Raw genomic sequence first — 72,089 nt, forward strand, 5'->3', positions numbered from 1 at the left:
CTGCTTGGGTCAAGGAAGTCACAGCAAGCTATCATCATGATAGTAAAATCAATGAGCTCATAGCTGAATGTACTATGGATAAATCTAATACCATTGCTTATTCTTTCAAGAATGGAATATTAAGATTTCATAACAAGATTGTAGTGGGAGCTGCTACTAACCTTAGACAGGAAATCCTCCAAACATTCCATAGTTCAGAATTGGGTGGCCATTCGGGTGAAAGAGCTACTTACCAGAGAGTGAAATTAATTTTTCACTAGAAGGGTTTAAAGCAAGATGTGGTGCAGTTTGTCAAGCAATGTCCTGTTTGCCAGTTGAACAAAGCCGAGCACACTCCTTACCCTGGATTATTGGAACCACTTCCTGTGCCAGATTTTGCTTGGGCACATGTGAGCATGGATTTTGTGGAGGGGCTACCCAAGTCTGAACACAAGAACTTGATTTTGGTAGTGGTTGACAGATTCACCAAGTACTCTCATTTAATTGCTACGAAACATCCCATTATAGTGCAATCTGTTGCAAGAGCATTTTCTGATAATGTGTTCAGGTTACATGGGATGCCATTGGTGATTGTCACTGACAGAGACAGAATTTTTACTAGTCATCTATGGCAACAACTGTTTAAGTCCTTGAAGATCAAGTTACACTTGAGCACCAGTTACCACCCTCAAACTGATGGTCAAACAGAAAGAGTTAATCAGTGTTTGGAGAACTACTTGAGATGTAGGTGTTTCCAACAACCAAGGAAGTGGCATGGGTGGTTGTCACTAGCTGAGTGGTGGTACAACACTTCTTTCCACACATCATTAAAAATGACACCCTTTCAGGCTTAATATGGTTTTCCTCACCCTATGATTGCTGAATCTGCTTTGCCTGATGCAATTTGTGAGGATAATGAGGATCTGTTGCATAACATAGAATTGGCACTGGAAGTAATCAAGCACAATCTGCTGAAAGCTCAATCTAGAATGAAGTTCTTTGCTAATAAGAAAAGGAAGGAAAGAGAATTTGTAGTGGGGGACATGGTCTATTTGAAGTTGCAACCTTACAGACACACTTCTCTCAGTCTGCATAGGCACATGAAGCTGCACTCCAAGTTTTATGGCCCATTCAGGGTAATGGAAAGAATTGGAAACCATGCATACAAATTACTGTTGCCAGAGGGCTACCAGCTGCATGACACATTTCATGTCAGCCAGCTGAAGAAGCACATTAGGCCAACAGTCATACCTTCCCCTATGCCACCACTGGTTTGCCCTGATCGTATTATCAAAGTGGAGCCTGAAGCTGTGCTGGAAAGAACACTCATTCCAAAGAAGCAAGGAAACATCAATATTCCTGTCGTCAGGTGGTTAGTCAAGTGGACCAATATGCCAGTGGAGGAAGCTACTCGGGAAGACTCTGCGTTTATTCAGAAGGTTTTTCCATCTTTTAGAGCTTGAGAACAAGCTCAGTTTCAATTGAGGGGTATTGTCAGGCTCTGTTCTTATCATTCCCCTGTTCCCGCGTGCCGGAAGACACCATAGCCATAGATCTGTCATCGTGTGGCTCTAGAGCAAAGATAACGGTTCGATCTAGTGGGCATCTCTCCTTCGTCGATCTGCCATCCAAGGGTTGGCGATGCTAGTGAATTAGCTGTAGCGGCCCCGACAAGCGCATGTGCTCTGTTTTGTTTTCTTTCACCTTTTCCCAACTTGTAATGGCTATAAAGCCAGCAACCCTGAGTGTGAGAGGGCATGAATTTGTGTATTGGGTGTATACCCTAGCCGCTGGTGGCGTGCTGTACCTACTTTCCCCCAAATTCTCAACAAGAACCCTAGTTTAAAGCTCCATGTTTCGTCCCTAAATTCGTTTTTTGTGAGCTAAATTGCGTAGAACAGTGCTCTGGTCCAGACATTGACCTCGCCTCCCACGCCGCCGCGGAGACATCGCCTTTCCGGCTCGCTGCGGCAAATCGCAGACTTGCCATCGCCAGCCCCTTGCACCATCACGGTCTTGCACTTCTACATGGACAAACCAAGATCTCAATTCCACAGTTTCTTAGTTCTAATTGACATCAAGGTATGCGTCTAATTCTCCAATTCCAAATCAACTTATATGTATAGTTTATCAATTTGGATGACTAGGTAAGTTTGAACAATTTTTTGTCACATATAAAATTTTGTATACGTACAACTTTCTACTTACCAGTAATTGCTAGAACAAAAAGTCCAATTTAATTCAGACCATCTATTACTCCCTACGATCTGAATTAATTGACACATTTATAGCACAGCTCATCTTCATGTACGATGTATGAAAATTTAGTCGTTCATTTAACTTTTTTTCACTTAAAGTTGCATGGAAATAAATGGAGAGTCTTTTTTTTCAAAAATCAACAACTTCCAAGATGCCTAAACTAGTTGATTTGTTCAAGCTTCCTAGGGATCCATATAAAAGACTAGAATTCCTAACGGAAGTGGCACTAAGACATTTTCATACAGTGAAAGATCATCTTGGGATAAAACAAACTGTAATGCGCAAAAGATTTTCTTTTTAAAAGTAGTGTCCTTCTTCAATGTTTCCATTTTTGTCAATTCAATGATGTTTTCTCTTACAGGTTGTAGGTCAGATTTTTAGAACAATGTGTCAATGTTCACTTTTGCAACTTCAAAACAAGATATTACCAGATGCAGTTAATTTCATCTCAAATGGTAAATCTTCTTTCACTTTTCGATGAATTTGGTTAATGTGTGGAAATTGAAGTATTTATGTCCTTGTTATGTCTACACGAATTTTTTTGCCTTGTTGGTTCATGCATATGGACATACATTTTTTGCCCCCTCTCAATATTTTTTCTAGGTCCGCCCTTGCCCGTGTAGCCGCAGCAGTGGCCCGGCGTATCCACCTTCATGTGGCGCTTGGGTGGTGCAAGACACCCTGTCTGGCGAGGGTGCAGCTCACTGTGGGAAAGCTGCCCGTTCGGCGGCGGCATGGTGTGCCGGTGGTGCAAGGGTGCTACAGCGTTCTCACGGTGGTGCTTCTGGATGGTGGTAGCGAATGGCGGTGCATATGCTGTGTGCGGGCTGGCGTGGAGCCACGAGGTTGGGCTCCGTGGGATGCGCATGCTGTGAGTGGAGCTCATAGTGGACGCGCAGAATCGAGCCCTAGCGTGTTTGAGGTGGCGCCAAGTGAGTGTTCCAGATATGCGACCCGCGGACTTTGGGCGGTGGGGGCTGGACTCCTCGCCGGTGCAAGACTCGGATCATCTCGGGCATGGCAATGATTGACCGACGTGCACGGGTGGCGGTTGAAGGAAATATGCCCTAGAGGCAATAATAAAGTTATTATTCATTTCCTTATAATCATGATAAATGTTTATTATTCATGCTAGAATTGTATTAACCGGAAACATAATACATGTGTGAATACATAGACAAACAAAGTGTCACTAGTATACCTCTACTTGACTAGCTCGTTAATCAAAGATGGTTATGTTTCCTAACCATGGACAATGAGTTGTTATTTGATTAATGGGATCACATCATTAAGAGAATGATCTGGTTGACATGACCCATTCCATTAGCTTAGCACCCGATCGTTTAGTATGTTGCTATTGCTTTCTTCATGACTTATACATGTTCCTATAACTATGAGATTATGCAACTCCCGTTTACCGGAGGAACACTTTGGGTACTACCAAACGTCATAACGTAACTGGGTGATTATAAAGGAGTACTACAGGTGTCTCCAAAGGTACATGTTGGGTTGGCGTATTTCGAGATTAGGTTTTGTCACTCCGATTGTCGGAGAGGTATCTCTGGGCCCTCTCGGTAATGCACATCACATAAGCCTTGCAAGCATTGCAACTAATGAGTTAGTTGCGGGATGATGTATTACAGAACGAGTAAAGAGACTTGCCGGTAACGAGATTGAACTAAGTATTGGATACCGACGATCGAATCTCGGGCAAGTAACATACCGATGACAAAGGGAACAACGTATGTTGTTATGCGGTCTGACCGATAAAGATCTTCGTAGAATATGTAGGAGCCAATATGGGCATCCAGGTCCCGCTATTGGTTATTGACCGGAGACGTGTCTCGGTCATGTCTACATTGTTCTCGAACCCGTAGGGTCCGCATGCTTAAGGTTACGATGACAGTTATATTATGAGTTTATGCATTTTGATGTATCGAAGGTTGTTCGGAGTCCCGGATGTGATCACGGACATGACGAGGAGTCTCGAAATGGTCGAGACGTAAAGATTGATATATTGGAAGGCTATGTTTGGATATCGGAAGTGTTCCGGGTGAAATCGGGATTTTACCGGAGTACCGGGAAGGTTACCGGAACCCCCCGGGAGCTAAATGGGCCATGATGGGCCTTAGTGGAAAAGAGAAGAGGCAGCCCTACATGGGCTGCACGCCTCCCCCCTTCCCCTAGTCCTGTTAGGACTAGGAGAGGTGGCCGGCCCCCTCTCTCTCTTTTCCCCCTCCGCGAATCCTATTCCAACTAGGATTGGGGGGGGGGGGGAATCCTACTCCCAGAGGGAGTAGGACTCTCCTGGCGCGCCACACCTTGGCCGGCCAGCCTCCCCCCTCTAGTCCTTTATATACTGAGGTAGAGGCACCCTAGAACACACAAGTTGATCCACGTGATCTATTCCTTAGCCGTGTGCGGCGCCCCCAGCCACCATAGTCCTCGATAATACTGTAGCGGAGTTTAGGCGAAGCTCTGCTGCTGTAGTACATCAAGATTGTCACCACGCCGTCGTGCTGACGGAACTCTTCCCCGACACTTTGCTGGATCGGAGTCCGGGGATCGTCATCGAGCTGAACGTGTGCTCGAACTCGGAGGTGCCGTAGTTTCGGTGCTTGATCGGTTGGATCGTGAAGACGTACGACTACTTCCTCTACGTTGTGTCAACGCTTCTGCAGTTGGTCTGCGTGGGTACGTAGACAGCACTCTCCCCTCTCGTTGCTATGCATCACATGATCTTGCGTGTGCGTAGGAATTTTTTTGAAATTACTACGAAACCCAACAGTGGCATCCGAGCCTAGGTTATTTATGTTGATGTTATATGCACGACTAGAACACAAGTGAGTTGTGGGCGATATAAGTCATACTGCCTACCAGCATGTCATACTTTGGTTCGGCGGCATTGTTGGACGAGACGACCCGGACCAACATTACGCGTACGCTTACGCGAGACCGGTTTCCCCGACGTGCTTTGCACATAGGTGGCTTGCGGGCGACTGTCTCTCCAACTTTAGTTGAACCAAGTAGGGCTACGCCCGGTCCTTGCGAAGGTTAAAACGGAGTCTATTTGACAAACTATCGTTGTGGTTTTGATGCGTAGGTGAGATTGGTTCTTGCTTAAGCCCATAGCAGCCACGTAAAACTTGCAACAACAAAGTAGAGGACGTCTAACTTGTTTTTGCAGGGCATGTTGTGATGTGATATGGTCAAGACATGATGCTAAATTTTATTGTATGAGATGATCATGTTTTGTAACCGAGTTATCGGCAACTGGCAGGAGCCATATGGTTGTCGCTTTATTGTATGCAATGCAATCGCGATGTAATGCTTTACTTTATTACTAAGCGGTAGTGATAGTCGTAGAAGCATAAGCTTGGCGAGACGACAATGATGCTACGATGGAGATCAAGGTGTCACGCCGGTGACGATGGTGATCACGACGGTGCTTCGGAGATGGAGATCACAAGCACAATATGATGATGGCCATATCATATCACTTATATTGATTGCATGTGATGTTTATCCTTTTATGCATCTTATCTTGCTTTGATTGATGGTAGCATTATAAGATGATCTCTCACTAAATTATCAAGAAGTGTTCTCCCTGAGTATGCACCGTTGCGAAAGTTCTTCGTGCTGAGACACCACGTGATGATCGGGTGTGATAGGTCCTACGTTCAAATACAACGGGTGCAAAACAGTTGCACACGCGGAATACTCAGGTTATACTTGACGAGCCAAGCATATACAGATATGGCCTCGGAACACGGAGACCGAAAGGTCGAGCGTGAATCATATAGTAGATATGATCAACATAACGATGTTCACCATTGAAAACTACTCCATCTCACGTGATGATCGGTTATGGTTTAGTTGATTTGGATCACGTAATCACTTAGAGGATTAGAGGGATGTCTATCTAAGTGGGAGTTCTTTAATTAATTTGATTAACTGAACTTAAATTTATCATGAAACTTAGTACCTGATTAGTATCTTGCTTGTTTATGTTTGATTGTAGATAGATGGCTCGTGCTGTTGTTCCGTTGAATTTTAATGCGTTCCTTGAGAAAGCAAAGTTGACAGATGATGGTAGCAATTACACGGACTGGGTCCGTAACTTGAGGATTATCCTCATTGCTGTACAGAAGAATTACGTCCTGGAAGCACCGCTGGGTGCCAGGCCTGCTGCAGGAGCAACGCCGGATGTTATGAACGTCTGGCAGAGCAAAGCTGATGACTACTCGATAGTTCAGTGTGCCATGCTTTACGGCTTAGAATCGGGACTTCAACGACGTTTTGAACGTCATGGAGCATATGAGATGTTCCAGGAGTTGAAGTTAATATTTCAAGCAAATGCCCGGATTGAGAGATATGAAGTCTCCAATAAGTTCTATAGCTGCAAGATGGAGGAGAACATTTCTGTCAGTGAGCATATACTCAAAATGTCTGGGTATAATAATCACTTGATTCAATTGGGAGTTAATCTTCCAGATGATTGCGTCATTGACAGAATTCTTCAATCACTGCCACCAAGCTACAAGAGCTTCGTGATGAACTATAATATGCAAGGGATGAACAAGACTATTCCCGAGCTCTTCGCGATGCTGAAAGCTGCGGAGGTAGAAATCAAGAAGGAGCATCAAGTGTTGATGGTCAACAAGACCACTAGTTTCAAGAAAAAGGGCAAAGGGAAGAAGAAGGGGAACTTCAAAAAGAACGGCAAGCAAGTTGCTACTCAAGAGAAGAAACCCAAACTTGGACCTAAGCCTGAAACTGAGTGCTTCTATTGCAAGCAGACTGGTCACTGGAAGCGGAACTGCCCCAAGTATTTGGCGGATAAGAAGGATGGCAAGGTGAACAAAGGTATATGTGATATACATGTTATTGATGTGTACCTTACTAATGCTCGCAGTAGCACCTGGGTATTTGATACTGGTTCTGTTGCTAATATTTGCAACTCGAAACAGGGACTACGGATCAAGCAAAGATTGGTTAAGGACGAGGTGACGATGCGCGTGGGAAACGGTTCCAAAGTCGATGTGATCGCAGTCGGCACGCTACCTCTACATCTACCTTCGGGATTAGTATTAGACCTAAATAATTGTTATTTGGTGCCAGCGTTAAGCATGAACATTATATCTGGATCTTGTTTGATGCGAGACGGTTATTCATTTAAATCAGAGAATAATGGTTGTTCTATTTATATGAGTAATATCTTTTATGGTCATGCACCCTTGAAGAGTGGTGTATTCTTGTTGAATCTCGATAGTAGTACCACACATATTCATAATGTTGAAGCCAAAAGATGCAGAGTTGATAATGAAAGTGCAACTTATTTGTGGCACTGCCGTTTAGGTCATATCGGTGTAAAGCGCATGAAGAAACTCCATTCTGATGGACTTTTGGAACCACTTGATTATGAATCACTTGGTACTTGCGAACCGTGCCTCATGGGCAAGATGACAAAAACGCCGTTCTCCGGTACTATGGAGAGAGCAACAGATTTGTTGGAAATCATACATACAGATGTATGTGGTCCGATGAATATTGAGGCTCGTGGCGGATATCGTTATTTTCTCACCTTCACAGATGATTTAAGCAGATATGGGTATATCTACTTAATGAAACATAAGTCTGAAACATTTGAAAAGTTCAAGGAATTTTAGAGTGAAGTTGAAAATCATCGTAACAAGAAAATAAAGTTTCTACGATCTGATCGTGGAGGAGAATATTTGAGTTATGAGTTTGGTGTACATTTGAAAAATTGTGGAATAGTTTCGCAACTCACGCCACCCGGAACACCACAGCGTAATGGTGTGTCCGAACGTCATAATCGTACTTTACTAGATATGGTGCGATCTATGATGTATCTTACTGATTTACCGCTATTGTTTTGGGGATACGCTCTAGAGACGGCCGCATTCACGTTAAATAGGGCACCATCAAAATCCGTTGAGACGACGCCTTATGAACTGTGGTTTGGCAAGAAACCAAAGTTGTCGTTTCTAAAAGTTTGGGGCTGCGACGCTTATGTGAAAAAGCTTCAACCTGATAAGCTCGAACCCAAATCGGAGAAATGTGTCTTCATAGGATATCCAAAGGAAACTATTGGATACACCTTCTATCACAGATCCGAAGGCAAGACTTTTGTTGCTAAATTCGGAAACTTTCTAGAGAAGGAGTTTCTCTCGAAAGAAGTGAAGTGGGAGGAAAGTAGAACTTGACGAGGTAACTGTACCTGCTCCCTTACTGGAAAGTAGTACATCACAGAAAACTGTTCCAGTGACACCTGCACCAGTTAGTGAGGAAGCTAATGATAATGATCATGAAACTTCAGATCAAGATACTACTGAACCTCGTAGATCAACCAGAGTGAGATCCGCGCCAGAGTGGTATGGTAATCCTGTTTTGGAAGTCATGCTGCTAGATCATGATGAACCTACGAACTATGAAGAAGCGATGGTGAGCCCAGATTCCGCAAAATGGCTTGAAGCCATGAAATCTGAGATGGGATCCATGTATGAGAACAAAGTATGGACTTTGGTTGACTTGCCCGATAATCGACAAGCAATTGAGAATAAATGGATCTTCAAGAAGAAGACTGACGCTGACGGTAATGTTACTGTCTACAAAGCTTGACTTGTCACAAAAGGTTTTCGACAAGTTCAAGGAGTTCACTACGATGAGACCTTCTCACCCGTAGCGATGCTTAAGTCTGTCCGAATCATGTTAGTAATTGCCGCATTTTATGATTATGAAATTTGGCAAATGGATGTCAAAACTGCATTCCTGAATGGATTTCTGGAAGAAGAGTTGTATATGATGCAACCAGAAGGTTTTGTCGATCCAAAGGGAGCTAACAAAGTGTGCAAGCTCCAGCGATCCATTTATGGACTGGTGCAAGCCTCTCGGAGTTGGAATAACGCTTTGATAGTGTGATCAAAGCATTTGGTTTTATACAGACTTTTGGAGAAGCCTGTATTTACAAGAAAGTGAGTGGGAGCTCTGTAGCATTTCTGATATTATATGTGGATGACATATTACTAATTAGAAATGATATAGAATTTCTGGATAGCATAAAGGGATACTTGAATAAGAGTTTTTCAATGAAAGACCTCGGTGAAGCTGCTTACATATTAGGCATAAAGATCTATAGAGATAGATCAAGACGCTTAATTGGACTTTCACAAAGCACATACCTTGACAAGATTTTGAAGAAGTTCAAAATGGATCAAGCAAAGAAAGGATTCTTGCCTGTGTTACAAGGTGTGAAGTTGAGTAAGACTCAATGCCCGACCACCGCAGAAGATAGAGAGAATATGAAAGATGTTCCCTATGCATCAGCCATAGGATCTATCATGTATGCGATGCTGTGTACCAGACCCGATGTGTGCCTTGCTATAAGTCTAGCAGGGAGGTACCAAAGTAATCCAGGAGTGGATCACTGGACAGCGGTCAAGAACATCCTGAAATACCTGAAAAGGACTAAGGATATGTTTCTCATATATGGAGGTGACAAAGAGCTCATCGTAAAAGGTTACGTTGATGCAAGCTTTGACACTGATCCGGACGATTCTAAATCGCAAACCGGATACGTGTTTACATTAAACGGTGGAGCTGTCAGTTGGTGCAGTTCTAAACAAAGCGTCGTAGCGGGATCTACATGTGAAGCGGAGTACATAGCTGCTTAGGAAGCAACAAACGAAGGAGTCTGGATGAAGGAGTTCATATCCGATCTAGGTGTCATACCTAGTGCATCGGGTCCAATGAAAATCTTTTGTGACAATACTGGTGCAATTGCCTTGGCAAAGGAATCCAGATTTCACAACAGAACCAAGCACATCAAGAGATGCTTCAATTCCATCCGGGATCTAGTCCAGGTGGGAGACATAGAGATTTGCAAGATACATACGAATCTGAATGTTGCAGACCCGTTGACTAAGCCTCTTCCACGAGCAAAACATGATCAGCACCAAGGCTCCATGGGTGTTAGAATCATTACGGAGTAATCTAGATTATTGACTCTAGTGCAAGTGGGAGACTGAAGGAAATATGCCCTAGAGGCAATAATAAAGTTATTATTTATTTCCTTATAATCATGATAAATGTTTATTATTCATGCTAGAATTGTATTAACCGGAAACATAATACATGTGTGAATACATAGACAAACAAAGTGTCACTAGTATGCCTCTACTTGACTAGCTCGTTAATCAAAGATGGTTATGTTTCCTAACCATGGACAATGAGTTGTTATTTGATTAACGGGATCACATCATTAAGAGAATGATCTGATTGACATGACCCATTCCATTAGCTTAGCACCCGATCGTTTAGTATGTTGTTATTGCTTTCTTCATGACTTATACATGTTCCTATAACTATGAGATTATGCAACTCCCGTTTACCGGAGGAACACTTTGGGTACTACCAAACGTCACAACATAACTGGGTGATTATAAAGGAGTACTACAGGTGTCTCCAAAGGTACATGTTGGGTTGGCGTATTTCGAGATTAGGTTTTGTCACTCCGATTGTCGGAGAGGTATCTCTGGGCCCTCTCGGTAATGCACATCACATAAGCCTGGCAAGCATTGCAACTAATGAGTTAGTTGCGGGATGATGTATTACAGAACGAGTAAAGAGACTTGCCGGTAACGAGATTGAACTAAGTATTGGATACCGACGATCGAATCTCGGGCAAGTAACATACCGATGACAAAGGGAACAACGTATGTTGTTATGCGGTCTGACCAATAAAGATCTTCGTAGAATATGTAGGAGCCAATATGGGCATCCAGGTCCCGCTATTGGTTATTGACCAGAGACGTGTCTCGGTCATGTCTACATTGTTCTCGAACCCGTAGGGTCCGCACGCTTAAGGTTACGATGACAGTTATATTATGAGTTTATGCATTTTGATGTACCGAAGGTTGTTCGGAGTCCCGGATGTGATCACGGACATGACGAGGAGTCTCGAAATGGTCGAGACGTAAAGATTGATATATTGGAAGGCTATGTTTGGATATCGGAAGTGTTCCGGGTGAAATCGGGATTTTACCGGAGTACCGGGAAGGTTACCGGAACCCCTCGGGAGCTAAATGGGCCATGATGGGCCTTAGTGGAAAAGAGAAGAGGCAGCCCTACATGGGCTGCGCGCCTCCCCCCTTCCCCTAGTCCTATTAGGACTAGGAGAGGTGGCCTGCCCCCTCTCTCTCTTTTCCCCCTCCGCGAATCCTATTCCAACTAGGATTGGGGGGGGGGGGAATCCTACTCCCAGAGGGAGTAGGACTCTCCTGGCGCGCCACACCTTGGCCGGCCAGCCTCCCCCCTCTAGTCCTTTATATACTGAGGCAGAGGCACCCTAGAACACACAAGTTGATCCACGTGATCTATTCCTTAGCCGTGTGCGGCGCCCCCAGCCACCATAGTCCTCGATAATACTGTAGCGGAGTTTAGGCGAAGCCCTGCTGCTGTAGTACATCAAGATCGTCACCACGCCGTCGTGCTGACGGAACTCTTCCCTGACACTTTGCTGGATCGGTGTCCGGGGATCGTCATCGAGCTGAACGTGTGCTCGAACTCGGAGGTGCCGTAGTTTCGGTGCTTGATCGGTTGGATCGTGAAGACGTACGACTACTTCCTCTACGTTGTGTCAACGCTTCCGCAGTCGGTCTACGTGGGTACGTAGACAGCACTCTCCCCTCTCGTTGCTATGCATCACATGATCTTGCGTGTGCGTAGGAATTTTTTTGAAATTACTACGAAACCCAACAGTGGTGCATAGGGACTCGGTGAGCGGTGATTTGATCTTCCGATGGGGAAGCGAGGGGTGAACGGTGGCAGGCCTGGGGTCCGTCCTCGACCGAATCTAGCATGTGGAGTCCTGCTACCCCGTGTCGCATGGCGGGGAGTCGCCCATGCCATTGTGTTGTCTGTCCCAAGTGCTTCCCGTCCCGACATGTGGTTGAATGGGAACGTTGCATGGAAAACATAAAAAGAATCCAACGAAACACCCAAGATCTTGAAGGAAATATGTCCTAGAGGCAATAATAAAGTTGTTATTTATATTTCCTTATATCATGATAAAAGTTTACTATTCATGCTAGAATTGTATTAACCGGAAACTTAGTACATGTGTGAATACATAGACAAACAAAGTGTCACTAGTTAGCCTCTACTTGACTAGCTCGTTGAATCAATGACGATTATGTTTCCTAACCATAGGCATGAGTTATCATTTGATTAACGGGATCACATCATTAGAGAATGATGTGATTGACTTGACCCATCCGTTAGCTTAGCACGACGATCGTTTAGTTTGTTGCTATTGCTTTCCTCATGACTTATACATGTTCCTATGACTATGAGTTATGCAACTCGAGTACCGGAGGAACACTTTGTGTGCTACCAAACGTCACAACATAACTGGGTGATTATAAAGGTGCTCTACAGGTGTCTCTGATGGTACTTGTTGAGTTGGCATAGATCGAGATTAGGATTTGTCACTCCGATTGTCGGAGAGGTATCTCTGGGCCCTCTCGGTAATGCACATCACTATAAGCCTTGCAAGAATTGTGACTAACGAGTAAAGAGACTTGCCGGTAATGAGATTGAACTAGGCATTGAGATACCGACGATCGAATCTCGGACAAGTAACATACCGATGAAAAAGGGAACAACGTATACCGTTATGCAGTTTGACCGATAAAGATCTTCGTAGAATATGTAGGAACCAATATGAGCATCCAGGTTCCGCTATTGGTTATTGATCGGAGATGAGTCTCGGTCATGTCTACATAGTTCTCGAACCCGTAGGGTCCGCACGCTTAACGTTAGGTGACGATCGGTATTACGAGTTTATGTGTTTTGATGTACCGATGGTAGTTCGGAGTCCCGGATTTGATCACGGACATGACGAGGAGTCTCGAAATGGTCAAGACATAAATATCGATATATTGGAAGCCTATATTTGGACATCGGAATGGTTCTGAGTGGTTCGGGCATTTTTCTGGAGTACCAGGAGGTTACCGGAACCCCCCGGGGAGTATATGGGCCTTATTGGGCCTTAGTGGAATAGAGGAGAGGGAAGGGAAAAGAGGGAGGCGCGCCCCCAAGCCCAATCCGAATTGGGAGGGGGGCCGGCCCCCCTTTCCTTCCCCCTCTCTCCTCCGTCCTTCCTCTCCTACTCCTACTTCTACTAGGAAAGGGGGGAATCCTACTCCCGGAGGGAGTAGGACTCCCCCAGGGCGCGCCATAGAGAGGGCCGGCCCTCCCCCTCCTCCACTCCTTTATATATGGCGGAGGGGGGCACCCCATGGACACACAAGTTGATCATTGATCTTTTAGCCGTGTGCGGTGCCCCCCTCCACCATAATCCACCTCGGTCATATCGTAGCGGTGCTTAGGCGAAGCCCTGTTCCGGTAGCATCATCATCACCGTCATCATGTCGTCGTGCTAAAGAAACTCTCCCTCGAAGCTCTACTGGATCATGAGTTCACGGGACATCACCGAGCTGAACGTGTGCAGATCGCGGAGGTGTCGTACCTTTGGTGCTAGATCGGTCGATCGTGAAGACGTACGACTACATCAACCGCGTTGTCATAACGCTTCCGCTTACGGTCTACGAGGGTACGTAGACGATACTCTCCCCTCTCGTTGCTGTGCATCACCATGATCTTGCGTGTGCATATGAATTTTTTTTAAATTACTGCGTTCCCCAATACTGGCATCCGAGCTAGGTTTATGCATAGATGTTATATGCACGAGTAGAACACAAAGGAGTTGTGGGCGTGGGTATATACATATTGCTTGCCGTCACTAGTTGATTCTTGATTCAGCGGCATTGTTAGATGAAGCGGCCCAGGCCGACATTACACGTACGCTTACGCGAGACTGGTTCTACCGACGTGCTTCGCACACAGGTGGCTAGTGGGTGTCTATTTCTCCAGCTTTAGTTGAATCGGATTCAAAGAACAGATTTCTTTCTGAAGATCAAAAAGCAATCACTATACTGCATTGTGGTGTTTTGTTGCGTAGGTAAGAACGGTTCTTGCTCAGCCCGTAGCAGCCACGTAAAACTTGCAACAACAAAGTAGAGGACGTCTAACTTATTTTTGCAGGGCGTGTTGTGATGTGATATGGTCAAGATGTGATGAGATATAATTTGTTGTATGAGATGATCATGTTTTATTGAATTTATCGGCAATTGGCAGAAGCCTTATGGTTGTCTCTTTATTGCATAAGATGCAAGCGCCAAATAATTGCTTTACTTTATCGCTATGCGATTGCAATAGTTGCAAGAGCCATAGTTGGTAAGACAACCATGTGATGACACAGTGATAAAGATCAAGATGATGGAGATCATGGTGTCATACCGATGATGATAGAGATCATGACGGCACTTTGGAGATGGAGATCAAAGGTGCAAGATGATCATGGCCATATCATGTCACATATTTTGATTGCATGTGATGTTTATCTTTTATGCATCTTATTTTGCTTACTACGGCGGTAGCATTATGAGATGATCTCTCACTAAATTTCAAGGTATAAGTGTTCTCCCTGAGTATGCACCATTGCTACAGTTCGTCGTGCCAAGACACCACGTGATGATCGGGTGTGATAAGCTCTACGTTCACATACAACGGGTGCAAGCCAGTTTTGCACACGCAGAATACTCGGGTTAAACTTGACGAGCCTAGCATATGCAGATATGGCTTCGGAACACTGAGACCGAAAGGTCGAGCGTGAATCATATAGTAGATATGATCAACATAGTGATGTTCACCATTGAAAGCTACTCCATCTCACGTGATGATCGAACATGGTTTAGTTGATTTGGATCACGTGATCACTTAGATGACTACAGGGATGTTTATCTAAGTGGGAGTTCTTACGTAATATGATTAATTGAACTTTAATTTATCATGAAATTAGTCCTGATAGTATTTGCATATCTATGTTGTAGATCAATAGCTTATGATGTAGCTACCCGTTTATTTTGATATGTTCCTAGAGAAAAATGAGTTGAAAGATGATAGTAGCAATTACACGGACTGGGTCCGTGATCTAAGGATTATCCTCATTGCTGCATAGAAGAATTATGTCCTTGATGCACCGCTAGGTGACAAACCCGCTGCAGGAGCAACGCCAGATGTTATGAACACCTGGCGGAGCAACGCTGATGACTACTCGATAGTTCAGTGTGCCATGCTTTACGGCTTAGAACCGGGACTTCAACGACGTTTTGAACGTCATGGGGCATATGAGATGTTCCAGGAGTTGAAGTTAATATTTCAAGCAAATGCCCGGATTGAGAGATATGAAGTCTCCAATAAGTTCTACAGCTGCAAGATGGAGGAGAATAGTTCTGTCAGTGAACATATACTCAGAATGTCTGGGTACCACAACCACTTGACTCAACTAGGAGTTAATCTTCCTGATGATAGGGTCATTGATAGAGTTCTTCAATCACTGCCACCAAGCTACAAGAGCTGCGTGATGAACTATAATATGCAAGGGATGGAAAAGACGATTCCCGAGCTCTTTGTAATGCTAAAGGCTGCGGAGGTAGAAATCAAGAAGGAGCATCATGTGTTGATGGTCAACAAGACCACCAGTTTCAAGAAAAATGGTAAAGGTGTAACGCCCGGATAATTATGCTACAGTAAAACTCTCCTAATAATGCCATGTCATCGGTGATTACTGTTGCTAAACTTTCGTTAGTTCAAACCGATTCAAAAATCAATTCAGAAAAATGGCAAACAACAAAAGTTTTTAAAAGTTGAAACAAAAATGTTCGGTGGGTGCCAAATACTGCACTGGTAATTATGGTGTAGAGGACACAATTTTACAAAATACCTAAATGCCCTAAACTAAATAAAATAGAAAAGGAAAATAAATAAAAGAAAGAAATTACAAAAACAAAAAAGGGGGAAGCCCCCCTGGACCAGGCGGCCCAGCTCACACCGGTCGGCCCACCTGGCCACCCCCGGCCCGCCTCCCTCTGCCGCGTCCCCTTCCCCTGTTCCCCCGACCCGGGTCGGAACAGGGCGCGTCCCCGCCGAACCCCCCCTCGCCGGTGACGGGCCGAGGATAAGGCCGCCACGCCCCCGCGTCCTCGATCCCGCCTCTCACTCGCCCCCACTCTCGCCTCGGTTCCTGCGCCTTCCCCCTCAGATCCACCGCGCCTCTCCCCCTCGTTCCCCTCCGCATCCGAGCGCCACCGACGCCATGGCTCCGGCCTAGCCACGGCCACCGAGCCCACCTCGCCGCCCCACAGTGTCTCCAAGGGCCGCCGTCGTCCGCTGCTTCGACTGGTGCAACCCGTTGGAGACCGGAGCCACCGCAATGCCCCGACGCCGCCGTCTTCCTCCTCTGCTCCAACGAGACGTGTCGCCGCTGTTCACCAACTACGGCGACGCCCCTGCAGCTACTAAACCCCCACGGGCCACCGTGTGTGCCGCTCGGTGAGCCCTCGCTTCCTCCCCTCTCTTTCCCGAGCATTTCCGCACCGTAGTTGCCCCGTCGCCGTTGCCGTGAGCACGTCGCCGCGGATCGCCTTGCCGCCATGGCCATGCTCTCCGTCGTGCTCGCGTGAGCATGACATCGTGTTCCTGGTGCTTCTAGGAACCCAACGCACACGCGCACACGCCTTCCCATGCCCCCTAGCGTTAGATCCACCGACGCCCGAACTCCGGCGTCCGCTCCGCCGCTCGCCACCGCTGTCTCCGGCTGTTTCCGGCCAAGTCCCCTCCACCGTTCGATGCGCCTCAACGCGCTCGTCAGTTTGGTCCCAAACACGCCTCGTTCAAACGCCCCGTAGCGCGATCCCTGTCCACGCCCGAACTGCCGTTCGCCGCGCTCGTCGCCGGCGACCATTCCGGCCACCCCCGCCGTCGTGCTCCCCTCCATCGGACGCGGCGCGAAGAGGCCGTTCCAGAGGGCCTGCCCGCGCCCGATTTGATGCCCCGTAGGCGAATCCTGACGCTCGCCGCCGTTCGGCCGCTGCTCGCGAGCTCGCCGGAGCTACTCCGGCGGCTCCGCTGAGCTGGCACACAGGGGCCCACCCCGTGGGTCACTGCCTGTGGGCCTAGGGGTCCCAACTGGCCACGTTGACCGAAGTCAACTGCGCTGATGTGGCAGCTACAGCCACTGACATGCGGGCCCGCGTCATTTAAAACATTTTTGTAAATAAATAAAATGCTAATTATTTCATTAATTAATTTAATTAACTAAATAGTCACTGACTGCTGGGTCCCACCCACTAATTAACCCATTTAGTTAGTTTTAAAAACTCTGTTAATGCCCCTGACAATGACATGTGGGTCCCACTGGACCCACCTGTCTGGTTTGACTGGTCAACCGACCAGTTGACCTGCTGACATCACTTTGATGTCATGCTTGCGTCATTTCACACTATTTTGGATAATGTTAGAATTAAATAACTAATTAAAATCGGAAAATGATTTAAATCTTTAGAAAATCATATCTTTTAATCCGTAACTCGGATGAAAATACTTTCTACATGAAAGTTGCTCAGAACGACGAGACGAACCCGGATACGCAACCCGTTCGTCCGCCACGCATCCCTAGCATACCGAACATGCAAATTTCCCCCTCCGGTTCATCTGTCCGAAAACGCGATACACCGGGAATACTTTCCCGGATGTTTTCCCCCTTCACCGGTACCACCTCGTACCGCGTTAGGGCACACCTAGCATCACGCTTTGTCATGTCATGCATCGTCATGTACTTGTTTGCATTATATTTATTGTTTCTTCCCCCTCTTCTCTCGCTAGACATTGAGACCGACGCCGCTGCTACCCAGTACGACTACGGTGTTGACGACCCCTCTCTCTTGCCAGAGTAACCAGGCAAGCCCCCCCTTGATCACCAGATATCGCCTACTCTCCTCTATACTGCTTGCATTAGAGTAGTGTAGCATGTTACTGCTTTCCGTTAATCCTATCCTGATGCATAGCCTGTCATTGTTGCTACAACTATTGTTACCTTTACCTGCAATCCTAATGCTTAGTATAGGATACTGGTTTATCATCAGTGGCCCTTCATTCTTGTCCGTCTACCTTGCTATACTATCGGGCCGTGATCACTCGGGAGGTGATCACGGGTATATACTATATACTTTATATATGATACTTGAGGTGACTAAAGACGGGTCGGCTCGTAGGAGTACCCGCGAGTGATCCACGGATTGGGTCCGAAAGGACGTTTGTCCCGACAGCCCTCTGAGTGGATCTTTGTGGCGAAGCGACAGGGCAGGTTGAGACCACCTAGGAGAGAGGTGGGCCTGGCCCTGGTCGGCGTTCGCGGTTATTTCAAAATAACACATTTAACGAGATCTTGGTATTTGATCTGAGTCTGGCTACTGGCCTATACGCACTAACCATCTACGCGGGGACAGTTATGGGCACTCGACGTCGCGGTATCAGCCGAAGCCTTCGTGACGTCAGCAACTGAGCGGAGCACGCCGGTTTGGACTGGAACGCCTGCTAGGCTAGGTCTGCTTCCGGCCGCCCACGCAACGTGCACGTGTGCTAAGGGCGATGGGCCCAGACCCCTGGGCGCTTAGGTTTAGACCGGCGTGCTGACCTCTCTGTTGGTCTAGGTGGGGCTGCGACGTGTTGATCTTCCGAGGCCGGGCATGACCCATGAAAGTGTGTCCGGCCAAATGGGATCGAGCGTGTTGGGTTATGTGGTGCACCCCTGCAGGGAAGTTAATCTATTCGAATAGCCGTGATCTTCGGTAACAGGACGACTTGGAGTTGTACCTTGACCTTATGACAACTAGAACCGGATACTTAATAAAACACACCCTTCCAAGTGCCAGATACAACCGGTGATCACTCTCTCACAGGGCGACGAGGGGAGGATCATCGGTTAGGATTATGCTATGCGATGTTACTTGGTGAACTTACCATCTACTCTCTTCTCCTGCTGCAAGATGGAGGTTACCAGAAGCGTAGTCTTCGAAAGCACTAGCTATCCCCCTCTTATTCCGGCATTCTGCAGTTCAGTCCACATATGATAGCCTTATTCCACTTGATACCAATGCATTCATATGTAGTGTAGCTCCTTGCTTGCGAGTACTTTGGATGAGTACTCACGGTTTCTTTCTCCCTCTTTTCCCCCTTCCGTTCTACCCGATTGTTGCGACCAGACGTTGGAGTCCAGGAGCCAGATGCCACCGTCGACGATGACTACTACTACTTGGGAGGTGCCTACTACTACGTGCAGCCCGCTGACGGCGACCAGGAGTAGTTAGGAGGATCCCAGGCAGGAGGCCTGTGCCTCTTTTGATCTGTATCCCTGTTTGTGCTAGCCTTCTTAAGGCAAACTTGTTTAACTTATGTTTGTACTCAGATATTGTTGCTTCCGCTGACTCGTCTATGATCGAGCTCTTGTATTCGAGCCCTCGAGGCCCCTGGCTTGTAATATGATGCTTGAATGACTTATTTTATTTGTAGAGTTGTGTTGTGATATCTTCCCGTGAGTCCCTGATCTTTATCGTACACGTTTGCGTGTATGATTAGTGTACGATTGAATCGGGAGCGTCACAAAAGGGAAGAAGGGGAACTTCAAGAAGAACAGCAAGCCAGTTGCTGCTCAAGTGAAGAAACCCAAGTTTGGACCTAAGCCTAAGACTGAGTGCTTCTACTGCAAAGGAACTGGTCACTGGAAGCAGAACTGCCCCAAGTATTTGGTGGAGAAGAAGGATGGCAAAGTGAAAGGTATATTTGATATACATGTTATTGATGTGTACCTTACTAATGCTCGCAGTAGTGCCTGGGTATTTGATACTGGTTCAGTTGCTAACATTTGTAACTCAAAGCAGGGGCTACGGATTAAGCGAAGATTGGCTAAGGACGAGGTGACGATGCGCATGGGAAATGGTTCCAAAGTTGATGTGATCGCCGTCGGCACGCTACCTCTACATCTACCTTCGGGATTAGTTTTAGACCTAAATAATTGTTATTTGGTGCCAGCGTTGAGCATGAACATTATATTTGGATCTTTTTTATGCGAGATGGTTATTCATTTAAATCAGAGAATAATGGTTGTTCTATTTATATGAGTAATATCTTTTATGGTCATGCATCCCTGATGAGTGGTCTATTTTTTACTAAATCTTGATAGTAGTGATACACATGTTCATAGTATTGAAGCCAAAAGATGCAGAGTTGATAATGATAGTGCAACTTATTTGTGGCACTGCCATTTAGGTCATATTGGTGTAAAGCGCATGAAGAAACTCCATTCTGATAGACTTTTGGAATCACTTGATTATGAATCACTTGGTACTTGCGAACCATGCCTCATGGGCAACATGACTAAAACTCCGTTCTCCGGAACATTGGAGCGAGCAATAGAGTTATTGGAAATCCTACATACTGATGTATCTGGTCCAATGAACATTGAAGCTCGCGGCAGATATCGTTATTTTCTCACCTTCACAGATGATTTGAGCCGATATGGGTATATCTACTTGATGAAACATAAGTCCGAAACATTTGAAAAGTTCAAAGAATTTCAGAGTGAAGTGGAAAATCATCGTAACAAAAAAACCAAGTTTCTATGATCTGATCGTGGAGGCGAATATTTGAGTTATGAGTTTGGACTTCATTTGAAACAATGTGTAATAGTTTCGCAACTCACACCACCTGGAACACCACAGCATAATGGCGTGTCCGAACATCATAATCGTACTTTACTAGATATGGTGCGATCTATGATGTCTCTCACTGATTTACCGCTATCGTTTTGGGGTTACGCTTTAGAGACAGCTGCATTCACGTTAAATAGGGCACCATCTAAATCCGTTGAGACGACACCTTATGAACTGTGGTTTGGCAAGAAACACAAGTTGTCGTTTCTTAAAGTTTGGGGCTGTGATGCTTATGTGAAAAAGCTTTAACTTGATAAGCTCGAACCCAAATCGGAGAAATGTGTCTTCATAGGATACCCAAAGGAAACTGTTGGGTACACCTTCTATCATAGATCCGAAAGGCAATATCTTGGTTGCTAAAAGTGGATCCTTTCTAGAGAAGAAGTTTCTCTTGAAAGAAGTGAGTAGGAGGAATGTAGAACTTGATGAGGTAATTGTACCTTCTCCCGAATTTGAAAGTGGTTCATCACAGAAATCAGTTCAAGTGATCTCTACACCAATTGGTGAGGAAGCTAATGATAATGATCATGAAACTTCAGATCAAGTTACTACCGAACCTCGTAGGACAACCAGAGTATGGTCCGCACCAGAGTGGTACGGTAATCCTATCTGGAAGTCATGTTACTAGACGATGACGAACCTACGAACTATGAGGAAGCGATGATGAGCCCAGATTCCGCGAAATGGCTTGAGGCCATGAAATCTGAGATGGGATCCATGTATGAGAACAAAGTATGGACTTTGATTGACTTGCCCAATGATCAATGAGTCATTGAGAATAAATGGATCTTCAAGAGGAAGACAGACGCTGATAGTAGTGTTACTATCTACAAAGCTCGAATTGTCGAAAAATGTTTTCGACAAGATCAAGGTGTTGACTATGATGAGATTTTCTCACTCGTATCGATGCTTAAAAGTCTGTCCGAATCATGTTAGCAGTTGGATTTCTTAAAGAAGAGTTGCATATGATGCAACCAGAAGGTTTTTTCGATCCTAAATGTGCTAACAAAGTGAGCAAGCTCCAACAATCCATCTATGGACTGGTGCAAGCATCTCGGAGTTGGAATGTATGCTTTGATAAAGTGATCAAAGCATATGGTTTTATACAGACTTGTGGTGAAGCCTGTATTTACAAGAAAGTGAGTGGGAGCACTACAACATTTTTGATAAGTGTATGTGAATGACATATTGTTGATCGAAAATAATGTAGAATTTTCTGGAAGGCATAAAGGAGTGTTTGAAAGGAGTTTTTCAAAGAAAGACCTCGGTGAAGTTACTTACATATTGAGCATCAAGATCTATAGAGATAGATCAATACGCTTGATACATTTTCAATGAGTACATACCTTGACAAGATTTTGAAGTAGTTCAAAATGGAACAGTCAAAGAAGGAGTTCTTGCCTATGTTGCAAGGTGTGAAGTTGAGTAAAGACTCAAAACCCAACCACAACAGAAAATAGAAAGAGAATGAAAAGTCATTCCATATGCCTCAGTCATAGGTTTTATAAAGTATGCTATGCTATGTACCAGTCCTATTGTATACCTTAGCATGATTCTAGCAAGGGAGTACAATAGTGATATAGGAGTAGATCACTGGACATCGGTCAAAATTATCCTTAGAGGACTAAGGAAATATTTCTTGGTTATGGAGGTGATAAAAGAGTTTGTCATAAAGAGTTACGTTGATGCAAGCTTTTAACACCGATCTAGATGACTCTAAGTCTCGATCTAGATACATATTGAAAGTGGGAGCAATTAGCTAGAGTAGCTCTGAGCAAAGCATTGTAGATATAGAAAATTTGCAAAAATACATACGGCTCTGAATGTGGCAGACCCATTAACTAAATTTCTCTCACAAGCAAAACATGATCACTCTTTGGGTGTTAATCACATAGCGATGTGAACTAGATTATTGACTCTAGTAAAACCTTTTGGGTATTAGTCACATGACGATGTGAACTAATCACATGGTGATGTGAACTATTGGTGTTAAATCACATGGCGATGTGAACTAGATTATTGACTCTAGTGCAAGTGGGAGACTCAAGGAAATATGCCCTAGAGGCAACAATAAAGTTGTTATTTATATTTCCTTATATCATGATAAATGTTTATTATTCATGCTAGAATTGTATTAACCAGAAACTTAGTACATGTCTGAATACATAGACAAACAGAGTGTCACTAGTTACCCTCTACTTGACTAGCTCGTTGAATCAATGGTGGTTATGTTTCCTAACCATAGACATGAGTTATCATTTGATTAACGGGGTCACATCATTAGAGAATGATGTGATTGACTTGACCCATCCGTTAGCTTAGCACGATGATCGTTTAGTTTGTTGCTATTGCTTTCTTCATGACTTATACATGTTCCTATGACTATGAGATTATGCAACTCCCGAGTACCGGAGGAACACTTTATGTTCTACCAAACGTCACAACGTAACTGGGTGATTATAAAGGTGCTCTATAGGTGTCTCCGATGGTACTAGTTGAGTTGGCATATATCGAGATTAGGATTTGTCACTTCGATTGTCGGAGAGGTATCTCTGGGCCCTCTCGGTAATGCACATCACTATCCGCCTTGCAAACATTGTGACTAATGAGTTAGTTGCGGGATGATACATTATGGAACGAGTAAAGGGACTTGCCGGTAACGAGATTGAACTAGGTATTGAGATACCGACGATCGAATCTCGGACAAGTAACATACCGATGACAAAGGGAACAATGTATACCGTTATGCGGTTCGACCGATAAAGATCTTCGTAGAATATCTAGGAACCAATATGAGCATCTAGGTTCCGCTATTGGTTATTGACCGGAGATGAGTCTCGGTCATGTCTACATAGTTCTCGAACCCGTAGGGTCCGCACGCTTAATGTTCGGTGACGATCGTTATTACGAGTTTATGTGTTTTGATGTACCGAAGGTAGTTCGAAGTCTCGGATTTGATCACCGACATGACAAGGAGTCTCGAAATGGTCCAGACATAAAGATCGATATATTGGATGCCTATATTTGGACATCGGAATGGTTCCGAGTGGTTCAGGCATTTTTTCGGAGTACCGGGAGGTTACCGAAACCCCCCGGGGAGTATATGGGCCTTATTGGGCCTTAGTGGAATAGAGGAGAGAGAAGGGAAAAGAGGGAGGCGCGCGCCCCAAGCCCAATACAAATTGGGAGGGTGGCTGGCCCCCCTTTCCTTCCTCCCTCTCTCTTCCTTCCTTCCTCTCCTCCTCCTACTTGGAAGGGCTCCTACTTCTTCTAGGAAAGGGGGGAATCCTACTCCTAGAGGGAGTAGGACTCTCCAGGGCGCACCATAGAGAGGGCCGGCCCTCCCCCTCCTCCACTCCTTTATATACGGGGGAGGGGGGCACCCCATGGACACACAAGTTGATCTTTTAGCCGTGTGCGGTGCCCCCCTCCATCATAATCCACCTCGGTTATATCGTAGCGGTGCTGAGGCGAAGCCTTGTTCCGGTAGCATCATCATCACCGTCATCACGCCGTCGTGCTGACGAAACTCTCCCTCGAAGCTCTACTGGATCGTGAGTTCGCGGGACGTCACCGAGCTGAACGTGTGCAGAACGCGGAGGTGCCGTATCTTCGGTGCTAGATCAGTCGATCGTGAAGACGTACGACTACATCAAACGCGTTGTCATAACGCTTCCGCTTACGGTCTACGAGGGTACGTAGACGATACTCTCCCCTCTCGTTGCTATGCGTCACCATGATCTTGCGTGTGCGTAGGAATATTTTTGAAATTACTGCGTTCCCCAACAAATCTATTCTATGAAGATGCTAGCAATGAGAGGGGGAGTGTTTACATACCCTTGTAGACTGAAAGCGTTCGAGATCGTGGTTGCTGTAGTCGTATCCTTCACGATCCACTCCAATCCGAGAATCAAACGCATGACACCTCCGACATGTGCACACGTACAGCTCAGTGACATGTCTGCCTTCTTGATCCAGCAAGGGGGGTGGAGAAGTAGATGGGATCTAAGCCAGCACGACGATGTGCTGGCGGTGGTGGTGGCAGCGAAACTACTGCAAAGCTTTGCCAAGCATCTGTGTGAGGAGATGGGAGCAGTTGGGAGAGAGGGTGGCCAAGGGTGGAAGGGTGGCTGCCCCCATGTGCCTCCCCTCTCTTTATATACGCTAGGGGGTAGGTGAGGGCAGCCAATACCCTCTTGGGGGCAATGTCGGGAGACCCAGGTACCATCTGCTTGGAGCGTGTTAGCATCTTCGGGCTTGGTTTGATGGCATGTAGCTTCTTCGACGGCATGGAGTATTAATTGATCTCCTATCATTTAGATGTATCTTCATAGTCACTATCCTTTATCATTTCTATCTGCTGGAAGGGTTAGAGATCCAAGCCCTGGAGCGAGAGGGCAGACGCTTTGCCCTCTCCGGCAATAGTTTGGTGTGTTTGGTGTGCAGGGGTCTGGTGGTTCCCAAGGTGCTGCAGTTTGGTTTTTGTTCAGTAGTCTAGGTGGCCTCATGTTTGGTGTGGTGACTCCCGTTTTTCGTGCATGACTTTGTGTTAGTGGTGTTATCAGTGTCCGATCACTTGTCTTTTTAATATTTTGGCTTACTTGTTTGGGGATCTTCCCACCAACTTGTATCGGTTCGACTATTTGAGCTTTATATATAAAGCTGGGAGAAAATTTGTTTTGTGACAACAAAAAAGGTTCATTTTAAAAGTTTATAAGTTAGTCGGAGTTAGAACATAAATTAACATGAGTCTAACAGGTGTCTGGGAACTAAGACTTTCTGTTGTACTACCTACAAGACGTTTCTATTTCCTACTTCTCTTGCAACAACATTCATAAATCAAGCTAGAGAAGTTCCGCAACGAGAATCACGAACAAGTGGATGAGGCTGAACATGCTTACCACGTTGGTTTCGAAAAATCAAACCATGTTCATTGTCGGCCGATGCATCCACGACAACTTCTTCCTCATGGAGCAGACCGTGAATCAATACCACTCCCTTGGTTCCTGTGAATGCTCCTCAAACTCGACATCACTAGGAACATTGATTACGTTCCCTAGGCTTTCCTCCTCAAGGACCTCCGCAAGCTTGGCTTTGGATGGTGATGGTGCGAGTGGATCTCCATCCTTTATTCCACCGCTATAACCTATGGCATGATCAGTGGCACTTCGAGGCCGCCGATTTGGCATCACAGGGGATTGCGACAAGACGATCCCATGTCCTGGATGCTTTTTTTCATCACAATCAATGTCCTCAACACAATGATCCTGCGTACAGTTTCCACGGGCATCCTCCAGCGGCTCACTGATCGACATATGACCTCTAGCATATCTCTATATGTTGATGATGTGGTGGTCTTCTACCACGCTGATCCCTATGATTTGGGAGCAATCAGAGTGCTCCTCCACGTCTTCGGCGTTGCATTCAGACTAATCATGAACTACGCCAAGTGCTCGGCCACGCCTATCCGATATGATGACGATCATTGATACGTCTCCAACCTATCTATAATTTTTGATTGCTCCATGCTATATTATCTACTGTTTTGGACATTACTGGGCTTTATTATCCACTTTTATATTATTTTTGGGACTAACCTATTAATCGGAGGCCCAGCCCAGAATTGCTGTTTTTTGCCTGTTTTAGGGTTTCGAAGAAAAGGAATATCAAACGGAGTCCAAACGGAATGAAACCTTCGGGAACATGATTTTCTCATCGAATACAAGTCAGGAGACTTGGACCCTACGTCAAGACACGTAACAGGAGGCCACGAGGTAGGGGGCGCGTCTACCCCCCAGGCGCGCCCTCCACCCTCGTGGGCCCCCTGTTGCTCCACCGACGTACTTCTTCCTCCTATATATACCCACGTACCCCCAAATGATCAGATACGGAGCCAAAACCCTAATTCCACCACTGTAACTTTCTGTATCCACGAGATCCCATCTTGGGGCCTGTTCCGGAGCTCCGCCGGAGGGGGCATCAATCACGGAGGGCTTCTTCATCAACACCATAGCCCTTTCGATGAAGTGTGAGTAGTTTACCTCAGACCTACGGGTCCATAGTTAGTAGCTAGATGACTTCTTCTCTCTTTTTGGATCTCAATACAATGTTCTCCCCCTCTCTTGTGGAGATCTATTCGATGTAATCTTCTTTTTGCGGTGTGTTTGTTGAGACCGATGAATTGTGGGTTTATGATCAAGTCTATCTATGAATAATATTTGAATCTTCTCTGAATTCTTTTATGTATGATTGGTTATCTTTGCAAGCCTCTTCGAATTATCAGTTTGGTTTGGCCTACTAGATTGATCTTTCTTGCAATGGGAGAAGTGCTTAGCTTTGGGTTCAATCTTGCGGTGTCCTTTCCCGGTGACAGTAAGGGCATCAAGGCACGTATTGTATGGTTGCCATCGAGGATAACAAGATGGGGTTTTCTTCATATTGCATGAGTCTATCCCTCTACATCATGTCATCTTGCTTAAGGCGTTAATCCGTTTTTAACTTAATACTCTAGATGCATGCTGGATAGCGGTCGATGAGTGGAGTAATAGTAGTAGATGCAGGCAGGAGTCGGTCTACTTGTCTCGGATGTGATGCCTATATACATGATCATACCTAGATATTCTCATAACTATGCTCAATTCTGTCAATTGCTCAACAATAATTTGTTCACCCACCGTAGAATACTTATGCTCTCGAGAGAAGCCGCTAGTGAAATATATGGCCCCTGGGTCTATCTTTACCATATCAATCTAATACTGCTTAGTTATTTACTTTGCCATTTACTTTGCCTTTATTTTACTTTGCATCTTTATCATAAAAATACCAAAAATATTATCTTATCATATCTATCAGATCTCACTCTCGTAAGTGGCCCTATAGGGATTGACAAACCCCTATTTGCGTTGGTTGCGAGGATTTATTTGTTTTGTGTAGGTGCGAGGGACTCGCGCGTAGCCTCCTACTGGATTGATACCTTGGTTCTCAAAAACTGAGGGAAATACTTACGCTACTTTGCTGCATCATCCCTTCCTCTTTGGGGAAAACCAACGCAGTGCTAAAAGAGGTAGCAAGAAGGATTTCTGGCACCGTTGCCGGGGAGGTCTACGCAAAAGTCAACATACCAAGTACCCATCACATACCCTTATCTCCCGCATTACATTATTTGCCATTTGCCTCTCGTTTTCCTCTCCCCCCACTTCACCCTTGCCGTTTTATTCGCCCTCTCTCTCTATCCTCCCGCTCTCTCTCTATTTGCCTTTTGTTTGCTCATGTGTTAGTTTGTTTGCTTGCCGTTATGGCTAGTCTCTTATCTTCTCCGTTGTCTCCCGAGAATGAAGTTCTTAATTTTAAACAAAGGGAGGGAGAAAATCTAAAATATGCTTGGTATAGAATTTGCAATGCTCAAAATAAATCTACTAGGAAGCAATCTACTACCATTCTCCTTCGCAATTTTTATGTAGGCATTACTCCTTGGCACCGGTATGTTCTTGATACTATTACCGGAGGGAACTTTTTGGGTAGCCATACTTTTGATTCTTATAATGCTATGTTAGATTTATTTAGCTCACCCCCTCTCTTTGTTAATGGAACTATATTAACTTTGGAGCATGTAATGCAAAGGCTTGCAATTACTGAAAATAAGGTTGCTACCGTAGAATTGATTGAAAATTTGGACAAAAAGATTCACAGCCGAATCTCTCAATATGGATCTAAAGTAGAAGTTACTTTGAAAGATATTAAAGAAAAGGAACCCATAGTTAATGAGAAAATAAATCACGATTCTGTTAGGATCGATAAACTTGAGAATATTGTTACCAACTTGGGAACCGCTTTTTCTTCCGTAAAGAATACTCAGAGTCCTTCCACTAAAGTTGCCAAACTTATGTACGTTCCTAAAAATAAGGGTGAATCATCTAGTAAGGAAAATGCGGATCTCAAATCTATAAGTGTTCATCCCAATATTTTTGCTATCATTAAGGAACCATTTGTTACAAATGAATTTTTCGATCTTGTGCCTAAAAGTTTGATAATTAATAAAAATAAAGAAATTCCTAAAGATGGTAGATGCCTCATTGAAGAATTGCCTGCCAAAGATGGCAATACCTAGATCTATTCTTGCTTGTTATGCCTAGCTAGGGGCGTTAAACGATAGCGCTTGTTGGGAGGCAACACAATTTCATTTTTATTCCTTGCTTCTTGCTCCTCTTTAGTAATAAATAGATTATATAGCCTCTTTTTTGGTTGTGTTTTTTGTGTTTAATTAGTGTTTGTGCCAAGTAGAACCGTTGGGAAGACTTGGGGAAAGTCTTGTTGAACTTGCTATAAAAACAGAAACTTTAGCGCTCATGAGAACTACTGACATTTTTATTTGGAAAGTGATATTTAGTTAATTCTTTTTGCAGATTATTAATAGATAAATTCCTCACGTCCAGCAATTTATTTTAGAATTTTTGGGGTTCCAGATCTTGCGCTAGCTACATATTATTACAGACTGTTCTGTTTTTGACAGATTCTGTTTTTCGTGTGTTGTTTGCTTATTTTGATGAATCTATGGCTAGTAAAATAGTTTATAAACCATAGAGAAGTTGGAATACAGTAGGTATAACACCCATATAAATAAAGAATGAGTTCATTACAGTACCTTTAAGTGGTCTTTTGTTTTCTTTCGCTAACGGAGCTCACGAGATTTTCTACTTTAAGTTTTGTGTTGTGAAGTTTCCAAGTTTTGGGTAAAGATTTGATGGATTATGGAACAAGGAGTGGCAATAGCCTAAGCTTGGGGATGCCCATGGCACCCCCAAGATAATCTAAGGACACCTAAAAGCCAAAACTTGGGGATGCCCCGGAAGGCATCCCCTCTTTCGTCTACTTCTATCGGTAACTTTACTTGGAGCTATATTTTTATTTATCACATGATATGTGTTTTGCTTGGAGCGTCTTGTATGATTTGAGTCTTTGCTTGTTAGTTTACCACAATCATCCTTGCTGTACACACCTTTTGAGAGAGCCATACATGATTTGGAATTTGTTAGAATACTCTATGTGCTTCGCTTATATCTTTTGAGTTATATAATTTTGCTCTACTGCTTCACTTATATCTTTTAGAGCACGGTGGTGGATTTGTTTTATAGAAACTATTGATCTCTCATGCTTCACTTAGATTATGAGAGTCTTAAATAGCATGGTAATTTGCTTAAAATCCAAATATGCTTCGTATGCCAGATTAATAATAAAACTCTCTTATGAGTGTGTTGAATACTATGAGAAGTTTGATACTTGATAATTGTTTTGAGATATGGAGATGGTGATATTAAAGTCATGCTAGTTGAGTAGTTGTGAAATTGAGAAATACTTGTGTTGAATCTTGTGATTCCCGTAGCATGCACGTATGGTGAACCGTTATGTGATGAAGTCGGAGCATGATTTATTTATTGATTGTCTTCGTTATGAGTGGCGGTCGGGGACGAGCGATGGTCTTTTCCTACCAATCTATCCCCCTAGGAGCATGCGCGTAATACTTTGCTTTGATAGCTTGTAGATTTTTGCAATAAATATATGAGTTCTTTATGACCAATGTTGAGTCCATGGATTATACGCACTCTCACCCTTCCACCTTTGCTAGCTTCTCTAAATACCGCGCACCTTTCGCCAGTATCATACACCCACCATATACCTTCCTCAAAACAGCCACCATACCTACCTATTATGACATTTTCATAGCCATTCCGAGATATATTGCCATGCAACTTTCCACCATTCCGTTTCTTATGACACACCCCATCATTGTCATATTGCATATCCTGGTACACCGTCGGAGGCATTCATATAGTCATATTTTGTTCTAAGTATCGAGTTGTAATTGTTGAGTTGTAAGAAAAATAAAAGTGCGATGATCATCATTATTAGAGCATTGTCCCAGTGAGGAAAGGATGATGGAGACTATGATTCCCCCACAAGTCGGGATGAGACTCCGGACGAAAAATAAATAAAAGAGACCAAAGAAGCCCAAATAAAAAAAGAGAAAGAAAAGAGGCCATAAAAAAAGAGAAAAGGCCCAAATAAAAAAATAAAAAAAATATGAGGGAAAAAGAGAGAAGGGACAATTTTACTATACTTTTACCACACTTGTGCTTCAAAGTAGCACCATGATCTTCATAGTAGAGAGTCTCTCATGTTATCACTTTCATATACTAGTGGGAATCTTTCATTATAGAACTTGGCTTGTTTATTCCAATGATGGGCTTCCTCAAATTGCCCTAGGTCTTCATTAGCAAGCAAGTTGGATGCACACCCACTTAGTTTCTTTTTGAGCTTTCATATACTTATAGCTCTAGTGCATCATGGCAATCCCTACTCACTCACATTGATATCTATTGATGGTCATCTCCATAGCCCATTGATACGCCTAGTTGATGTGAGACTATCTTCTCCTTTTTGTCTTCTCCACAACCACCACCCTATTCCACCTATAGTGCTATATCCATGGCTCACGCTCATGTATTGCGTGAAGATTGAAAAAGTTTTGAGAATGCCAAAAGTATGAAACAATTGCTTGGCTTGTCATCGGGGTTGTGCATGATTTAAATATTTTGTGTGGTGAAGATAGAGCATATCCATACTATATGATTTTGTAGGGATAACTTTCTTTAGCCATGTTATTCTGAGAAGACATAATTGCTTTGTTAGTATGCTTGAAGTATTATCATTTTTATGTCAATATGAACTTTTGTCTTGAATCTTTCGGATCTGAATATTCATACCACAGTTAAGAAGAATTACATTAAAATTATGCCAAGTAGCACTCCGCATCAAAAATTATGTTTTTATCATTTACCTACTCGAGGACGAGCAGGAATTAAGCTTGGGGATGCTTGATACGTCTCCAACGTATCTATAATTTTTGATTGCTCCATGCTATATTATCTACTGTTTTGGACATTATTGGGCTTTATTATCCACTTTTATATTATATTTGGGACTAACCTATTAACCGGAGGCCCAGCCTAGAATTGCTATTTTTTGCCTGTTTTAGGGTTTCGAAGAAAAGGAATATCAAACAGAGTCCAAACGGAATGAAACCTTCGGGAACGTGATTTTCTCATCGAATACAACTCAGGAGACTTGGACCCTACGTCAAGACACGTAACAGGAGGCCATGAGGTAGGGGGGCGCGCCTACCCCCCGAGGCGCGCCCTCCACCCTCGTGGGCCCCCTGTTGCTCCACCGACGTACTTCTTCCTCCTATATATACCCACGTACCCCCAAACGATCAGATACGGAGCCAAAACCCTAATTCCACCGCCATAACTTTTTGTATCCACGAGATCCCATCTTGGGGCCTGTTCCGGAGCTTCACCGGAGGGGGCATCGATCACGGAGGGCTTCTTCATCAACACCATAGCCCTTCCGATGAAGTGTGAGTAGTTTACCTCAGACCTACGGGTCCATACTTAGTAGCTAGATGGCATCGTCTCTCTTTTTGGATCTCAATGCAATGTTCTCCCCCTCTCTTGTGGAGATCAATTCGATGTAATCTTATTTTTGCGGTGTGTTTGTTGAGACCGATGAATTGTGGGTTTATGATCAAGTCTATCTATGAATAATATTTGAATCTTTTCTGAATTCTTTTATGTATGATTGGTTATCTTTGCAAGTCTCTTAGAATTATCAGTTTGGTTTGGCCTACTAGATTGATCTTTCTTGCAATGGGAGAAGTGCTTAGCTTTGGGTTCAATCTTGCGGTGTCCTTTCCCGGTGACAGTAAGGGCAGCAAGGCACGTATTGTATTGTTGCCATCGAGGATAACAAGATGGGGTTTCTTCATATTGCATGAGTCTATCCCTCTACATCATGCCATCTTGCTTAAGGCGTAACTCCGTTTTTAACTTAATACTCTAGATGCATGCTGGATAGCGGTCGATGAGTGGAGTAATAGTAGTAGATGCAGGCATGAGTCGGTCTACTTGTCTCGGATGTGATACCTATATACATGATCATACCTAGATATTCTCATAACTATGCTCAATTCTGTCAATTGCTCAACAGTAATTTGTTCACCCACCGTAGAATACTTATGCTCTCGAGAGAAGCCGCTAGTGAAATCTATGGCCCCCGGGTCTATCTTTATCATATCAATCTCCTACTACTTAGTTATTTACTTTGCCATTTACTTTGCCTTTATTTTACTTTGCATCTTTATCATAAAAATACCAAAAATATTATCTTATCATATCTATCAGATCTCACTCTCGTAAGTGGCCCTATAGGGATTGCCAACCCCTATTTGAGTTGGTTGCGAGGATTTATTTGTTTTGTGCAGGTGCGAGGGACTCGTGCGTAGCCTCCTACTAGATTGATACCTTGGTTCTCAAAAACTGAGGGAAATACTTACGCTACTTTGCTGCATCATCCCTTCCTCTTCGGGGAAAACCAACGCAGTGCTAAAAGAGGTAGCAATCATATACATGCCCTTCGTGATAGTCTCACCTGCCTGATGAAGGAGTTCTTAATTGCCTATCTCGGGCTACCCCTCTCCATACAGAAGCTACCGCCCTCCACTCTACAACCTTTGCTTGACTGGATAGACAATCAATTACTCACTTGGAAGGTTAGCCTCCTACCAAAGGATGCTTGCCTGCTCCTTGTGCGCCACACTCTTAGTGTGACCATGATACACACCTTGATGTCCATTTCGATGGATGCTGCAACTCTCAAGAAAGAGGTACATCGCTCCGCCGCCATGGATTCCTTTGGTGCGACAGCAAAAACGCCAATGGGGTAAATGCCTAGTCAACTGGGCGTGATATGTCTCCAATGTATCTATAATTTTTTTATTGTTCCATGCTATTAAAGTATCAATCTTGGATGTTTTATACTCATTTACTAACAACTTTATATCATTTTTTGGGACTAACCTATTGACATAGTGCCCAATACCAGTTGTTGTCTTCTGCTTGTTTTTTACTTTGCGGAATATCAATACCAAACGAAGTTCAAATGCCACGAAACTTTGAAGATTTTTTCTAGATAGAAGACACACATGGGAGCCAAAGAAGTGCACCAGAGGAGGCCCATGGGGCCCACTAGGCACCCGGGCGCGCCAGAAGGCCCAGGCGTGCCCTGGTGGGTAGTGGGGCCCACGGGAAGCTTCTCCACCTACCTTCGCCTCTATAAATACTCTAAAATCCGAAAAACCCTAGGGGAGTCGACAAAACACAATTCCAGCCGCCGCAAGTTTCAGAACCACGACATCCAATATAGAGGCCTTCTCCGGCACTCTGCCGAAGGGTTCAATGATCACGGAGGGGTTCTTCATCATCACCCTTGCCCCTACGATGATGTGTGAGTAGTTTACCATAGACCTACGGGTCCGTAGGTAGTAGCTAGATGGCTTCTTCTCTCTTATTGATCTTCAATAGAATGTTCTTCTATATGTTCTTGGAGATCTATTTGATGTAATGACTTTTTGTGGTGTGTTTGTTGGGATCCGTTGAAATTGTGAGTTTACAATCAGATCTATCCATGAATAATATTTGAGTCTTTGATGAACTCTTTTATGCATGATTGTGATAGCCTTGCATTTCTTCTCTGAAACTTTGGTTTGGTTTGGCCAACTAGATTGATTTTTCTTGCAATGGAAGAGGTGCTTTGTGATGGGTTCGATCTTGCGGTGCTCAATCTCAGTGACAGAAAGAGACATGACACACATGTATCGTTGCCATTGAGGATAAAAAGATGGGGTCTATTCCTACAAGAATAGATCTTGGATGTGAACTTAATACAATAGATGCAAGCTGGATAACAGTCGATGTGTGGAGTAATAGTAGTAGATGCAGAATCATTTCGGTCTACTAATCTTGGACGTGATGCCTATATACATGATCATTGCCTTGGATATCGTCATAATTATTTGCTCTTTTATCAATTGCCCAACAGTAATTTGTTTACCCACTGTATGCTATTTTCTCGCGAGAAGCCTCTAGTGAAATCTAAGGCCCCCAGGTCTATTTATACCATATTAAAACCAAAAATACCTTGTTGTACTTTTTATTTATTTATTTTATTTTGTGTTTTTGCTAGATCTATTTATCAAGGCTCATACAATTTAATCTATCTCAATACTGAGGAGGGATTGACAACCCCTCTTACGCGTTGGGGTTGCAAGTTTTTGTTGTTTATGTGCAAATGTTGTTTACATAGTGTTGCTTGGTTCTCCTACTGGATTGATAACCTTGATTTCATAACTGAGGGAAACATTTACCTTTGTTGTGCTGCATCATCCTCTCCTCTTCGGGGAATTACCAACGTGGATACAAGCAATCAAGGAGCATGTGTACCGCCCTGTGCATCTAGGTGGCCTTGGCATCCAAGACCTCCATCATATGAGCATAGCCCTCTACACACGATGGCTCGACTCTAGAGGACGGATCCTTCCCGGCGTTGGCGCCACCTCCCCTTCAGCCATATCGGAGATGTTTCCGTTATCTTCCATGCTTGCATTTCCTGGCATGTGACACGACCACACATGTCTGTTTTGGGAGGACCACTGGATTTGGGTCGATCCATTATTGAAATTGCACCAGCGGTGCATGCTTTGGTTTGTGATGTAAAAGGCAAATTGTTGAGCGGCCCCACAACCGATCTTCGGTCCAGCACATTCATGGCATGCTTGGTGTGACGGCCACCTTACAATAGCTGGAGCTTTAGACGCCTCTCCGGCACATCAAGCTCTCGGGTGAGCCAGACAAATTGTCATGGAAGATGACCGCCAATGGCTCCTACTCCGCCGCCTCCTACTATTTGGCAATATTGCTTAGCTCCAACGTTGCCTATCGGTGGCAGCTGAATTAGAAGACGTGGGCACCGTTGCGATCAAAGATCTTCAGTTGACCCGCCTGTTAGGACCGATATGGGACCGCCGATTGGCTGCTCCGTCGTGGGCTTCTGCATGAGCCCCGATGTGTGCTTTCCGATCAGGAGCCCGAGACTTTGCACCATTTGCTTGTGCATTGCCCCTTCTCGCGACAGGTATGCCACGAGGTACTTTCATTGTGCCGTGCGACGACACCCCCACCTGGCGCCAATCGAGTGGTGGGCGACAATTCATGATCGCAGCGCCTGCCGATAAGCGACGAGGTATATCCTCAATGATCATCACCGCGACATGGTTCCTCCGGAAGGTGTGCAATGTATGTGCCTTTGAGGCTGAGCGACCATCGGTCTCCTATCTATCCAGCACCATTTGAGATGAAGCTAATTCCTAGGAACCCCAAGCGGCCATGTAGGCCGCTCTACGGCACACACCCACGCCATCTTGTTGTTAACGTGGTTTGTGTGTTTATCAACGCAATGATATGCAAATCTTTTGCCTATTTCAAAAAAAAAAGCCAAGCTCAGGCAGAGAGATCGCCCGCTCCGGTTTGTTGCTATGCGGCCGAAAATCACCTTGGGAAATAATTGCTTGCCACCAACTTGTCAGTTCAGATACTCCCAAAAAAAAAGGCTTGTCAGTTCAGAGAGTATAAACCACGTACATGCATCGTGGCATGGTGCCAGAACAAACGTGTACGCAGCTGCACCCTCTACACCGCACTGTCACATGATTGTACCTCTTCGCGTTACAGTCGCGGGAAGATGCGAGCGATTCGTTAAACCCATGCCGTGGTCCAGGTTTACGGTGGATGCCAAACTTTGCTTGAGCTGCAGGCATGCATGGGTGGCCCCTATATCTTTACCCGGTTACATGTACGAGGCTACGATCGACCCAGGCCGACGTCACCTCCTCGCGCTGCTCCGTTCGCCGGCCTGCCGTCGTCCTCCGTTCTGCGGACTTTACCGGCGGTAAAGTCAATTACCGGTGACTTATCTTCCAGCTACGGCGAGCCTCCGGCCCCGTGGCCAGCGCGTACGTGAGGCGACTCGCGTTATGCGCCTGAAGGCCCCCCATGCGGAGTGCGATCAGCACGCGAGCAGGTCTCCGGTCGGATGCGAAGGTACAAGGTTTAGTTTCGCTTGTCTGATGGGTGGTGAGGTGGGCATGCACATCTGGCCATCGGGCGATGGTATCCATGCGTGTCCTTGGCGCGAGTTGCATTGTCATGTCCTGTTTCTTCTTCTCTTTTGAAGACCAAGATTGTCCTGGGAGGCACTTTGTGGCACGCAGGGCCGGGCACCGATTTTTTTCTTTCTTTTCTTTCGGTTTTCAAAATTTTAATCTTTCAGATCTTTTGAATCAAAAGTCTAAATTAAATTTTGTTTTTATATTAGTGTTTCTTGCAACGAGGATTTTCAAATAAGATATTCTTGAATACGTTCTGACGAAGTTTTGAAACTTGGTTAAGTTTCAACTGCCGAAACTTGGTACGACCAAACGGTAAAATGGCGAAACTTAGTACTACAAGCGAATGACAAAATCATAAGTTTCGGAAATTTAAACTTAAATCTTGGTATGTTCTCGTGCAAAATCCAACGACTTTGTGGATCGTAAGGCAATCAGACGGCCAAGCACGGCTAGGCTCGTGCATGCCCGTGTGAGTTTTCCGGATTGTTCCTTTTCTTTTGGATCGATCAAGCTATGGTTCCCATTCTGCCAAGTGTCATCAAAAGACATGCATTTCATGTGATGATGATATAATTAAGTGAATTAATTCTTCGTGTTACCTCTATCATTTAAAGTTACGGAATCCTAAAATTATAAAACAACTATACAGAAAAGACATGTCGTACGATGGAAATATATGTATCTTATATTTTTCTAAGTGGTCATAAAAGGCAAGACACTTTTGTTCGTTTCTTTCTCTCTCACCTCATCAGCTATCCTACATGTTGTTGCTAAGATAACACCATTGTGACAATAAGTATGTGGAAGATTTGATTGACCTTCTAACACATCTTCATATGACCTCCTTGTTGCCTCTGGACGATGCCGGCGGGCAAAGCTCTCCCGATGGTAGTAGAGGCGAGAATCGTTCACCTCTTACGTCGAGAGGGTGGACTTGATCGGCCTCGATTGCTCGAGATGACATCATTTTGGGCCGCACCTATATCGATTTGTTGGAGGTCCCTCTCGCCAGTGCGACGACGATGCTCGGCAATGCAGCATATTACGGGGTGCCTTGCTCACGATGGCTGTGGGTATCGAGCTCGTGGGCCAGCGGCTTCCATACACCCGGAGGGGTGCTCGACAGAGGGTTTGTCCGGACGCCGTGGCAGCAGCCTCAGGTGGTGGTTCTACTCATTGGCGCATTGAGGACATCAAATGGCAGAAAGGCTTATGGAGAGGTATGGTGTGCAACGGTTTTGGGCCCCGACGTCTATATTTGTTGGTGGATGCAATGTTGGTCTGGCGCGTTGGTTCGACAACTGTCGAGTGAGGGGTTTGTTGCAGTCTAGCTGATATAGACTTGGGCAGGTATCTATGAGGAAAAGTCGGCCCAAGGACATGTCATCTCAATTCTGCATTTCCCCTGTTCGTGCAATATAGAATCATGCAAAACAAAGAGGCCCCCTCAACCTCCCACCTCACTGGACATACAAGTTAGTCACCGACAATAGAAGGGCACATCTTTTGAAGTGTTGTTATCGGTGACTGACATTTATGAAACTTCTAGACAACTAAAAATTGGCAAAATCATTGTTTCAAGCATAGTTACTTCGGATAGTCCCATCGATCTCACATGTATGTTTCAGAATTAATTTATAATAAAAGTATATTCATTTTGTTTTATCTCAAACATGTTCAAGTTGGTCAAATTCATAAAAAACAATAGCAACATATGTGGTACCAAATAGATACACTAAATAAATACATTTCACGACTCATCTATTGATATCAATTTTGTCATTGTAGATGTTGATATGTTTTTGTGCGAATTCGGTCAAACTTATGCATTTTTTAACACAATACAATCCAAGCTGCTCACATATTTTTTTAACACGATACAATCCAAGCTGCTCACATATTTTTTTAACACGATACAATCCAAGCTGCTCACACGCATACACATACAGTCATCTGTATGAACGCACGCACACCCTACCACTGAACGAACATAGTACAATCTAGATACCGAGCCATCATAACATCTTGGGATTGAAAAAGTCACCACATGCACCTCTTAGACGATTGGAACGTCTACTCCCAATGAATGAATATCGCTAAAAAGTGTGAAATAAATCCAGGAAAATAAGTGCACCAATGTCAAACCTATAACTTTTTGACTTAAGAAAAAACTAATGCGCCTTATATTTAGAAAGGATGAAGCATTAACATTTTCAAGTGAAGAAATAACTAAATTTCACTTGGAATACAAAATTAAGGCAGGCCTTGGTGAACTTGATGTGTTAGTTCTATTCTTCTGAGTGATCACATAATTTCTCATGAACTTTTTTTTACCACAGTTCCTCATGGATAAGCCAAGAAACTTCTATCCTCAACGATGGCAAAAATATATGGAATGGACCCTCACCCTCAAGTAGGCTTCCATTCTAAGGGAAAAGCTCACACAAAAGTTTCCTTAGTTATCATTTTCTGTGATAAACTTTACCTTCATCACCAAATTACCTTGCCAAAGGATCTGCCAGCAACTCATTTGCATTATAATTGGATGGCAGCTTTGTGAACTTTATTTTTCATGTCATAGTTGGCTTTTGATGAGTTGCCATGCACCACCTAGTTTCCCTTGGATTTCCCAACAACTATATATGTTGGTCTTCTATTACATCTTTGCTTGTACTAACATTGTAACTTAATGATGTCTTGTCTTTTCTTCTTGAGATGCAAAACCTCTACCATTTCCCACATAGACCTTAAGCAGCATAACTATGATGTCATTCTTAATGATGCTCCAAGTCTCGTGGTAGAAGATCCCCATGAATCCATCAGCCCCAGGTGCACGATCAGATGGTATCTCTTTAATAACCTCCCAATCTCGATCACTCGCCCAGGTCATTTGTACGTCCGTCTCACCAAGATAAGAGATTTGTTAGTACCGCTCTAGATATCTTTGGGGAAGCATCGGGCTTGACAACTAACTATTCAAAATCATCGACAAACCCAATCAGAGCTAGGAGTATGGATTAGACCAGAATTGAAGATATCCTGGGATGCAACACTAGATAGTTTCCTTACAAGTACCTGGGTCTACAACTTGGAATCGGAAAAGAATTCTATGAGACCAGGTCTCACGTGATACCCATTCTGATGGTTGACACGTGGCATTCACAAATCACAAAGCATCCCCCACCCCCACTTAAAATCAGGGGGGGAGAGAGATTAGATGCTTTGTGATTTGTGAATGCCACGTGTCATCCATCAGGACGGGTCTCACCTGCTAATCGTGAGACCTGGTCTCATATAATTTTTTTCCCTTGGAATCACCCAACTCACCAAAGCTCCATGGCATCCTATGATTGACGCTGCTAGATAGTTCGTCCCTGCTTGGCAACGCGTCTTGATCACTCGCCCAGGTCGTTTTGTGCTCAACAAAAGTGTCATTGTTGCGAGACCTATTCATCATCTCCTAGTTCTAGACACCCCGTGCTTGGCTTTCTGAGGATATAGTCACATGGATGAGGGCTTTTTTTGGGGGGTGGATCGGATAAGATTCATGGTCGACAGTGCCTAGTGGCTTGGACATCAGTTTGTATCCAACCGAATTTGAAGGCTTAGGTGTGAAAAAATCTGAAACTACAAGCCCTTGCATTGCCCGTCAGATGGGAATGGCTGAGTAGGACCGTTCCCATTCAACCTTGGTAAGGCATGCCGCCAGTGACTGATGACTTGACGAGGAGCACCTTTGATAGTCTCATCGGCATCTAGCTTGGAGATGGTAGATCCACCCTTTTTTGCCATGAATGGTGGATCAATAGTTTGCTAGTATCAGGCATGGCTCCCCTAGTCATTGATATGGTGGCTAACCGGATCGTAAACAAGAGAGGCGTGCATGATGCGTTAACAAATCTGAGATGGATCACAGATGTTGGAGCTAGACTGATGCCACAAGGTCTTCAACAATTCTCTTCCCTTTGGATGGTGGTCAGCCCGATTTCCCTTAGCACGGGCACTACAAATACTTTCTCTTGGAGTTGGAGTCTCTCGGGACAGTACTCTGCGCGATCAACTTATAGGATGCTTTGTGAGGGTCTGAGTCGGTTTCCTGCGGTGCATTGCATCTAGAAAAGCTGGGCACCGCTAAAATGCAAAATATTCATATCGCTAGTTGTTCAATACTAGGTCTGGAGCTTGGATAGACGTTTTCGGCATGGTCTACAACAAAGTACTCCCCCATGTTTCACTTGCTGCCAAGAGGACACTGTTGATCACATTTTGATGCAATACGACTATGCTAGAGAAACTTAGCACACATGCTTCTGTCAGCTAGGTGTTCATGTACGCTGGAGGGGTGGTGGCTGAAATCTCGCAACACACTACAAAAGAAAGCAAAAGAAAGTTTTGACTCAGCTGCTGAGGGAGTCCTGGATTAGGGGGTGTCCGGATAGCCGGACTATACCTTCGGCCGGACTCCTGGACTATGAAGATACAAGATCGAAGACTTTGTCCCGTGTCCGGAAGGGACTTTCCTTGGCGTGGAAGGCAAGCTTGGCGATACGGATATGTAGATCTCCTACCATTGTAACCGACTCTGTGTAACCCTAGCCCTCTCTGATGTCTATTTAAACCGGAGGGTTTTAGTCCGTCGGACGAACAACAACCATACCATAGGCTAGCTTCTAGGGTTTAGCCTCTCTGATCTCGTGGTAGATCTACTCTTGTACTACCCATATCATCAATATTAATCAAGCAGGACGTAGGGTTTTACCTCCATCAAGAGGGCCCGAACCTGGGTAAAACATCGTGTTCCCTGCCTCCTGTTACCATCCGGCCTAGACGCACAGTTCGGGACCCACTACCCGAGATCCGCCGGTTTTGACACCGACAGAGACCAAGGCCTTACTTCTTTCTTTTAATCTCAAACGAGTTCGCCCTTTGCCTCGAGTTCCAACACCCAAGGCTCCAGATTTCAGGCGCTTCGGACCTTCGACAATGTTGGAACTCGTGGCAAAGGGCGAACTCGTTTGAGATTGAAAGAAAGAAGTAAGGCCTTGGTCTCTGTCGGTGTCAAAACCGGCGGATCTCTGGTAGTGGGTCCCGAACTGTGCGTCTAGGCCGGATGGTAACAGGAGGCAGGGAACATGATGTTTTACCTAGGTCCGGGCCCTCTTGATGGAGGTAAAACCCTACGTCCTGCTTGATTAATATTGATGATATGGGTAGTACAAGAGTAGATCTACCACGAGATCAAGGAGGCTAAACCCTAGAAGCTAGCCTATGGTATGATTGTTGTATATGGAGTTGATTGCCTACGAACTACAACCCTCCGGTTTATATAGACACCGGATAGGGTTAGGGTTACACAGAGTCGGTTACAATGGTAGGAGATCTTGAATATCCGCATCGCCAAGCTTGTCTTCCACGCCAAGGAAAGTCTCATCCGGATACGGGACGAAGTCTTCAATCTTGTATCTTCATAGTCCAGGAGTCTGGCTGAAGGTATAGTCCGGCTACCCGAACACCCCCTAATCCAGGACTCCCTCAGTAGCCCCTGAACCAGGCTTCAATGATGACGAGTCCGGCGCGCAAATTGGCTTCGGCATTGCAAGGCGGGTTCCTCCTCCAAGTCCTTCATAGAAGATTGTAAACACCAAGAGTAGTGTCCGGCTCTGCAAAAATAAGCTTCCACATATTGCCATAGAGAGAATAATATTAACACAAATCAAATCTGCTGACGTATTCCGCAGTGTGTCATCACACTACAGCCAAGTTCTTCACTCGAATCGTTTTCACTCTTCCACCTCAGCGTGTTTTGCGAGGCGGTTTCCTTGGCACGTCTTGTCAAAGCAGAGATCGTGTGCCCCCTTTTACGGGATTCTCATCAATACGGACGTGGGTAACCCAATCGTGCCCGTTAGGATGTTTTCTTGATTAAAGGCGAGTCCCAAACGGTTACGGGGAGGGCTCCTGGTATTCAACCTTTTATAAAGGGACCAGGGCCTTACTCCTTTTCTCCAATCCCAAAACAAGTTCGCCCGTCGCCTCGAGTTCCAACACCCCAGGCTTCAGATTCCGGGCGCCTCAGACCTTCGACAATGTCCGGTTCCAACCTTCAAGGCCGATGGATGCCCTCCTCCGTCACGGAGGAGGACGTGCTAAAGTTGAGAGAGGCTAAGTTCTTGACCGCCGAAATTTCGCATAGGTTGCCTGCTCAAAGGCAGGCTATCCCCAGTCCCCAGCCCGGTGAGAGCGTAGTGTTCATGTCTCACTTCCTTCGGGGGTTAGGCTTCCCAATGGATCCCTTCATGAGGGGGCTGCTGTTTTATTACGGGCTGGAATTTCATGACTTAGCTCTGGAGTCCATCCTCCACATTTCCTCATTCATCGTTGTGTGCGAAGTGTTCCTCCGTGTTACTCCTCACTTCGGATTATGGCTCAAGACTTTTGGAGTGGAGCCGAAGATGATCGAGGGACGGCACGCGGAGTGCGGAGGCGCTGTCATAAGTAAGAATGCTGATGCTCCATGGCCTGAGGGCTCCTTTCAAGAGGAGCTCGGCTTGTGGCAACGAGAATGGTTCTATATCACCACTCCCAGGAGCGCCAAGTGGGCGGCGCCTCCTGCCTTTCGCTCGGGTCCCCCATCACGGCTAGCGTCATGGGTCAACAAAGGATTAGATTGGGGGTTATCCAAAGACGTGCCCTTGTTGCAGGGCCGCATCAGGGATCTCTTAGAAAGAGACCTCAACCTGGTCAAGGTGACGCAGGTCATGCTGATTCGCCGAACACTGCCCGGCAAACGTCGCTCCCTTCGTCTATGGGAGTTTAATCCGGAGGGACCACGAGCTCTCCATCATTTTATGGGCGCAACGCCCGTGGAGATGTATAAACTGTTCTTCGGATCACAAATGATGTGTCCGGATTTGACCGAGGACGCAGGCCTAAGCTGCAATCACCCGGATACCGAAGTAAGTAACCTTGTGCCCGGACCTACTATCCATATAATCGTCATAAACTTGACCCTAAAGGAGCTGTCCTTTTAAACAGGAGTGGATAGCGAAGGCAAAGCTGATCAGGTGTCCGGCTCCCCTTCCAGAAACCAGGCCGGATCCCGTGCTTGTCAGGATGTTGAAGATAATGCCTTTGGAGGGAAGTAAGGGGAAGGACAAGGGAACTATGTGTAGGATCGAAAGTATGTCTAGAGGGGGGGTGATTAGACTACTTGCCAAATAAAAACTTAACCTTTTCCCATTTTTAGTTCTTGGCAGATTTTAGCTATTTTAGGACAAGTCAAGCAATCATCACACAATTCAAGCAAGCATGCAAAGAGTATATTGGCAGCGGAAAGTAAAGCATGCAACTTGCAAGAATATAAAGGGAAGGGTTTGGAGAATTCAAACGCTATTGGAGACACAGATGTTTTTCCCGTGGTTTGGATAGGTGGTGCTATCCTACATCCACGTTGATGGAGACTTCAACCCACGAAGGGTAACGGTTGCGCGAGTCCACACAGGGCTCCACCCAAGGGCAACGGTTGCGCGAGTCCACGAAGGGCTCCACCCATGAAGGGTCCACAAAGAAGCAACCACCCACAAAGGGTCCACGAAGAAGCAACCTTGTCTATCCCACCATGGCCATCGCCCACGAAGGACTTGCCTCACTAGCGGTAGATCTTCACGAAGTAGGCGATCTCCTTGCCCTTCCAAACTCCTTGGTTCAACTCCACAATCTTGTCGGAGGCTCCCAAGTGACACCTAGCCAATCTAGGAGACACCACTCTCCAAGAAGTAACAAATGGTGTGTAGGTAATGAACTCCTTGCTCTTGTGCTTCAAATGATAGTCTCCCCAACACTCAACTCTCTCTCATAGGATTTGAATTTGGTGGAAAGAAGATTTGAGTGGAAAGCAACTTGGGAAGGCTAGAGATCAAGATTCATATAGTAGGAATGGAATGTCTTGGTCTCAACACATGAGTAGGTGGTTCTCTCTCAGAACATATGAGTTGGAATGATGTGTGTGTTCTGATGGCTCTCTCATTGAATGAGAAGGAGGTGGAGGGGTATATATAGCCTCCACACAAAATCCAACCGTTACACAGTTTCCAATCTCGGTGGGACCGAATCAATAAACTCGGTCTGACCAAAATAGTAAACCTAGTGACCGGTAGGAATTTCGGTGGGACTGACATGCAACTCGGTAGGACCGATTCGGTTAGGGTTTGGGCATAACGTAATCTCGGTGAGACCGATTACACAAACTCGATGAGACCGAATTTGGTAATTAGCTAACCAGAGAGTTGGTCAGGCAAACTCGGTGGGACCGATTTGCTCTTTCAGTGAGACCGAGTGGAACTCGGTGAGACCGAAAAGTTACAAAGGGGAAACACTGAGTTTACATTGCAATCTCGGTGGGACCGATTCGCTCTTTCGGTGGGACCGAAAAGTTACGAAAGGGAAACAGAGAGTTTGCAACCCCATCTCGGTGGGACCGAGATCCTTATCAGTAGAACCGAATTGCTAGGGTTTGGCAGTGGCTAATGACAAGTGAAACTCGGTGGCGCCGGATAGGAAGAATCGGTAGGACCGAGTTTGGCTTAGAGTTTAGGTCATATGTGGATATGGGAAAGTAGTTGAGGGTTTTGGAGCATATCACTAAGCACATGAAGCAAGAGGCTCATTAAGCAACACCTCATCCCTCCTTAATAGTATTGGCTTTTCCTATGGACTCAATGTGATCTTGGATCACTAAAATATGAAATGAAGAGTCTTGAGCTTTTGAGCTTGAGCCAATCCTTTGTCCTTAGCATTTTGAGGGTTCCACTTTCATATCCATGCCATGCCAATCATTGAGCTTTCCTGAAATAATCATCTTGGAATAGCATTAGCTCAATGAGCTATATGTTGTTATGAATTACCAAAACCACCTAGGGATAGTTGCACTTTCAATCTCCCCCTTTTTGGTAATTGATGACAACATATAGATCAAAGCTTCGACAAATGATAATAAGCATGAAATATATCGTCGCTTTGAGAAGTATGTGATAAGTAAGAGCTCGCCCTAAATTTGTGCATATTTAAAATTTGCTTTGGACTGCAAATGCACAAAGAGTTAGAATCATGGGTTACTCTTCCATGTCACATACATCTTGGTGGAGTGCTCAAAATGATAAGAATGAAATACATGCACTCATCACCAAGAATAGTGAATGATCAAAAACGATAGATAGAATGATAATATTTAAGCAAGCATTAAGCAAACATTAAGTGTAGCTTATGATCAAACACATGATCATCGATGTCTCACAGGCATAAGGACGTAGTATCTCACACACAAGCAAACAAAGTTCGAAAAACCACCAAATAAAGCAAGAGAGAAAAGCAACACTCTCTCTCTCGAAGCCTATGATCTATACATCTTCTCCCCCTTTGGCAATAAGTTACCAAAAAGTTCCTAGAAAATGCATAGCACTAGATCGACGCTCAGGCTTGATCTTCAGGTGGTGGTGGAGTCTGGATCACTCCAAGAACGAAGGCTTCTGTAGATGTTGAAGTAGTCGCTGGAGTTGGAGCTGAAGTAGATGCTAGAGCTGAGGCTGTAGCTGCTGCTGAAGTGGTGGCTCTGGTGTCAGCAACTGGCAGTGCAGACAACCTCGGACCTCGTGGCACCCTCGCAAAAGCATGAGTCGTGGTCCTGCCTCTCCTCTCATTCATGTCCTCCTGGAGCTGCTCCACTACAGACTGAACTTCTGTTACCTTGATGTCCAAGTCATAGAACCTCTGTTCCATGATCCTCTCTAAACTCGCCTGGTTCTGAGTCAGGGTGGCTATACTCTGCTCAATCCGCAGGGTGGACGCAATCAAGTAACTGAGCTGCTCTTGTTTGGTCTTCAAGAAATAATCAGATGCCTCCGCTTGAGTAGGCATCCTGGCAGCTTTCTCCTTCTTCGCCTTCTCCTTCTGAGCTTGTGCATGGGCAGATGATGGTTCATTCTCAGTCATCACAACTTCATTGTTCTCAAAATCTGGACAGATGGGCAGGTGTTCCTTATCCAACAAATATGCGCCCGTGCCCATCTTGGAGTTGATGAGCTCCTGAATCTGAGGGGCATATCCACAGCTCCTCTTCTGATCTACCGCAGTCCTTTTGATCGTTTCCACTATGAGGCTCATAACTTTGAATTTTTGAGGCACGTCAAAAACATGAAGCAAATTGATCGCGTAACCTCTGATCATCTTGTGATCTCCAGACTTGGGCAAAAGGGTGTGCCTGAGGATCCAGTTGATCGTAGGCAATCCTGATAGCAGATAATGCACTGAGCCAAACTTTAATGTGTCAAGAGCATCATTGGGAATTTCCTTGTACATGTTGGACATGGAGTTATGATCCATCTTCTTCTTGGCGTAAATGTCCAAGTCATCTGCTTGTTCCTCTGGGGCATTGATCAACTTCGTCCATTCCTCAACAGTGGATTGGTACCTTGTACCCTCTGACATCCATGTGATCCTTCCATCCGGGTAGAAGTGTGCTGTGGAGTAGAATTGCATGATTAGCTCCTCATTCCACTTTGTGAGCTTCTGCCCAACAAAGTCTGCAACTCCGCACGCACTAAAGCTGTCATACACTCCGAGGTAGTACTCTTCATGTTCCTTCATGTAGGTTCAGTCGACCCATCTCATGTCACAAACGATTGGCTTCTTGTCAAGCAAAACAGTCTCATAGAAATCTTGCTGCTCCTTGGTGTGAAATCTGTAATCCACGGCAGTCCTTCTCCTAGAAGCATACAGATCTGCTTCTCTCCACTTCCTCAGCCCTGAATCTCTCCTGAGCTTCATATCCTCAGCCACAGGATGAGCATCATTGTGGTCTGGGATCTTGGGCTTGAGCTTTCTAAGGACACTCTCTTCCTCTTCTTCAGTAGCTTCAGGCACTAGGGCCTTGTTCTTTTCTGCAGCAGGTATATTCCTTGTGTTTCTCTTTGGTGCTGTCTTAGGCTTAGATGCAGCCTTGGGTGCTTCCTTGGGCTTGGATGTAGCTGTTCCTGACCTTATGGAATCTCCCATAAGTTTGGCTGCCTTGGGCGCTGGTGCAGCTGCCTCTTCTTCCTCCTCCTCTTCTACCATGATGGAGGCCTTGCCAAGGACTCTAGCCACAGTCTTCTTCACTCTCTCTTTCCTTTTCTTGCCCTCAGCTGCAACGGGCTCAATGGGAGCAGGCTTCTCAGTTGAGGCTCTAGCCTTTGACATGGGCTACCTGCCTGCTGGCCTCTTGACTTTCAGGCCTGGCTTTGAGCCTTGAGCTGGCTCAACTCTTTTGGAAGTGGCCTCTTCCTCTGCCACATAGTCCTCATCTTCAGAATCTGAGGTTTTCCTCTTCCTTTGTCTCGTGGCAGCTTTAGGCAGGTTGCTGGGTGTGCTCCTGCTGCCATCATCTGAGGAACTTGAGGGACTAGTGCCCTCACTCATGACCACTTGCTGCTCTGACAGATTCTGGCTGTCACTCTGGTCTGACATGTTGCAAACTGACTGCTGACCCTGTGAATAGATTATAGAGGAGATAGAGTGGATGAGCATCACAAAATGCAGAGATTTTTGCAAAAATAATGATCCAAAAACTTAGTTTTAGTTTCCCACTGAAATCATCTCGGATCTACCGATTTTCAAACTCGGTGATACCGAAGCAGTTTTGGAACCTAAACTAGTGAACTCGGTAGGACCGAGTCACAGTTCGGTGGCACCGAGACTGCTAGGGTTTCACTGGGTTCAAAAATCGGTCACACCGATAATTAATTCTCGGTCAGACCGAGTCTCACTTGTGCAATGGCATAAGCCAAATCGGTGGGACCGAGTTTTTCAACTCGGTGGGTCCGAGATGGTTTCGGCGGAAACCTAAACCTAGAATTTTCGAATCAAACATAATCTATGAGCGTTTTTGATTGGATGGAAGTGTTTCAATCGTGGCAAGAATCAATATGATCACAATGTGCTAGGAATCAGATTGAGGAATAGCACAAAGATCAAGTCCATACCCTAGTTCGGCGTGGACTTGCTACGGCGGCAACGGCGGGGCAGAAATCCCGTTGACGGCGACGGAGACCAGCGACTGGAGGCTGCTGGCGGCGAGGAGACGATCCGGAGACCTCGGGGGCAGAGCAGGCTATCGTGCGGGCGAAGGGGTTCGGAGAAATTTCCAAATTTTGCCCGTGACTACATATAGCCCGACCCTGTCGGTGTGACCGAGTTGAACAACTCGGTGGCACTGAGATTCATAACTGCGTGCAGTTACTGAAACTCGGTGAGACCGAAAGGTTCAAATCGGTTGCACCGAGATCGAAAACCTAGATCAACTTAATGATCTCGGTAGGACCGAAAGTGGAGTATCGGTCAGACCGAGAATCATAAAGAGGTTTTGGAAGTTTAAGTCTATGACGAATCGGGGACTCCGAGCGCTCCTCACACAGAGTGGTTCGAATCTGACTTGATCAAATTTGGTGATGCAGCATGAATAGAGTTTGAGACGAGAAAAGCATAGATAGCTAGAGGAGGTTCTTAGGCATTCTTGTCCATCCACTTGGCAAAAGAAGATAAAGCCAAACAATCAAAGCAACAAGTGGATGTCCTCGAATGAGTAAAATATGCAATCAGCATGCTCACACAATAAGATAGCAAATGAAATATGTGGCAAAGCATGCACAACCAATTCTAGCATCTATCAAGCAATTTGCGATGACTAGGTCATCTATATATGAGTATATTGACTTAGGAGTCAAGTGAGAACACTTGATCGTAGGTCATACTCATCGTTTAAGCTCAAGTGGGGTTACCACTTTTACATAAAGCATTGTTTTGTTCACATCTTTGGAGTTGCTTTAGCTCAAGTCTTAGAGTAAAGCTCCCCCTAGATGTGATATCCCCCCCTAAGAGGGATGAACTAACCTTGGGTTTTGTCGATGATGACTTCATGTAGATGTTGAAGATGTGGATGCTCAATGTTGATGTAGATCTCTTGGAGCTATCCATTTGAGTGAATTGCACTTTCAATACCTACATGGGTTAGTACCACGAGGAACAAACAAGGATATCCATAGACATAGAGTGATGCACACAAAAGATGATGTCCATGAGAACTTTTAGATTACCTTGTCCCTTGTCTTCCCAACAAGAGGGTTTGTGACTCCTTGAACTATTGCAAGATGTGGAAGTTGATTGCACTTGTTTTTGCCAAAATGATAAGAGTGAAGTATGTTGGCGGAGTCACCCTCAAGAACTCTCTAGTTCTTCTTCTTTTGGATCCACATCATCTTGATGGGAATCCTTGGAGTTGTAGTCGTACTTGATGAAGTGGAGCTTGAAGTAGTCTTGGGAATCCACTTGACTAAGATCTTTGGAGCTTCTTCAAATGCATCAATTTCCTCTTGAAGCTTGTCCTTGCCTTTTTGCTCGTAGTCTTGTGGTGGAAGATCATCTTGAGCTTGTGTCCCCTTGAAAGAAGTATACTTCTCTTGTTGAGGGACAAACTTTGTCTTGGGGTGTTGATCTTCTTCCCATTCAACTCCATTGGCATTGAACTTTCGTTCAAAACCAACACCTTGATTCTTCCGGTGCATTCCTTGCTTGCGCACAATTTCCTCGAATTGCTTACTCCCGGCAAGGCTTTTGTACACTCCTTTCTCTATAATTCCCTTCAATAAGCTATTTTCTTGCTCAAGTGTAACTTGGCTAAGAGAATCATTAGTGGAATCAAGAGAACTACTAGAAGCAACAATATTGAATTTAGCATGATCATTGTTACTACTAGAGGAAGAATCTTTCTTGTTAGACTTGACTTGAGGCATGTAAGTGGATAAGAGTAAACGCTTGGCAATATAAGAAGAACTTTTCTTGCGGAGATCATCATTGATTGCCTTTAAGAACTCATGCTCTTGCTCAAGATTGAGCTTTTCAAAGCGTAGTTTCTCATGAGCTCTTAAAAGTTCTCGATGATCTTCGAAGATAGTGTCATGAGCTAACTTAAGAGTTTTTAGTTCTTTAGTTAGAGCCTCAATCTTCTCCTTATCATTGTCATTCGTTTTATCTTGATTAGCATGATTAGTTGGTCTTTCATCATAGTATTAATCACTAGAGTTGTCACCAAGCAAATCATCACCTAACAAGTCATCTTCATCACTATTGAAATTAACATACTCGGGGTGTGTTACCTTAGGACCTTTGGCCATGAAGCATCTCCCAATTCCTTCATTTGGTGAGTCAAATATGTCGTAGGAGTTGGTTGACACAAGTGCTAGACCGGCAACACCTTCATCTTGAGTATCTTCGGAGTCGGAGTGATAACTTCTCTCGGAGTGGCTGTCGGAGTCGGAGCCGGATACCCATTCACCAACATGAGCTTGATGTCTTCGTCTTGTGTAGCTCCTTGATGATTTTTCCTTCCTTTCCGAGTCCTTGCTTCTCCGTGAGTATCTTCGTTCATAACGATCATCTCTACTCCTTCTCTCTCTTGGTGGTGATCCTTTGCTTCTTCTTTTTGGAGAATCTTCTCTTCTCTTGTAGGGAGCCGTACACTCATTGGAGTAGTGTCCGGGTCTTCCACAATTGTAACAGTTTCGCTCTCGACTAGAAGATCTTTTGTCATTGTAGGACCTTGATTTGGAGCTTCTATCTTTGCTTCTACTCTTGTAGAACTTGTTGAAGTTCTTCACCATTAAGCTCAATTCTTCATTGAAGTCTTGTTTCTCACTTGATGATGTAGGGGCTTCACATGAGGCTTTATAGGCACCACTTGATTTGTTGTGAAGTTCCTCTTTATCCTTAAGTGACATCTCATGAGCAACAATTCTTCCAATCACCTCCGTTGGCTTGAGATCTTTGTAATTGGACATCATTTGGATCAATGTGCACACGGTATCATATTTTCCATCCAAGGCTCTTAGGATCTTCTTGATGATGAATTTATCGGTCATCTCTTCACTTCCTAAGCCGGCAATCTCATTTGTGATGAGAGCAAGCCTAGAGTACATTTTAGCGACACCTTCACCATCCTTCATCTTGAACTTGTCAAGTTGGCTTTGAAGCACATCCAACTTGGATTCCTTGACGGAGTCGGTACCTTCATGCATATCAATCAAAGTGTCCCAAATTTCCTTTGCATTCTCAAGGCGGCTGATTTTGTTGAATTCTTCGGGGCACAATCCATTGAAGAGAATATCACAAGCTTGAGCATTGTATTGCAACATCTTCAACTCATCCGCGGTAGCTTCACGGTTTGGTTCTCTCCCATCAAAGAAGTCACCTTGCAAACCAACACACATAATAGCCCAAACGGCGGGGTTATGTCCAAGAATATGCATTTTCATTTTATGCTTCCAACTAGCAAAATTAGTACCATCAAAGTAAGGACCTCTACGGTGATAATTTCCCTCGCTAGACGCCATACTCTCCTAGGTTGTGAAACCAAGGCTATGACCACCAAAAGCTATGGAGATCAAGCAAATGGAGACCAAAGCTCTGATACCACTTGTAGGATCAAAAGTATGTCTAGAGGGGGGGGGGGTGATTAGACTACTTGACCAAATAAAAACTTAACCTTTTCCCATTTTTAGTTCTTGGCAGATTTTAGCTATTTTAGGACAAGTCAAGCAATCATCCACAATTCAAGCAAGCATGCAAAGAGTATATTGGCAGTGGAAAGTAAAGCATGCAACTTGCAAGAATATAAAGGGAAGGGTTTGGAGAATTCAAACGCTATTGGAGACACGGATGTTTTTCCCGTGGTTCGGATAGGTGGTGCTATCCTACATCCACGTTGATGGAGACTTCAACCCACGAAGGGTAACGGTTGTGCGAGTCCACACAGGGCTCCACCCAAGGACAACGGTTGCGCGAGTCCACGAAGGGCTCCACCCACGAATGGTCCACAAAGAAGCAACCACCCACAAAGGGTCCATGAAGAAGCAACCTTGTCTATCCCACCATGGCCATCGCCCACGAAGGACTTGCCTCACTAGCGGTAGATCTTCACGAAGTAGGCGATCTCCTTGCCCTTACAAACTCATTGGTTCAACTCCACAATCTTGTCGGAGGCTCCCAAGTGACACCTAGCCAATCTAGGAGACACCACTCTCCAAGAAGTAACAAATGGTGTGTAGGTAATGAACTCCTTGCTCTTGTGCTTCAAATGATAGTCTCCCCAACACTCAACTCTCTCTCATAGGATTTGAATTTGGTGGAAAGAAGATTTGAGTGGAAAGCAACTTGGGAAGGCTAGAGATCAAGATTCATATGGTAGGAATGGAATGTCTTGGTCTCAACACATGAGTAGGTGGTTCTCTCTTAGAACATATGAGTTGGAATGATGTGTGTGTTCTGATGGCTCTCTCACTGAATGAGAAGGAGGTGGAGGGGTATATATAGCCTCCACACAAAATCCAACCGTTACACAGTTTTCCAATCTCGGTGGGACCGAATCAATAAACTCGGTCTGACCGAAATAGTAAACCTAGTGACCGTTAGAATTTCGGTGGGACTGACATGCAACTCGGTAGGACCGATTAGGTTAGGGTTTGGGCATAACGTAATCTCGGTGAGACCGATTACACAAACTCGGTGAGACCGAATTTGGTAATTAGCTAACCAGAGAGTTGGTCAGGGAAACTCGGTGGGACCGATTTGCTCTTTCGGTGAGACCGAGTGGAACTCGGTGAGACCGAAAAGTTACAAAGGGGAAACACTGAGTTTACATTGCAATCTCGGTGGGACCGATTCGCTCTTTCGGTGGGACCGAAAAGTTACAAAAGGGAAACAGAGAGTTTGCAACCCCATCTCGGTGGGACCGAGATCCTTATCGGTAGAACCGAATTGCTAGGGTTTGGCAGTGGCTAATGACAAGTGAAACTCGGTGGCGCCGGATAGGAAGAATCGGTAGGACCGAGTTTGGCTTAGAGTTTAGGTCATATGTGGATATGGGAAAGTAGTTGAGGGTTTTGGAGCATATCACTAAGCACATGAAGCAAGAGGCTCATTAAGCAACACCTCATCCCTCCTTAATAGTATTGGCTTTTCCTATGGACTCAATGTGATCTTGGATCACTAAAATATGAAATGAAGAGTCTTGAGCTTTTGAGCTTGAGCCAATCCTTTGTCCTTAGCATTTTGAGGGTTCCACTTTCATATCCATGCCATGCCAATCATTGAGCTTTCCTGAAATAATCATCTTGGAATAGCATTAGCTCAATGAGCTATATGTTGTTATGAATTACCAAAACCACCTAGGGATAGTTGCACTTTCACTATGGCCTCCTCAAAGGAGGCTGCTCCGAAGGGAGGAACCGACAATTCCTCTCCCAAGGGGAAGAAGAGGGCCGCCTCTGACGACCCGGAGACCATGGCCCCGAAGCGGGGGAGAAAATCCTCGTCAGAGGGTCCGACGCCGGGGAGTTCCTCGGCCGAACTACGCCCTCAAAGGGATCAGCCCTCCAGCGAGCCGTAAGTAGAGAGAGGTTTTCCTTTTGAGGGATGAGAGAAATCCTTGATTTATATCTGAGAAGATTAACCGAAATTTTACCTTGTAGCTCGGACCTCAGCCCTTCTCAGCAGAGCTCGTCTTCGGGGGATCTTCTTCCGGAGATGATGGAGAGCGGGACGCCTCCCCCTGCTGTACCGCCTAGCGAGGCGGGCGACCCTGAGGTGTCGTCGCGGAGGGTTTCTCTGAATCCGGCAGGGGCGGAAGATAGCTATGTGGCTCCCCAAGGCTCTCCGTGTCTGGCCTTCGAAAGAGGCCATAGGACAAGTCCGGCACCGTCTGGTGCTCGGCCGGAGGAGCTAAATATTCTGCCGGGGAGAGCTTCTATCTAGGAGCACCGTGCATTGATGGGCACGGTGATTGAAAGGATTTCATCTGCAGAAAGTGGATTGCATGAGGCCGTCAAAAGTTTACTGACGGGTTTTGAGGTACGTTAGATAATGTACACTTTTGTCAGTTGCGCATAAGTAAGGTGCGCCCTGTGTAGATAGTAGCCCCTGAGACTCTGCGCGTTGTCAAGAAATGACGGCACGCAGAGGATCATAATCCCAGGTCTAAGATGTCGCCTTTGAATGTAGGTGGCGAGGTGTCCGGAATCAAGCCAAACTGATGATGTGGCCGAACTAAAGCGGCAACTGGACATGGCAGATGCCGACATCGCGCTTGTCAACAAGCGGCTTGATGAGGCTCAAGGTATGTAATTCTTCGGGCGGCATCAGGTAAGAGGAGCTTCATGCCAGTGTCTTACAATGTGTGTGCTCGATGTAGATGGTACGGCCGCCGTGGAGAATCTTAGGGCAGAACTTGCCCGAGCTAAGGAGCAAGCCAGAAAAAGCGATGCGGCTGCCGAGAAGGCCCTTGAAGAGCTGAGAGCTGAACAGGCTGCTCATTGCCGAAGCAAGGAGGAGATGGACGAAAAGTTAAAAAGCGCTACCGACCGTTGCAGACTTCTTGAAAAAGAAGACCAGGCAAAACAGACGGACTTAGAGAAGGCCGTTGCCAATGCCAAGGACGCGCGCTCTATGATGAGAGCTGTGAAGGAGGAGCTGCGTCAGGCCGAACAGATTGCGGCTGGAAAGCCCTTTATGCTGTGAAGGAAATTTTATGATCCGAAGTTTGCTCCGTTGGACCGGGTGTGGAGTGTGGAGGATACCTATCTGGACTTGGCAGCGAGTGCTGCTGATGCGACCGAACACTTTCAAGATCAGAAAGATCGCGAGGTGGAAAAGCTTTTCTGGTCGCAGTTTCACAATCCAGAGCGTCCACTGGCAGTGGATGATCGTTTGGCTCAATGGGCCGAACTGAATAGGCTGTCTGGACTCGCCATGAAGTACGTCATGGGTCATCTGTGGCCGGGGAGATCGGAGCCGAAGAGTTATTTCAGCTTGGTGCAGCAATTCCTTGACGCGGTGCCGCGTATAAATGCAATGAAGAGGTCAACATGCATAGAGGGCGCTAGGATGGCTCTTGCCCGTGTTAAGACATACTGGGCAGAGATGGAGACCACCGTTGTTGCGTCCCGAGATTCGGACAAAAGCCGAGTACCCTCCGAGCACTATTTTCAGGAAGTTCTTGAAGGCGCTCGTGTAATAGAGACGCAGTGCCCGAAAGATGCTATGTTATGATAGCATATGTATTTATAAAGTAATATTTTGATAAACTGTAGTGGCCTTTTTTATACTTGTGCCTCCAAGTATTGGGAATACCTCCTGTGCGGCCGTTTTAAGATATACATATATATATATATATATATATATATATATATATATATATATATAGAATCTGAAAGATGGCAGTCGTTGGCTTCAGCCCCCACGCACATAGTGCGGGGGTGCTCGCAGAAGACGCATGTTCACACTTAACCCAACGTCTTGGTCCTACAAAGGAGGTGATAGCGCAGCGGGCCAGGCAACCGGACTATAATGCTTTAACACTTTCACTTAGCCATAGGAGTTTGACAATGAGACTCTTTAGGTAGCTCCTTGGTGGCAACTGCGCTCGTCCGAATTCGGGGCGCGTATGTGCCTGACCGGGAAGTAGCCCTTCGTTAAAGCGGAGGAATCCGATAGATTCCGATAGGTCATCGAGTGCCTGACCAGTCTCACGCTACATCATGACAGTCAGTTTTTGGCTTTCTCTACTGAGGTACTCGCCCGGCCGAACCGGGGGCACAATCGCAGTAGTTCTCCTGGTGCTACCTTAGCTGATAGAGCGGAACGTAAGGTAGCCGAACTCAGGAGCCAGGCAACCCAACATTTGACCAAAGACATGATTCGGAGCTGATGCATATAATGCCAAAACTCGCGACGCCGAACACTCCCTAAGGTGTTCGGTCTTTATGAGTGCGGGCGAAACAACACTCTTTATTAAAAAAGCCCCTAGTGTCCAGGTACGTGCAAAAATTCTGACGTGGCCACATGCCAAGACGCTAGCCTCCTCCTTGGTTATATCAGAAAGAAAAAACCAGGGGATGTGTAGCAACAAGAGACAGTAAAAAAGGTTTACGCAGGGTCTTAATCTAAAAAGAATCCTTTAGGACGGGTCCCTACTGCACGTCTGCGCCTGTGTCTCTGTTGTGTCGTGTCCTGGACGGGCGCCGCACGACTTTCATCTGTAAAAGAGAGGAACTGAGTTGAAAACGGGTCGTGCCGAAAAAGTTTAAAATAAGCAAAGTATAAAGTAAGGTATATGAGATTGAGCTTTATTGTCTCTTATTGTATATGCGTGGAGCCCCTAGTGCTGGGGTATATGGCTTCTAGGCCTGCATCAATGATGATTTTGCACCAAACTCGTCTATCCGCGTTCGTGGTCTTGAATGACCTATTTCGAAGTTTCTTTTGGTTGGTGAGGCCATTTTGCTGTGGGGCTGTCAAAGCGGCCACACAGTCCTCCGCTTGGGGAGGCGCACTTTAGTGCTTCCCCTTCAAAGAGATGATGCCTCGTGGACCGGGCATCTTAAGCGTAAGAGATGCATAATGAGGTATTGCGTTAAAGCGAGCGAAAGCTTCGCGTCCTAGTAGTGCTTGAAAGCGACTTGAGAACGGGACGATATGGAAGGTCAGCTTTTCACGGCGGAGGTTATCGGCAGAGCCGAATATGACTTCGAGCCGGAGAAAACCCATACAATGGGTGTCCGGACCAGGTATTACCCCTTGAAAGGAGGTTTTGCTGCGTCGGATTCTTGCTGGGTTTATCCCCATGTGCTGGATTGTATCCTGATATATCAGGTTTAGTCCACTGCCGCCGTCCATAAGGACATTTGAAAACTGGAGTCCGCCAATTATTGGATCGAGTATCAAGGCAGTCCAGCCTACATTCTTGATATTCCTAGAATAATCTAGCTGATCGAAGATGATCGGTTTTGACAACCAGTGGCAGGACCCTTTGGGCCGTGTGGTGCGTACCTTTACGGGCGCCGCACGTTTTGTTATGTGAAGTGAGTTCACTGTTTTTACTTCTTGTGGGAAGTTCTTTTGTTTCCTGGTGCTCTGCTTTTGGGGTTCGTCCTCATCTTCGCTTGGTGTGTCGAGCCCCTTGTGTTCGGCATTGAGTCTGCCGGATTGTTTGAAAACCCAACAGTCTCTGTGGGTATGGTTAGCAGGCTTCCCGGGAGTACTGTGTATCTGACATATCCTGTCCAGGATTTTACTTAGGTTGGATGGGTCGTCCCTGTTATCCTGGGGGGGGGCGATTTTTCCTAATTTTGTCGTGAGCCTTTGAATCCGGCATAGACTACCGTGCTCTTCGGACTTTTGTCCTTAGTCCAGCGACGGTCCTTGTTGCGTCGCGGTTTTCCGTTTCCATCCCTAGTTTCGGATGTACTTGGGTCGCTGGGGCTGCACCTTGCCAACCAGCTGTCCTCCCCTGCACAAAAGCGGGTCATGAGGCTTGTTAGTGCGGCCATTGTTCTTGGCTTTTCTTGGCCGAGGTGTCTGGCGAGCCATTCGTCTTGGACGTTATGCCTGAAAGCTGCTAAGGCTTCGGCGTCCGGACAGTCGACTATCTAATTCTTTTTAGTGAGGAATCTATTCCAGAACTGCCGAGCTGATTCTCCGGGTTGTTGAGTTATGTGACTAAGATCGTCTGCATCTGGAGGGCGGACATAGGTCCCTTGAAAGTTTGCTCGGAAAGCATCCTCGAACTCTTCCTAGCTTCCAATTGTGTTTTCGGGAAGGCTTTTAAGCCAATGCCGGGCTGGCCCTTTAAGCTTAAGGGGTAGATATTTTATGGCGTGGAGATCATCTCCTCTAGCCATGTGTATGTGGAGGATATAATCCTCGATCCAGACTCCAGGGTCTGTTGTTCCATCATATGCCTCTATGTTTACGGGTTTGAATCCCTCTGGGAATTCATAGTCCAAGACCTCATCGGTGAAACATAGGGGGTGTGCGGCGCCCCTGTATTTGGGTGTGCCAGATTCTGATGATGGCTTCATAGCGTTGCTTACGAGAGCTTGCTTTCTTGGCCCATAAATGGACCTGACTGGGCCATGATGCGAATCCTTAGGTGGGTCACATGCCGATTTAGGTGCGGTGCCTCTTGCTGCTTTATGGGGTCGTCTATCCGACCGTGTGGCCTTTTCATTTTTTGAATGCGAGGGCTCTAGGGCCTCTTCGTCGAATTCAGGCAGTAGCTTTCTTTTCGGATAGCTTTTAGTGCGGCGACTGTCGCCGTACTTATCTATGGTGTTGATTATTTTGCTCCATCTAATCCGGAGTGCGTCTTCCGCTGTTTTTAGCTTCCGCTTCTGCTTCTTTAGGTTGCGTGCAGTTGCAACGAGCCTCTCGTGGAGGTTCTTCTGCTCCATAGGTTTATTCGGCGTGAGGTCGTCCGGAATGCCGTTTTCGCCGGAGGAGGGATGTTCAGTTTCTCTATCCCTGTTGCCCTGTTCGGACGGTTGCTCTAAGGCCTGCTCGTCGTCTACCGGCTCGTCCTGCTCTATGGCTGGGTTTTTGTTGAGGCGGGGCTTGGGTCGGCGTTTACGCCGATGCTTTGATTGCTTTTCGGGGGGTCAATCTCCCGTCCCATCCCCTTTTTCCTCATTGTCGCTTCCTTTAGGGGTATCCACCATGTACACATCGTGAGATGAGGTGGCTGTCCAAGGCCCTATGGGCGTTGGTTCGTCGATATCTCCTGCATCGTCATCCATGCTGTCGATGTCTCCGGAGTCGAAGTTGAGCACGTCGTTTAAATTGTCGACAGTGGCTACCAAGTGGGTGGTGGGTGGGCTTTGAATTTCTTCATCGTCCGTATCCCATCCTCGCTGACCGTAGGTCGGCCAGGGCTCTCCTGATAAGGAGAGAGTCTTGAGAGAGTTCAGGATATCGCCACAAGGCGAGTGCTGAAAGATGTCTGCGGCGGTGAACTCCATTATCGGCGCCCAATCGGATTCGATTGGCAGGGGCGCGGGGGGTTTGGAGTCCGGGGAGGAGTCCGGATCCTCGGAGTCACGGGTCGTGCAGGGTGCGGGGCTAGCGTTCGGCTCGATCGCTTTCGGGATCGCAGCCCCCGAGGTGACGTCCAACCGTTCATCCTCAATTGGTGCAATAGGCTCCGAGTTAGGGGTCGGAGCCGATGCGTGTGCGGCCCCCAGGACACTGTCCGGGGGCAGAGCTAGATCATGCCCCTCGAGATAGTGCGGCGCGCTTGGCCGTGGCTCGAGCCCGTCGAAGATCAAGTCTCCGCGGATGTCAGCCGTGTAGTTTAAGCTTACAAACCTGACTTGATGGCCAGGGGCGTAGCTTTCGATCTGCTCCAAGTGGCCGAGCGAATTGGCCCGTAGAGCGAAGCCGCCGAAGACGAAGATCTGTCCGGGGAGAAAAGTCTCACCCTGGACCGTATCGTTGTTGATGATCAAAGGAGCCATCAGGCCTAAAGGCGACGACACAGAGGAACTCTCAATGAAAGCACCAATGTCGGTGTCAAAACCGGTGGATCTCGGGTAGTGGGTCCCGAACTGTGCGTCTAGGCCGGATGGTAACATGAGGCAGGGAACACGATGTTTTACCCAGGTTCGGGCCCTCTTGATGGAGGTAAAACCCTACGTCCTGCTTGATTAATATTGATGATATGGGTAGTACAAGAGTAGATCTACCACGAGATCAAGGAGGCTAAACCCTAGAAGCTAGCCTATGGTATGATTGTTGTATATGGAGTTGATTGCCTACGGACTACAACCCTCCGGTTTATATAGACACCTGATAGGGTTAGGGTTACACAGAGTCAGTTACAATGGTAGGAGATCTTGAATATCCGCATCGCCAAGCTTGTCTTCCACGCCAAGGAAAGTCCCATCCGGACACGGGACGAAGTCTTCAATCTTGTATCTTCATAGTCCAGGAGTCCGGCTGAAGGTATAGTCCGGCTACCCGAACACCCCCTAATCCAGGACTCCCTCAGTCTCTTTATAAGAGGTTGAATACCAAGGGCCCTCCCCCGTGACCGTTTGGGACTCGCCTTTGATCGAGAAAACATACCAACGGGAACGGTTGGGTTACACATGCCCATATTGATGAGAATCCTGGAATAAGGAGACATGATCTCTGCTTTGACAAGACATGCCAAGGAAACCACCTCGATAAACGCGCTGAGGTGGGAAAGTAAAACGATTCGAATAAAGACTTGGTCATGGTGCGATGTCACGCTACGGAATACGTCAGCAAATTAGATTTGCGTAAATATTATTCTCTCTATGGCAATATGTGGAAACTTATTTTGCAGAGCCGGACACTACCTTTGTGTTCAAAATCTTCTACGAAGTACTTGGAGGACGAACCCACCTTGCAATGCCGAAGACAATCTGCGCGCCAGACTCGTCGTCATTGAAGCCTGGTGCAGGGGCTACTGAGGGAGTCCTGGATTAGGGGGTGTCTAGATAGCCGGACTATACCTTCGGCCGGACTCCTGGACTATGAAGATACAAGATCGAAGACTTCATCCCGTGTCCGGAAGGGACTTTCCTTGGCGTGGAAGGCAAGCTTGGCGATACGGATATGTAGATCTCCTACCATTGTAGCCGACTCTGTGTAACCCTAGCCCTCTCCGGTGTCTATATAAACCGGAGGGTTTTAGTCCGTAGGACGAACAACAACCATACCATAGGCTAGCTTCTAGGGTTTAGCCTCTTTGATCTCGTGGTAGATCTACTCTTGTACTACCCATATCATCAATATTAATCAAGCAGGACGTAGGGTTTTACCTCCATCAAGAGGGCCCGAACCTGGGTAAAACATCGTGTCCCCTGCGTCCTGTTACCACCCGCCTAGACGCACAGTTCGGGACCCCCTACCCGAGATCCACCGGTTTTGACACCGACAGCTGCCTTTCTTATTGTTGGAAATATGTGCAATTTACCGAATGATTTTATTAACAGAAATACTAGATAAAGCATGACCAGTATAGTAGCGATAAAACAAGCCATGCGATTTGACAAAGAGAAGGTAAGCAACATCTTTATATATGAACTGTAACTAAACATATCTAGAGCAGACAATATAGCAAGTTGCATATATGAAATAGATTCTAACATATCTAGGATAAATACTAGAACAAGGAACTGTAGCAGGACTTCTAATAGAAAGGAGAAGAACACGTACGAGACAACAGCAGCAGAAGAGCTGCACTTGGGTTCGGTGTCCTTGCCTGCCATGTCGTCGAGGAGGTCGTGGACATCGGGGAAGTAGTCAGCGGCGCCCGGATCGTCCGTGATGAAGCAGCCAGTAGTCACGCTGAGCGCTCCCCAAAAACCTTATCACCCTTCTCCCGTACAGGACTCAAAAGGTGCGGTTTCGGAGGCCTACTGTCCTGACGTGCCGGTGCATGCCGCAAGCCGGGATGAGGAAGATAGCAGCAGCTCAGAGATGGAACCGATGGCGAGGGAAGGAGTAGTTCTGGTGCGTCTCTCTGGGAGGAGCGACCTCCCTTTTATAGGCGCAAGAGAAGGAGGCGAGAGGGCGGCTCATTCCCGCAACCCACGGCGCGGCGCGGCGCGGCGCGGCGCGTCGTGACAAGGCGAGGCATGGCGTGGCGTGGCGAGGCGGGCGACGGAGGAGGAGCGCGCGTGGATGTCCCTCTTGTTCTCATGCTCATACAAGTGGGGAAAGAACCTCCCTTATAAAGAGGTCCAACTCCCTCTAAACTAGCAATGTGGGACTAAATTTTAGTTCCACCTCTCGCCTTGCATGAATGGGCTGCGTGGGACTCTAGGATTTATTAGGAATTTGTGAAATTGCTATTGGGCTAGGCCCAAAGTAGACAAAATTTCAGCAATCCCCCACCAGATCCCAGAGGCACACAAAAATTGCCTTTGGTTCCAAAACATTGTTTTATATACCGGTACTGCAGTGGAGACTGTTAAGTTGAATTTCCACCTAGAACTCTATGCTACACTGGTAAGCGACTTGAACAATGGACTGGTCCTTGAACTGCAAGTTTTCTGCGAATCTAGCTTCACATAAAGCTTTGACCGATACGTGGCTACCGTGGGTCTTCCTCGCGGGTGGAGCTTATGCGTCATACTCCGAGACCTTTCATGAGTTTACTAGAGAGAACCCTACTCTCATAGATTGCGACGTTTGACAATCAGACTCATATAGGTGTGTTCTTCAAAAGATGTTCTGCAGGACAACATCTCTGCTTAAATGAGCTAGAACACATTAAGATATACGTCAACCTACCATGCAGTTTTAGGAGAGTATTGCATCTTCATGGAGTGGTATTGTTAATAGTAAGGATACTCTCCTCTCAGTTGATCAACAGCTTGTGTTCCACATCTAATTCACGGGATCTTCGATCACAAAGAATAGGTTACCACTGTGAACAACTCATATTGTGGGTCTCATCCCCATCTCCATCGATGCATTATCTATCACATTAGTGATAGACCCTTAGTAAAAGGATCTGCCAGATTTTTAGACATTTGGATATAATCCAATGCAATAACTCCGGAGTTTTTCATTTTCCTGACAGACTTTAACCTTCTCTGAACGTGTCTTGATGACTTCATGTTATCCTTTGAGCTGCTCACTTTCGTGATCACAGTTTGATTGTCGCAGTTCATAAGGATACCCGGTACAAGTTTCTCAACAACCGGCAAGTCATTCAAGAGCCGACGAAGCCAATCTGCTTCGACCATAGCTGTATCTAGTACTGTGAGTTCTGCTTCCATTGTTGACCTCGTTAAGATGGTCTACTTGCAAGACTTCCAAGAAACAGCGCCACCTCCATGAGTGAATACATATCCGCTCATGGCCTTTATCTCATCAGCATCTGAGATCCAGTTTGAGTCACTATACCCTTCAAGCACCTTTGGGTGCCCGGTGTAGTGAATTCCATAATTTGCAGTGCCTTTCAAATAACGCAAAACTCTCTAGAGCTTTCCAATGCACATCTCCTGGTTTTGAGACAAACCGACTCAGTTTGCTAACAACAAAAGAGATGTCAAGTCTTGTAGCACTGGCTAAGAACATAAGCGAGCCAATAATCTGAGAATATTTCAATTAATCTCTAGCAATTCTTTGATTCTTTCAAAGTAACACACTTGCATCATAAGGTGTTGGAGAGGGCTTGCAGTCACTATAGCCAAAGCGACTCAAGATCTTTTCCACATAGTGAGATTGAAGCAATGTAATCCCACCATCATCGTCTCTCAACAACTTGATGTTCAGAATGACATCAGCCACTCCTAAATCCTTCATCTCAAAACAGCGAGATAGGAAATTCTTGACCTCCTTAATGGCATTCAGATTTGTTCCGAAAATCAGTGTGTCATCAACATACAAGCAAAGGATAACTCCCTCGCCCCACCATGGCGATAGTACACACATTTGTCAGCTTACAACAAAGCCTGCAGCTGTTAAAGTTCTTTCAAACTTCTCATGCCACTATTTGGGTGCTTGCTTGAGTCCATACAAAGACTTCAGCAACTTGCACACTTTTCCTTCCTGACCATCTAGTACAAACCCATCTGGTTGTTCCATATAAATTTCCTCGTCCTACTCTACATTTAGGAAAGCAGTCTTAACATCCATTTGATGAACGAGAAGACCATGCGAGGCAGCTAGTGAAAGTAGAACTCAAATAGTGTTCAGTCGAACCACATGTGAGTAAGTATCAAAGAAGTCTTCACCTTTCTTTTGGGTATAACCCTTAGCCACGAGTCGAGCCATGTACTTTTCAATAGTACCATCTGGCCTAAGCTTCTTCTTGAATAACCATTTGCACCCTATAGGTGTGCACCCATAAGGATGATCAGTTATCTCCCAAGTTTCATTCGCCAAGATGGAATCCATCTCGCTACGAACTGCTTCCTTCCAATAGTCAGCATCTTCAGATGCATAGGCCTCTGAAATAGAACTGGGAGTGTCATCTATGAGATACACAAGAAAATCATCATCAAAGGACTTTGCAGTCCTCTGTCTCTTGCTCCTAGTAGGAACTTCATTGTTCTCTGAAGGAAATATGCCCTAGAGGCAATAATAAAGTTATTATTTATTTCCTTATATCATGATAAATGTTTATTATTCATGCTAGAATTGTATTAACCGGAAACATAATACATGTGTGAATACATAGACAAACAGAGTGTCACTAGTATGCCTCTACTTGACTGGCTCGTTAATCAAAGATGGTTATGTTTCCTAAACCATGGACAAAGAGTTGTTATTTGATTAACGGGATCACATCATTAGGTGAATGATCTGATTGACATGACCCATTCCATTAGCTTAGCACCCGATCGTTTAATATGTTTCTATTGCTTTCTTCATGACTTATACATGTTCCTATGACTATGAGATTATGCAACTCCCGTTTGCCGGAGGAACACTTTGTGTGCTACCAAATGTCACAACGTAACTGGGTGATTATAAAGGTGCTCTACAGGTGTCTCCAAAGGTACATGTTGGTTTGGCGTATTTCGAGATTAGGATTTGTCACTCCGATTGTCGGAGAGGTATCTCTGGGCCCTCTCGGTAATGCCCATCACATAAGCCTTGCAAGCATTGCAACTAATGAGTTAGTTGTGAGATGATGTATTACGGAACGAGTAAAGAGACTTGCCGGTAACGAGATTGAACTAGGTATTGAGATACCGATGATCGAATCTCGGGCAAGTAACATACCGATGACAAAGGGAACAACATATGTTGTTATGCGGTCTGACCGATAAAGATCTTCGTAGAATATGTAGGAACCAATATGAGCATCCAGGTTCCGCTATTGGTTATTGACCAGAGACGTGTCTCAGTCATGTCTACATTGTTCTCGAACCGTAGGGTCCGCACGCTTAACGTTATGATGACAGTTTCATTATGAGTTTATGTATTTTGATGTACCGAAGGTTGTTCGGAGTCCCGGATGTGATCATGGACATGACGAGGAGTCTCGAAATGGTCGAGACATAAATATCGATATATTGGAAGCCTATATTTGGATATCGGAATCGTTCCGGGTGAAATCAGGATTTTACCGGAGTACCGGGGGGTTACTGGAACCCCCCCGGGAGTTATTGGGCCTACATGGGCCCTAAGGGGGAAGAGGAAAGGAGGCAAGAGGTGGCCGCGCGCCCCTCCCCTTCCTAGTCCGAATAGGACAAGGAGAGGGGGGCGGCGCCCCCCGTTTCCTTTCCCTCTTCCTCCTCTTTCCCACTTCTCCTTCTCCAACTAGGAAAGAAGGGAGTTCTACTCCCGGTGGGAGTAGGACTCCCCCTTGGCGCGCCCTCCTTGGCCGGTCGCCCCCTCCCCTTGGCTCCTTTATATACGGGGGCAAGGGGGCACCCTAGGACACACAAGTTGATCTTCGTGATCGTTCCTTAGCCGTGTGCGGTGCCCCCCTCCACCATATTCCACCTCGGTCATATTGTAGCGGTGCTTAGGCGAAGCCCTGCGACGGTTGAACATCAAGATCGTCACCACACCGTCATGCTGACGGAACTCCTCCCCGAAGCTTTGCTGGATCGGAGCCCGGGGAGCATCATCGAGCTGAACGTGTGCCAAGAACTCGGAGGTGCCGGAGTAACGGTGCTTGGATCGGTTGGACCGGGAAGACGTACGACTACTTTCTCTACGTTGCGACAACGCTTCCGCTTCGGGCTACGAGGGTATGTAGACAACACTCTTCCCTCTCGTTGCTATGCATCACCATGATCTTGCGTGTGCGTAGGAATTTTTTTTGAAATTACTACGTTCACCAACAGTGGCATCCGAGCCTAGGTTTTATGGTTTGATGTTATATGCACGAGTAGAACACAAGTGAGTTGTGGGCGATATAAGTCATACTGCTTACCAGCATTTCATACTTTGGTTCGGCGGTATTGTTGGATGAAGCGGCCCGGACCGACATTACGCGTACGCTTACGCGAGACTGGTTCTACCACCGTGCTTTGCACACAGGTGGCTGGCGGGTGTCAGTTTCTCCAATTTTAGTTGAACCGAGTATGGCTACGCCCGATCCTTGCGAAGGTTAAAACAGCACCAACTTGACAAACCGTCGTTGTGGTTTTGATGCGTAGGTAAGATTGGTTCTTGCTTAAGCCCGTAGCAGCCACGTAAAACTTGCAACAAACAAAGTAGAGGACGTCTAACTTGTTTTTGCAGGGCATGTTGTGATGTGATATGGTCAAGACATGATGCTAAATTTTATTGTATGAGATGATCATGTTTTGTAACCAAGTTATCGGCAACTGGCAGGAGCCATATGGTTGTCGCTTTATTATATGCAATGCAATCGCCCTGTAATGCTTTACTTTATCACTAAGCGGTAGCGATAGTCGTAGAAGCATAAGATTGGCGAGACGACAACGATGCTACGATGGAGATCAAGGTGTCGCGTCGGTGACAATGGTGATCATGACGGTGCTTCGGAGATGGAGATCAAAAGCACAAGATGATGATGGCCATATCATATCACTTATATTGATTGCATGTGATGTTTATCTTTTATGCATCTTATCTTGCTTTGATTGACGGTAGCATTATAAGATGATCTCTCACTAAATTTCAAGATAAAAAGTGTTCTCCCTGAGTATGCACCGTTGCCAAAGTTCGTCGTGCCCAGACACCAGGTGATGATCGGGTGTGATAAGCTCTACGTCCATCTACAATGGGTGCAAGCCAATTTTGCACACGCAGAATACTCAGGTTAAACTTGACGAGCCTAGCATATGCAGATATGGCCTCGGAACACTGAGACTGAAAGGTCGAGCGTGAATCATATAGTAGATATGATCAACATAGCGATGTTCACCATTGAAAACTACTCCATTTCACGTGATGATCGGTTATGGTTTAGTTGATTTGGATCACGTGATCACTTAGATGATTAGAGGGATGTCTATCTAATTGGGAGTTCTTAAGTAATATGATTAATTGAACTTAAATTTATGATGAACTTAGTCCCTGATAGTATCTTGCTTGTTTATGTTGATTGTAGATACATGGCCCGTGCTGTTGTTCCGTTGAATTTTAATGTGTTCCTTGAGAAAGCAAAGTTGAAAGATGATGGTAGCAATTACACGGACTGGGTCCGTAACTTGAGGATTATCCTCATTGCTGCACAGAAGAGTTACGTCCTGGAAGCACCGCTGGGTGCCAGGCCTGCTGCTGATGCAACTGACGACGTTAAGAACGTCTGGCAGAGCAAAGCTGATGACTACTCGATAGTTCAATGTGCCATGCTTTACGGCTTAGAACCGGGACTTCAACGATGTTTTGAACGTCATGGGGCATATGAGATGTTCCAGGAGTTGAAGTTAATATTCCAGCAGAATGCCCGGATTGAGAGATATGAAGTCTCCAATAAATTCTGTAGCTGCAAGATGGAGGAGAATAGTTCTGTCAGTGAGCATATACTCAAGATGTCTGGGTATTGTAATCACTTGATTCAACTGGGAGTTAATCTTCCGGATGATAGCGTCATTGACAGAATTCTCCAATCACTTACACCAAGCTACAAGAGCTTCGTGATGAACTATAATATGCAAGGGATGGATAAGACAATTCCAGAGCTCTTCGCAATGCTAAAGGCTACGGAGGTAGAAATCAAGAAGGAGCATCAAGTGTTGATGGTCAACAAGACCACTAGTTTCAAGAAAAAGGGCAAAGGGAAGAAGAAGGGGAACTTCAAGAAGAACAGCAAGCAAGTTGCTGCTCAGGAGAAGAAACCCAAGTCTGGACCTAAGCCTGAAACTGAGTGCTTCTACAGCAAGCAGACTGGTCACTGGAAGCGGAACTGCCCCAAGTATTTGGCGGATAAGAAGGATGGCAAGGTGAACAAAGGTATATGTGATATACATGTTATTGATGTGTACCTTACTAGAGCTCGCAGTAGCACCTGGGGATTTGATATTGGTTCTGTTGCTAATATTTGCAACTCGAAACATGGACTACGGATTAAGCGAACACTGGCAAAGGACGAGGTGACGATGCGCGTGGGAAATGGTTCCAAAGTCGATGTGATCGCGGTCGGCACGCTACCTCTACATCTACCTTCGGGATTAGTATTAGACCTAAATAATTCTTATTTGGTGCCAGCGTTGAGCATGAACATTATATCTGGATCTTGTTTGATGCGAGATTGTTATTCATTTAAATCAGAGAATAATGGTTGTTCTATTTATATGAGTAATATCTTTTATGGTCATGCACCCTTGAAGAGTGGTCTATTGTTGATGAATCTCGATAGTAGTGATACACATATTCATAATGTTGAAGCCAAAAGATGCATAGTTGATAATGATAGTGCAACTTATTTGTGGCACTGCCGTTTAGGTCATATCGGTGTAAAGCGCATGAAGAAACTCCATACTGATGGACTTTTGGAACCACTTGATTATGAATCACTTGGTACTTGCGAACCGTGCCTCATGGGCAAGATGACTAAAACGCCGTTCTCCGGTACTATGGAGAGAGCAACAAGATTTGTTGGAAATCATACATACAGATGTATGTGGTCCGATGAATGTTGAGGCTCGTGGCGGATATTGTTATTTTCTCACCTTCACAGATGATTTAAGCAGATATGAGTATATCTACTTAATGAAGCATAAGTCTGAAACATTTGAAAAGTTCAAAGAATTTCAGAGTGAAGTTGAAAATCATCGTAACAAGAAAATAAAGTTTCTACGATCTGATCGTGGAGGAGAATATTTGAGTTACGAGTTTGGTCTGCATTTGAAACAATGCGGAATAGTTTCGCAGCTCACGCCACCCGGAACACCATAACGTAATGGTGTGTCCGAACGTCGTAATCGTACTTTACTTGATATGGTGCGATCTATGATGTCTCTTACAGATTTACCGCTATCGTTTTGGAGTTATGCTTTAGAGATGGCCGCATTCACGTTAAATAGGGCACCATCAAAATCTGTTGAGACGACGCCTTATGAACTATGGTTTGGCAAGAAACCAAAGTTGTCGTTTCTTAAAGTTTGGGGCTGTGATGCTTATGTGAAAAAGCTTCAACCTGATAAGCTCGAACCCAAATCGGAGAAATGTGTCTTCATAGGATACCCAAAGGAGACTGTTGGGTACACCTTCTATCATAGATCCGAAGGCAAGACATTCGTTGCTAAAAATGGATCCTTTCTAGAGGAGTTTCTCTCAAAAGAAGTGAGTGGGAGGAAAGTAGAACTTGATGAGGTAACTGTACCTGTTCCCTTATTGGAAAGTAGTACATCACAGAAACCTGTTTCTGTGACACCTAAACGAATTAGTGAGGAAGTTAATGATGATGATCATAGAACTTCAGATCAAGTTGCTACTGAACCTCGTAGATCAAACAGAGTAAGATCCGCACCAGAGTGGTACGGTAATCCTGTTCTGGAAGTCATGCTACTAGATCATGATGAACCTACGAACTATGAAGAAGCGATGGTGAGCCCAGATTCCGCGAAATGGCTTGAAGCCATGAAATCTGAGATGGGATCCATGTATGAGAACAAAGTGTGGACTTTGGTTGACTTGCCCGATGATCGGCAAGCAATTGAGAATAAATGGATCTTCAAGAAGAAGACTGACGCTGACGGTAATGTTACTGTCTACAAAGCTCGACTTGTTGCAAAAGGTTTTCGACAAGTTCAAGGGATTGACTACAATGAAACCTTCTCACCCGTAGCGATGCTTAAGTCTGTCCGAATCATGTTAGCAATTGCCGCATTTTATGATTATGAAATTTGGCAAATGGATGTCAAAACTGCATTCCTGAATGGATTTCTAGAAGAAGAGTTGTATATGATGCAACCAGAAGGTTTTGTCGATCCAAAGGGAGCTAACAAAGTGTGCAAGCTCCAGCGATCCATTCATGGACTGGTGCAAGCCTCTCAGAGTTGGAATAAACGCTTTGATAGTGTGATCAAAGCATTTGGTTTTATACAGACTTTTGGAGAAGCCTGTATTTAAAGTGAGTGGGAGCATATTATATGTGGATGACATATTACTAATTGGAAATGATATAGAATTTCTAGATAGCATAAAGGGATACTTGAATAAGAGTTTTTCAATGAAACACCTCGGTGAAGCTGCTTACATATTAGGCATTAAGATCTATAGAGATAGATCAAGACGCTTAATTGGACTTTCACAAAGCACATACCTTGACAAAGTTTTGAAGAAGTTCAAAATGGATCAAGCAAAGAAAGGGTTCTTGCCTGTGTTACAAGGTGTGAAGTTGAGTAAGACTCAATGCCTGACCACTGCAGAAGATGGAGAGAAAATGAAAGATGTTCCCTATGCTTCAGCCATAGGCTCTATCATGTATGCAATGCTGTGTACCAGACCTGATGTGTGCCTTGCTATAAGTCTAGTAGGGAGGTACCAAAATAATCCAGGAGTGGATCACTGGACAGCGGTCAAGAACATCCTGAAATACCTGAAAAGGACTAAGGATATGTTTCTCGTTTATGGAGGTGACAAAGAGCTCATCGTAAATGGTTATGTTGATGCAAGCTTTGACACTGATCCGGATGATTCTAAATCGCAAATCGGATACGTGTTTACATTAAACGGTGGAGCTGTCAGTTGGTGCAGTTCTAAACAAAGCGTCGTGGCGGGATCTACGTGTGAAGCGGAATACATAGCTGCTTCGGAAGCAGCAAATGAAGGAGTCTGGATGAAGGAGTTCATATCCGATCTAGGTGTCATACCTAGTGCATCGGGTCCAATGAAAATCTTTTGTGACAATACTGGTGCAATTGCCTTGGCAAAGGAATCCAGATTTCACAAGAGAACCAAGCACATCAAGAGACGCTTCAATTCCATCCAGGATCTAGTCTAGGTGGGAGACATAGAGATTTGCAAGATACATACGGATCTGAATGTAGCAGACCCGTTGACTAAGCCTCTTCCACGAGCAAAACATGATCAGCACCAAGGCTCCATGGGTGTTAGAATCATTACTGTGTAATCTAGATTATTGACTCTAGTGCAAGTGGGAGACTGAAGGAAATATGCCCTTGAGGCAATAATAAAGTTATTATTTATTTCCTTATATCATGATAAATGTTTATTATTCATGCTAGAATTGTATTAACCGGAAACATAATACATGTGTGAATACATAGACAAACAGAGTGTCACTAGTATGCCTCTACTTGACTAGCTCG

This window comes from Triticum urartu, chromosome 7A (genome assembly GCF_056163025.1).
Source record: "Triticum urartu cultivar PI428250 chromosome 7A, HENAU_Tu73, whole genome shotgun sequence".
NCBI classification, from domain to species: Eukaryota; Viridiplantae; Streptophyta; class Magnoliopsida; order Poales; family Poaceae; genus Triticum; species Triticum urartu.